At 30.7% G+C, this 72,089-nt stretch overlaps 6 protein-coding genes, 1 non-coding gene and 1 pseudogene across 8 annotated transcripts; 6 read left to right on the forward strand and 2 right to left on the reverse strand.

The window, feature by feature from the left end:
• Nucleotides 1-980: 980 nt before the first annotated feature.
• LOC100799458 (F-box protein At1g61340) lies at nucleotides 981-2,469 on the forward strand. The gene is made up of 4 exons (XM_003530939.5): nucleotides 981-1,131; nucleotides 1,291-1,541; nucleotides 1,671-1,745; nucleotides 1,855-2,469. Exons 2-4 carry the CDS (start codon nucleotides 1,353-1,355, stop codon nucleotides 2,056-2,058), a joined length of 468 nt encoding a protein of 155 aa, XP_003530987.1. The 5' UTR covers nucleotides 981-1,131; nucleotides 1,291-1,352; the 3' UTR covers nucleotides 2,059-2,469.
• A 1,950-nt stretch (nucleotides 2,470-4,419) lies between these two features.
• MIR1528 (microRNA MIR1528) lies at nucleotides 4,420-4,684 on the reverse strand. Its single transcript, NR_048637.1, has one exon. It is a non-coding gene; the product is annotated as a microRNA MIR1528 (primary transcript).
• Nucleotides 4,685-8,986: 4,302 nt separating this feature from the next.
• On the forward strand, nucleotides 8,987-10,579 carry LOC100807459 (berberine bridge enzyme-like 17). The gene has a single exon (XM_003532510.5). The coding sequence runs from the start codon at nucleotides 8,987-8,989 to the stop codon at nucleotides 10,577-10,579; it is 1,593 nt and encodes a 530-aa protein (XP_003532558.1).
• Nucleotides 10,580-14,762: 4,183 nt separating this feature from the next.
• LOC100807998 (berberine bridge enzyme-like 17) lies at nucleotides 14,763-16,725 on the forward strand. Its single transcript, XM_003532511.5, has one exon. The coding sequence runs from the start codon at nucleotides 14,763-14,765 to the stop codon at nucleotides 16,356-16,358; it is 1,596 nt and encodes a 531-aa protein (XP_003532559.2). The 3' UTR covers nucleotides 16,359-16,725.
• A 10,601-nt stretch (nucleotides 16,726-27,326) lies between these two features.
• Nucleotides 27,327-28,254, reverse strand: LOC121175275 (uncharacterized; annotated as a pseudogene).
• Nucleotides 28,255-31,182: 2,928 nt separating this feature from the next.
• LOC100800518 (external alternative NAD(P)H-ubiquinone oxidoreductase B2, mitochondrial) lies at nucleotides 31,183-37,871 on the forward strand. The gene is made up of 10 exons (XM_003530941.5): nucleotides 31,183-31,487; nucleotides 32,336-32,597; nucleotides 33,638-33,844; nucleotides 34,059-34,309; nucleotides 34,515-34,737; nucleotides 35,988-36,092; nucleotides 36,508-36,780; nucleotides 36,871-36,992; nucleotides 37,140-37,259; nucleotides 37,369-37,871. Exons 1-10 carry the CDS (start codon nucleotides 31,396-31,398, stop codon nucleotides 37,454-37,456), a joined length of 1,743 nt encoding a protein of 580 aa, XP_003530989.1. The 5' UTR covers nucleotides 31,183-31,395; the 3' UTR covers nucleotides 37,457-37,871.
• Nucleotides 37,872-51,623: 13,752 nt separating this feature from the next.
• LOC100808522 (protein TRANSPORT INHIBITOR RESPONSE 1) lies at nucleotides 51,624-57,064 on the forward strand. Of its 2 annotated transcripts, XM_006584868.4 has the most exons (5): nucleotides 51,624-51,789; nucleotides 52,414-52,926; nucleotides 54,341-54,833; nucleotides 55,314-56,113; nucleotides 56,542-57,064. In XM_006584868.4, exons 2-4 carry the CDS (start codon nucleotides 52,436-52,438, stop codon nucleotides 56,067-56,069), a joined length of 1,740 nt encoding a protein of 579 aa, XP_006584931.1. In that variant the 5' UTR covers nucleotides 51,624-51,789; nucleotides 52,414-52,435; the 3' UTR covers nucleotides 56,070-56,113; nucleotides 56,542-57,064. The 2 variants fall into 2 exon arrangements, with proteins under 2 accessions (XP_006584931.1, XP_006584933.1); XM_006584870.4 differs by lacking the exon at nucleotides 51,624-51,789 and having other exon boundaries at nucleotides 51,796-52,926; nucleotides 56,606-57,064.
• A 9,355-nt stretch (nucleotides 57,065-66,419) lies between these two features.
• Nucleotides 66,420-68,952, forward strand: LOC100809062 (uncharacterized). Its single transcript, XM_003532513.5, has one exon. It carries the CDS (start codon nucleotides 66,903-66,905, stop codon nucleotides 68,601-68,603), a length of 1,701 nt encoding a protein of 566 aa, XP_003532561.1. The 5' UTR covers nucleotides 66,420-66,902; the 3' UTR covers nucleotides 68,604-68,952.
• Nucleotides 68,953-72,089: the final 3,137 nt, after the last annotated feature.

A 72,089-nucleotide genomic window follows, 5' to 3' on the forward strand; every position in this document is an offset into this window, starting at 1 on the left:
TCCTTTCTTTAAAACACAATAACTATCAATATTTTTATTTTTTTTATAAACAAAGCCACAACAAATACTATACATTGGAGCAAGTTAAATGGAATACCTCTTTTGTTAACTATCTTTTGGTCTCCATTTTTATAAGGACTATTTTATCCTAAAATCGTACATTTTTATTTGTTCATGTAACAACCTATGTTTTATAAATGGTTCATGAATGTATTCATTTTATGTAAATCGTTCACTTTCTTCGAAACACAATAACTACTTATATTTTTCATCTCTTTTATGAACGAAGCCACAACAAATATTCTACGTTACAGTTTGAAGCAAGTTTTGGGGCAATGTGATGAAATGACGACGATAGAGAAACACTTTGGTGACACAAAGATGGACAACACAAAATCTTATTGCAAGAGCGCCGAGGAGGACTAAGAAGAAATGTGTATAAATATTATCTTTATAATTTTTGGTGATTTTCAAGAAAAAGAAGTACCAAGAATTAAATAATGAAATAAAAAATTAATAATAGAGAAATAATTTTTTAAAAGTGATATGATATTTGTGATAAAATTTATTGAGTTTGAAAAAATATATACATATAATTATATTATTTATTTACAATTTTTATTACAAATGATGATAAAAATATATTCCTTTTATTCCTATTTAAAACATTCAAGTGTGCATTGCAATTTAGTAATTAATTTTTAATAATTTATTTTACTAAGTAGTTTTATTATTATGTAGTTACAATGTACAATAAAAAAATTGATACAATATATTAAATTTAACACAACAAAAATCAATAACATAATAAAAATGTATTAAATTAAAAAAAATATTTTACCTTAAACTAATATTTGCATTATTAAAAATATTAGTTTATACAATAAAAATCACACAAAATATTAATTTTAATTCAATAAAAATGCGGATACACAAGTGATATGGGCTCTGTAGTACATGTGTTTCGGGTAATTAATATATATATATGGTTATTTCATCCCTTCTGTTACCAAATTCTTCAACCGTTCGGTAGTTGCCCTTGTTCATCACCAATTCCATTTCGATTTTTGGCTCACCCAACCATCACAAATAGAAACTCACTATCGCAAAACAAACAAACTACAAACCCAGGTTAGTTACGTGTCTCATTTCATCTCTATTCTTCTTCTAGGTGTTCTGTTACGGAATCTTTTGAATTTTTCCCATTTTCCTTTTTATTTTTTCAGAATATTCGGACCATTGTTTGACCTATTCCGTACAAATTCCGTTTTTTTGTTTGGTATTTTACAGATAAGGGAAAAAGGTTGTTATCTCTGTTAAGTTTCCGTGTGTGAGATTTTCAGAATTTGAATATGGCGTTAGGGTTTGAGGGTTATAGTTATACAACAACACTTGGAAGGAAAAGGGTTGTGTTATTACACAGTGAAGCTTCTTCTCTCAACTCCAATTCACCGGTGAATTCATTGAAGAGAATGTGTAGCAAGAAATTCACATTTGACTCTGAAAGGTCTCGCCTTGAGGCCCTTCCTCTTGATGTTCTGGTGAGTATGCCGATTTCAAGTTGATTTTTTTTAGTAACCCTGGATTTCTATTCCTAATTTTGTTTCTAATTTTGTAATGAGTAATCTGAAATTCATGCATTTTTTATTTATTTTTTGGATTAATTGTAGATAAGGGTGTTGTGTGGTGTCGATCATGAAGATTTGAAGCAACTTGTTCGAGTCTCAAAAACTGTTAGAGAAGCGGTAAGTTTTGAAGTAATATGGTTCAGTGCGGTTCATTTTTGTTCTGAATTTTTGTTTCAAATTCTTTTGGTTTTTCTTATTTTTGAAGTGTTGGAGTTTGCTATTGCAGGCTGAGGTTGCTAGGAGGATGCATTTTGAGTATAGCACTCCAAAGAAGAAAAATTTTGCTATTCCTAAACCGTTTGATATAGAGGGTGCTGGTGGGTTTGAGGAAATTGATACTCCAAAAGCCCCATCGAAGAAAGCTAAGTCAAAGCTGATTGGTAAGAATCTAGCAAGCATCTCAGTGGCATTGTTTGCTTCCCCTAATTAGGAACACAGTGACTGGACCAAGGAAAAAGAAGCAACTTGTGATGGCACCAGACAATTTCTCTTGCTTTGAATAGTTCTGTGGACGGATAGTATTTATTTTTGTTATGTGTATATTAGTTGTTGGTAGATTAGAAAGGGACTTGATACATACTTAGAAGATCAGTAGCTGATTTCACACGTTTTGAAGTAGTCTTTACAAGCCAAATCTTCTTCAATTCCTTCATTGAAGATTGCTTTGACTTGTTTGCAATCTTTCTGTATATCTATATACAAATAGAAAGTGGGATAGATTTATAGTGATTATTATTTGGAGGGAAATCCTTGGCCCTTCTAGTATGATAAATTTAACTGTGCACAGTCCATTAAGCATAGTCTCTGTGCTTCTCTAATAAAATGAGTAAAGTTTCCACTATTATGATTTGATTAAATTTGTAGCATGATATTCTTGTTTACTTTCCTTTCCTTTGATATGATAGATTTATTCTGCTTTGACGGTCCTTGATATAATAAATATTCAAAACTGTTTGTAAATGTGGGGTATATTTCTCTTTTTGGTAGAGGAATCGTTATTAGTGGCTAATGGTGTATGCACTAGTTATCATTAAGTGGGGTGAAGCAATTAGACATATCAACATCATCATGGTCCACCAAAATTAGAGGGAAATTTAGTTTGAGATACTTGAACAGGTTTGAACATCTGTAGAACTAGAAGACACACACTACTACGGTGTCCTTGGTATATCAGAAGCAATGGCATTCATTCATTCTTTAGTCCAAGACTATATCTGAATAATCTTGTGTGAAGTTTATCCAATTGCTGACTCATCAAAGTGGATTTCTTTCTTTTACTCTGAAAAGAGAATTTACATGTCTATTATAGGGAGAGTGGAAGTTGTAAATTGTTATTAGTAGCTATTATAGGCCTTTTCACCCCCAATGATGTCATAGACTTGTAAATTGTTAACTTAATTGGCAAGCATGCAGGAGAAACATCTATATTCTAGAATATGTTTCTACCACTTAACTTGTTGGTATGAAATTGTAATTCACGTAATTCTATGAAATTTAACGAATTTTTTCGTATGTAATTTTTCAAAAAGTTTTGTAAGCTGATTGCTTAGGAATCTAAGTTGAAGGGTGTAAGCAATCTACCTTTATTTTTCAAAAGAAGAAAGATTTTTCGTCAAAAGCTTACAGGATTTTTTTTAGAAGCCAAATCATTTTTTATTTATTAAAAGAGCTAGGACTGGAGCACAAGATGTGACCCCTAAAACGAAAACACAGTAATGTTGCTACAAAGAAAAGCACAACCCCACCCCTTACTTACACAAGACTCAAGAACATAACTTCCACTCTCCCTATAATAGACATGTAAAATCTCTGTATGACAGAAACTAAAAACAACTCTGCAACAAGTCACGATTTCTGCTTTTATGCTACAACCATATCACAATTTATGATGTTTTGACTATAACTATTTTCTTTGTTTTTTTGTTACCTTCAATAATTTGATTATTTTCCATATAATATTACCTCTCCTTATTGGTGCTTTTACATGTATTTTATGTTCATATTCAATTTGTTTAAGACCATACTTATCCATCATAACATTCTCATCTTTGTGACATTAAGCTTGACTATTATGAGAAGTAGTTAATAGATTTTGTTGTGACTATTTGACGAGCAACAATGAAAGAGTTGCAACTATATTTTTTTATTGTATACTAAAACCTAACAAAATTTTGACAAGGTAGCTTCTCTATCCCCTTGTGGGCGAAGAGATCTATAATGCATTACTCCGTACTTATTATCCATCTAGGCGGTTGGCTACTGAAATTGATCAATTGACTGAGAAAAATGAAAGAGTCAACGTCGCACCTAAGCCCATGCAAATATGAACCCCACATTGACTACTGTCAAGCTAATTAAAAAGATATGTCTTAGATGATACTACAAACATTTTGCCAATTATTATAATAAATTACTGTATCCCTTAGGCTGTATTTGAAAGGGGAGAAGAAATAGAGGGGGAAATTAGGTAGGTGAGAAAAGAAAAGAAATATGTGAGAAATAAATGAAAATAAAAATTATTTGATTGAAGAGAAATATCATAAAATAAAAAAAAAATATTCGAACTAAAATTATTTGATGGGTAAACAAATATTAACATTGAGTAAAAGTACAAAAGGAGTAAGTGGAGTGAAAGGGTAACTAGTAACTTTTGTCGTTGAAAAATCAATTATTGAAAGATAAAAAAAAATGTGTGATAAATTTATTTATCTATTAACTTTTGCCATTTACCATTAATGAAAAAACCTACGTGACACAAAGGAAAAAAATGTTACAAAAATTATTATGAATATGGTTGGTGAATAGATTAGATCAAAATATCAATAAGTTTCTATTGGACTAATTTGTTATACCCAAAATTTTATTTTATTTAAAGATAAAATATAATTTAATTTTCATCTTCTCCTTGATTTTTTAATAGTTACAAACATAACATTATATTTTGTTCTTAAATGAAATAAAATTTGAGATATGACAGATTAATCCAATAAAAACTGACTCTCATCTTGGTCTAATAAAAACTTACTAATATATTGATCTAATCTATTCAACAATCATGTTGACAATCATTTTTGTAGTATTTTTGTTTATTTGTGTCACATAAACTTTTTCATTAATGAATGAATAAATTTGTCACACTTTTCACTCTCAAAAACTAAAATTTAATTTTTCATTTTTTGGAAAAAAAAATTGTCAACACATCCATAAATGAAAATGGGGTTATTTATCCAATAAAAAAACTGTCACGAGGGGTAAAATCGTAATTAGGCCTACACAGTAAAATTTGCAGCATCAAACCCGCTAAATTTTTAAATTTTCTTACGTTTTTCTCTTTTGCCAAGCCTTAGAAGGGTCCTCGATTCCAACGCTCCCCTCCCTTTCTGTTCTATTCTTTGTTATTTTGACCGTATCAAACACACCGTTAGGAAATATAGCGATGATCACCAAATAAATACAATATGGCTATGTAAAGTCACCTAATTTGAATAAGAGAATAAAATGGAATTATTAAAAGAAAAGATAACTCATAATAAATGATAACTGTGAGAAATTTCATGTCTATTAGTGATATATTTAAATTAAAATATATAAACGATGTATAATTCTCAAGTTATAAACTGATTTTGTGACATTAAATTAAGACTAATTAAAGATTTCATTAAGATCATTTTTCATCTTTTCCTCTTTGATCTATAGATCTCGAAGGTCAAGTCAATTCTCTGCAATCCATCGTTTCTATAAAAATCATCCTTTATCTTGGACTTCTCAAGTATACTTTTTTGGGCTCAAACAAGTGAGAACATAATAATTTTTTGTGACCCTCGTCGCAATCTATGACCACAGGAAGATTCACGAACACTGCCCAGATCTCATTATGTAACTTTCTAGGATCTGAATCCCAAACTTCATTAACTATTTATGCTCCTTTAGTTAAGTTTTACATGCAAATGCAAAAAGGAGAAGTAATTAATTGAAGAAAAAAAAACAAATAAAGACATAAAAATCTACAAAACGACATAAAGTCTTATGGCATTTGATACTAAATGATATCCGTTATGTTTCTTTTTATAAGAAATAAATAATAGTGTAAAATATGTTTTCATTTATTTTTTTTTAAAGGATTGAAGAAGAAAGATGATATAAAAATTGTATTCGTATTTTGCACACATCATATGTTGATATAAGTTTATTTTATAATTGATATATTTTATTTAATCTTTCATTTAATCCTTTTATTTTAATGAATTCTTTTATTTAGATTACAAAAGTTTTTCAATTTTTTGAAGAAGTCGCCGGTTGAATTAAAAACATTCATGTGGAATAACTTTTTGAAATTAGATCGTGTCCCAAATTTAACATTTTTTTTTTAAGATTAGACTATGTGTGCTACATTATATACATCGTGGTGCATAGTTCAGATTTTCTTTATATCCATAGAAATTAAACTGGTTAGTTTTATTTAAAGAAATATTTTTTTCTTGTTGAATAAAAATTTAGGTAAATTTATTCTTTTCGTGTACTAATAAATTATTTAAAAACAAGATTCTCACAAATAATGAGACTTCACGTCTTCCATGATATGAGTCAAATCTTTACTACTTGAATAAGTTTTTACTAGTCCTTTTTAAGAAAGACGATATGAAATAACAAAAACAGTCTCACGTTAATAATTTATTTTAAAATAATCTTATTTTAATTTTTTTTTCTAATTTTGTAAGGGTTTAATGAATCTGTTTTTCAATGTCAGCAAAAAAAAAAATGATTTCCAAGGAAATTGAATTCTCTACAATCACTTTCGTAACTGCATAAAATCCTGACCGATTTAAAACAAATTATATATTAAATAAAAAAGTATAACTCGAAAAAATTTAGTGCATCATGTTAACTGTTTCACCTTGTAGTTTCTTTTCATACCGCTGGAATTCTGAGGCCTTTTTTCAACATCAGCAATGCTATTTGGTACGAAACCAAATGGCACGAAACGCACGAAACATTTAATTTCTTATATGCAATTCAAATTTTAAAAGAAAAAAACAACAAATTTACTGTAAAAAAAAAACAAATTCCCAATACTATCCGTTATTCTTAATTGTGATGTTATCTCACCAAAACTTTTGACTATTTTAGAGAAAAAAGGTAAAAATAAAAAGTTATTTACACAAAACGTGTGTAATTTGAAAATTATTTAAGGGTGATTTTATGTAAAAAATATTTTTTTATAATTATGCAAAAATGATTTTTTTATACCAACCACATCGGATGTAAACCAATAAAATCAAAAAGTGATTTTTTTATATCAATTGAAGAAATAATCAACGCATAACAATGATTTTTTATATAGTTCTAATTACAACCTATATAAAAAAACAAAATCACTCATGTGACACACATAGTTTTCAAATTACACCTTAATATTTTTTTTTATCTATTTTCCTTAAAACTCAAAACTCTTCATTTAGCAGGAGTTATCATTTGCTCTATCTCCTGGAAATCATTCTGCAATTCAATTTTGAAAATTTTAAAATAACAAATTCATGTTTCTTGAAAATATTTGTCCTATTGTTTATTCTTGACTCAAATTCTTTTAAAAACAGAAAGAAAACGTAATTACATAAAAGTTTCAAAGTTCATCAATAGATAATTATTGGTCAATAAACTTTCAGTAATTCTATACAGTACAAAATTTAAGATCCACGTAAATTAATTTCACTTATGTGATTGGTTAACGATTAAATAGATAAATAAATCATAAGAAACAAATTTGAGGAAAATCAGGAAAACTATTAATTCAAGCTTTCGACTTTCGTGCATTAATCGGGTATGTTTGGTACCATTAAACATTTTCCTTTTTTTTTTTTGCTGAATCCGTTAAGCATTTTCCTTTTAACATACCATTTAATATTAATGGAAATGAATTAACTAGGATTGAGTAAATAGTATAAAATTTTTATTTTTGATAGATGAATATCGTATATAAATTTTATTACATAAAAGTAAAAAATAGCATTTAATATGTTTGAATAAATTTCAGAGAGAGAAAGTAATGTTAATAGCATTTTTTATGTCTAGTTTCTTATAAAGTTTTTTTTTGGATTGGTAGTTTCTTATAAAGAATGAATAAAGGTATTAGTTAAAAAATGAATACAAATATTTAATACATTAAAACATAAAAAAAAAATAATTTTAGTTTTAGATAATTAAATTTCTTTCATAAATATATTAAATGTTTCATATTCTTTTTAATACCTTTTAATAAGACTTGACTCTGACAAGAAAAAGAAAAAGAAAAGAAAAAGAAAGACCTTGACAACTCCAAAAATAAATTGTTTTTAAGATACCATTTAATATTAATGGAAATTCATTAATTAGGATGGAGTAAATTGTATAAAAGTTTTATTTTTTTATAGATGAATATCATATATATATTATTACATAAAAAGTAACGTTCGCGTCATTTACTATGTTTGAATAAATTTCTGACAAAGTAAGGTTAATAGCATTATTTTTACGTCTAGTTTCATAAAGTTTTTTTTTTTGGATTGGTAGTTTCTTATAAAGAATGAGTAAAGGTCTTATTTAAAAATGAATAAAAATGTTTAATAGATAAAAACACAAAAAAAAAATTAATATTTATTTTTTAGATAATTAAATTTCTTTCATAAATATATTAAATGTTTCATATTCATTTTTAATTCCTTTTGATAAGACCTTGACTTGGTCAAAAAAGAAAAAAAGAAAGACCTTGAAAACTCCAAAAATAAATAAATTAAACTGCATGCATTATCTAGCTATCAGCAAAGTTTTCAGATTCCTTATTAAAAAAAAAAAAGCAGAGTTTTCAGATTAAACGAAAAAGCAGATTTACATATTCAGCAAAAAAAAAAAAAAATAACATCCTGAAATAATAAAAAAAGTGTTAGGAATTATTTTTAATATAGTTACGATGAAAGTAAAAAAGATAAATATATTACCATACGTACATAACAATTAATTAATATAATGTAAAAAGTTCTTATACTATTAAGCGTGTAGTTACTAAAAAAGACTTTAAATATTACATTATTCCAGCACTACGTTCCAGTCAAATTGGCCCGAATATAAACATAGTAAAAGTGGTCTATTCATTGTTATATATTTATCAACAAGGAAATCGGGATGCGAAAATATTCCATAAAATATAACATCCCAAATCCTTCCACATACATGAAACTGTCCTTTTATTATTTATAGTAGTTATATAGCTATCAAGGTAGTACTATATACTATATAGCAATATTGTTTCAGTTTCAGCTTTGATATAATCAACCGTGGCTTCTTGAATATATTGCAACGCACAAACACTGAACCGATCCACAAAGATGAGCACTATCAAACCATTATGGTTTGTCCTCTCAACACTAATCTTTCTACTTTCTGCAACTTCGGATTCATCACCCCTTGAAAACTTTCTCCATTGTCTTTCAAAGCACTCAAGCCCTTCAATAACAAAAGCCATTTACACCCCACAAAATCCTTCATTTTTATCTATCTTGCACATGCACACATACAACCACAGATTTTCTGCACCAACAGCACCGAAACCTTTGGCTATTGTGACTGCTCTTGATGAGTCACATGTGCAAGGCACTGTTGTGTGTGCCAAGAGCAATGGAATTCAGATTAGGATCCGAAGTGGTGGCCATGACTGTGAAGGCCTTTCGTATGTTTCGGACGTGCCTTTTGTTGTTCTTGACATGTTTCATTTTGGATCAGTTGATGTAGACATTGAAAGTGGAACAGCATGGGCTGAATCTGGTGCAACACTTGGTGATGTTTACTATCACATTTCAGAGAAAAGTGGTGTTCATGGTTTCCCTGCTGGGGTTTGCCCCACTGTGGGTGCTGGTGGCCACTTCTCTGGTGGTGGCTATGGAAATCTCATGAGAAAATATGGTCTTTCTGTTGATAATATCATTGATGCAAAATTGGTTGATGTCAATGGTAACATTCTTGACAGAAAGTCAATGGGGGAAGATCTGTTTTGGGCTATAAGAGGAGGAGGTGGTGGTAGTTTTGGTGTCATTCTTTCATGGAAGATCAAGTTGGTTTATGTGACTCCAAAAGTGACTGTTTTCAAAGTGATGAGAAACTTGGAAGATGGTGCAAAGGGTCTTGTTTACAAGTGGCAATTGATTGCAACAAAATTGCATGACGATCTTTTCATAAGAGTGATGCATGATGTTGTTGATGGTACTCAAAAGGCCAAGAACAAGACCATAAAGGTTACTTTTATTGGTTTGTTCTTGGGAAAAAGTGATCAAATGTTGAGTTTGGTAAATGAGAGTTTTCCTGAATTGGGTTTGAAGCAAAGTGACTGCATTGAAATGCCATGGATCAATTCCACCCTTTATTGGTTCAATTACCCTATTGGGACCCCTATTAAGGCTTTGCTTGATGTGCCCAAAGAGCCCCTTTCATATAGCTTCAAAACCATGTCAGATTATGTGAAGAGGCCCATTAGAAAAAGTGCTCTTAAATCCATGTGGAAGCTTATGATTAAAAGTGAGAGTGTGAGGATGGAATGGAATCCTTATGGTGGGAAGATGCATGAGATTTCACCATCAGAAACTCCATTTCCTCATAGAGCAGGGAACTTGTTCTTGATTGAATACTTAACCACTTGGGGACAAGATGGGGTTGATGCTGCTAATCGTTACCTGAACATTTCAAGGTCATTCTATGAATTTATGACCCCATATGTTTCACACTCGCCAAGGGAGGCATTTCTCAACTATAGGGACCTTGATATAGGTTCCAATTTTCCAAGTAATGCAACAAACATGAACATTGCTCAAAGTTATGGGAGCAAGTATTTCAAAGGTAACTTTAAAAGATTGGTGAGAGTGAAATCTAAGGTTGATCCCGAGAACTTCTTCAGACATGAGCAGAGTATACCACCTCTTTCCCATTAGTTGGAAAATCAATTTTCCGTAATTTATTTTTGTAGTTGTTGATTATGTGTAAGATCTATTCGATTATTTTAATCACTGGAGTGACTCATGTAATCTATATAATGGCTTATGGCTTTAAATGAAAGTGTTATAGATAAAAAAATATGGTATTTGGTGGAATAGAGAAACTTAGATATTGGTCCCTACAAGAATTGTTATCCGTCTCTCCCAAACTTTTAAAAAATATAACAGAATTAAGATTTCATTTCAGACTTTATATGTGAAATCACATTTTAATTGTGTTTTTTTAAACCAAAACAAATATTCAACTTGAAAAATGTTTGCATATGAATAAAATATAAAACCCAAACACATTTTTACATTTGAAATCTAAAACAAAAATATGTTTTCATTTTATATTTTGTTCGCAATACTCCACAACAACTAAAATGTGATTGTGAGAAGATCATTTTTGAAAAAAACAAGTTTCAATCAATTGATAAGGGACCAATAATAACTCTTAGGCGTTTAGATAATATGTTATACTTGAACACTAATTAGTTCAATCAGAACTTATAATTTAACATAGGAGTTACTATTTACAATTATTGCTAATACATTCCCATTTGTTTGCTTTTTTCCCCAAAATACCTGAGTTTCAAAAATTAATCTTCATTGTTGGCTAGATTTTTTGGTTGATAGCTAGGATTTTTTCTGCTAATACCATCTAGGTATTTTTTACTAACATCGGACATGATTATTTTTAGTCGACATCGACTAGATTCTTACAGTCGACATCTACTAGAGTTTTTTTCGGTCGACATGAGTCAGAGCTATTTTTTAGCCAACATCAGCCAAGACTATTTTACATCCAATGTTGGGTAGGATTTTTTGTTTGACATTGGTCAAGACTATTTTTTTAGCCAACTTCGACTAGGGATTTTTCGGCCAATGTTGACCAATGATGTTTTTCGGCCGACATCGGATAGGTTCTTTCGGTCGACATCGACCAAACTATTTTTTAGCCGATATTGGATAGATTTTTTTGTCAACGCCTGCTAGAATTTTTTAGGCCGGCGTTGGTCAAAATAGCCTTGGTCAATTTCGTTCGAAAAGATCCTAACTGATGTCGGCCAAAAAAACCCTAGTCGACGTTAGTAAAAAAAATCTAGCCAACATCGACTGAAAATAGACTCAATCAACGTTAGCTAAAAAATAGCCCTGACTGACATTAACTGACAAATATTTCCGGTATACTTTGACAAAAAAGAAATCCTATTTGATGTCGACCGAAAAATAGTCTTGGTTGATGTCGGTTTAAAAACATCACTGGTTGTAGTCAAGCAAAATAACCCTAGTTAAAATTATTAATATTTTATATTTATAAATTATTAAAAATTGAAAATATTTTTTAATTAATATTTCAAAATTAGATTGTGTTTATTTTCTATAAAGTTTAATATTAAAATTTCATCTATTTAAAATATAAAATTAAAATTTTGCATATGAAGGAAATTAAATCGTCCTATCCAAACAAAGAATTTAAAATGGAAGAAATTTAAATTGATTTATCCAAACAAAACATTTTAAAAAATGAAAGAAATTAAAATCAAAGCAATTCAAATTTTAGACATTTTAAATTCCTTGAAATTTTCAAATTCCTCATCCAAACACAAGATTAATATTTTCTTTTCAATCAATTAGAACCTTTTGTTTTTCCTTCATTATTACAAATAATATTTCTAAAACTACCCTCACCTAACTCCTTTTATATATAAAGATAAGATTTTCCAAAACTACCCGTATCTATCTTTTTTTATAAAGATAATTTTTATCCTTCACTAATGTCAATATTCTGTGAAAAAAAAGTAATGAAAATAGAAATTGGGGAGAAAAATTGATTTGGGAAAAAGGCTAGCGTTTCTTAATTATTAATTTTGTTAAGTTACATTGTATCTTTAAAATGACATTAAATATTAAGTTTAACTTGATAACGTTTCTTAATGAACTTCAACCGTAATCCCTGAATTTTAATTAATGCTAAATATAAAATAACACACAGGAGCTAGACTATCTTAGATGTGTCTATCTAATTAAAATAGACTTTTAATATACCATGACTTGTAGATAATATAACATTTTAAATAGACTTTGTTGGCCCCTATGTATTTATATATTAAAAAGAAAACAATTGATTAATTTATTTCAACTATTATAATCTTTGGTCGACTTCTGTAGTTAATTGTTACATTTAATGGAAATTTAATAAATACTTTATATTTAATTATTTTTATAGATAATACATTATATTTAATAAAATCAGTATTTAATTTTTTTGATAAATATTAAATTTAATTGATTATATATATATATATATATATATTATGTTCAATAAATTGTTGGGTATTACACTATTTTTATGATATAGTAATTATATTCTTTATTAAATTGGTTTAAATATATTTTTTACTCCTATAATTTATCATTTTTTCATTTTTGTTCCTATAAAAAATCACTTTAGATGTATTTATTTTATTTTACCTCTTTAAATTATTTTAGACAAAGATTTAAAAATTAAAAAAAAATACTTTAAATAATAAAAAAATATTATCTAAAATAATCATATTTTACAATGACTAAAATATTTTTTTCCGCATGAATAAAAATAAAAATACTAAATTACAGGAACAAAAATTATATTTAAACCTATTAAATTTAATAAATGTAAAATCTATTTTGACACATTAATTTTTTTAGAAGATTTAGTTGATAAAAATTTATTGCAAACAGAAAAAATGAAAAAGGAAGGGCAATCAACTATTCTAATACCATATTAATTATATTATTTATTACATACAATATATTTATTAAATTTGATAATTTTAATATCATCTTCAATTTTTAATATACATTCATTTTTTAATTTTTTAGGACAAATAGTTGATAAAAAATTATTTTAAACAGGAAAACTGAAACATATATATATATATATATATATATATATATATATATATATATATACACTAATTTATGTATTAACTTTTATCCCTTAATAAAATTAAATGTTTTGATACTCAATTTTAAATATATACAACAAACTTTATAATTTAAGAGAGAAATAGAAAAAAAGAGACCTTACATAACATAAATGATATTTTTATTACTCATTTTTTTTTTATTATAACATCTCGTTTCCACTGTAACTTATATATATATATATATATATATATATATATATATATATATATATATATATATATATATATATATATATATATATATATATATATATGTCGTATATATATATATATATATATATATATATATATATATATATATATATATATATATATATATATATATATATATATATATATATATATCTCTATATATATATATATATATAAATATATATATATATATCTCTATATATATATATATATATATATATAGATAGAGAAAAAGAGAGATATATATATATATATATATATATATATATATATATAGATATATAGATATATATATATATATATATATATATATATATATATATATATATATATATATATATATATATATATATATATATATATATATATATATATATATATATATATATATATATAATTGTGGTACAATCAACTATTCCAACACTATATTAATTATTATTTATTACATACAATACATTTATTAATTTTGATAACTTTAACATTATGTTAAATTTTTAATGCATTCATTTTTTTAATTGTTTAGGACAAATAGTTCATAAAACATTATTTTAAACAGGAAAATTGAAATATTTATTAATATATATATAATTGATCTCTTAACTTTTATTCCTTAATAAAATTAAATTTTTTGATACTCAATTTTAAATATATACAACAAACTTTATAATTTAAGAAAGAAATAGAAAAAAAAAAAAAAGAGATGTTACATAACATAGATGATATTTTTATTACTCATTTTTTTTCATTGTAACATCTCTTTTCAGTAAATCGAGACTGTAACTTATATTTCTTTCTGGCTAAGTATCCGATTGGTAAGAGTTTTATTTAATTAATAAACACAATGATATTAATTATTTTTTGCTAGAATTAAATTTTTGAGCTCCTAACATTGGGGGGCACAACATTATATATTGAACCAATGCTAACTCAAGAAGCCACATTGGTATCCCATTCTAGTATTCTACTAATCTACCATGAGAACAATGGAGAGTTTTTCTTTTTTGCTAGCATCCCTAATACTCATGCTGTCTGTTTTGCAGGCAAATTCACAAAATTATCCCCAAGAAACCAAACTATTCATCTCTTGCTTTTCAGATTATTCTCGATACTCAAACTTTTCAGTCTCAGAAATCATATACACCCCACAAAACCCCAAATCATTCAACTCCATCTTGAACTTACACATTCACAACAAAAGGTTCAAAACACAAGCCACATCGAAGCCTCTAGCCATCATAACTGCCCGATCTGAGAATCACGTGCATGCCACGGTTAAATGTGCCAAATCAAACGGCATTCAAGTCAGAATCCGAAGTGGTGGCCATGACTATGAAGGCCTTTCATATGTCTCAGACGTGAGTTATGTCGTACTTGACATGTTTCCTCTTCATAAGATTGATTTGGACATGGAAAGTGGCACGGCATGGGTTCAGGCTGGTGCAACACTTGGTGAACTTTATTACCAAATAGCAAACAAAAGCAATGTGCTTGCTTTCCCAGCAGGGGTGTGTTCTTCTTTGGGAACTGGTGGCCACTTCTCAGGGGGTGGTTATGGGAATTTGATGAGAAAATATGGTCTTTCTGTGGATAACATCATTGATGCCATATTGGTCGACGCCAATGGTATTCTCCTGGATAGAAAGTTAATGGGGGAGGATCTTTTTTGGGCTATAAGAGGAGGTGGTGGGGCCAGTTTTGGTGTCATTGTTGCATGGAAGATAAAATTGGTCCCTGTGCCTCCACAAGTGACTGTGTTTAGAGTGAAAAAATCCATAAAAGAAGATGCAACAGATGTTGCATACCAATGGCAACTTGTGGCACCAAATTTGGACAAAGATCTTTTCATAAGAGTCCAGCCTGATGTGGTCAATGGAACAGTTATAGTCTCTTTCATAGGCCAGTTTTTGGGCCCAATTGAAAGGCTTCTTCGTTTGGTGAATGAGTCATTCCCTGAATTGGGTTTGAAGCAAAGTGATTGCACAGAAATGCCTTGGATCAATTCCACTCTTTTTTGGTATGATCTCCCAATTGGGACTCCTATTGAAGCCTTGCTACCAACAAATCAGGAGCCACCTTCAATCTACACGAAGGGCAAGTCAGATTATGTGAAAAAACCCATCCCAAAGGAGGCTCTAAAGTCCATTTGGGATTTGATGATTAAATACAACAACATTTGGATGCAATGGAACCCTTATGGAGGGAGAATGGCTGAGATATCTCCAAAAGCAACCCCTTTTCCTCACAGGGCAGGGAACTTGTTCCTCATTCAGTACTCTGTGTTTTGGACTGAAGATGGTGCTGAGGCCAATAATCGTTACTTGAACTATTCAAGATCGTTTTATGAGTTCATGACCCCTTATGTTTCAAGCTTTCCAAGGGAAGCGTTTCTCAATTATAGAGATATTGATATTGGTGCTAAAAATCCAAGCACTTCAAATAACTTGGTCGACTCTCTCAAATATGCAAGCAAGTTATTTAAGGAAAATGTAGAAAGATTACTGATTGTGAAAACAAGGGTTGATCCTAGCAATTTCTTTAGTTATGAACAGAGTATACCAACTCAGAATTGATCTGTTTTGTTCATTTCAAGACTTAATAATACTATCAATTTTTTAGCTATATGTTTCGTATACCTCTGGTTCAGGCAAACTTTTACTTTTTTTTTTTTTTTTTGTGAACACTATTTCTATATTTTAGAAAATTAAATAATGCACGAGAAACGCCTAATGGTTTTCAATTTTTAGTACGCTTATCTCATTATCTTTTTGACAATGCTAAAGAGTTGGGAAACTATCAAATTGTTGGAAGTGGTTGCGTTTAGGGAGTTTTAGAAATGTTAATAAAAAGAGTCCTATTAAAAGGATTGTTTGTTTTTATTCTTTCTCGTAGTTGTTACTTGACCACGAAACATAGTGAGCTGTTTACTCTCTTTTCAGTTTTTTTATGGCTGTATAAGCCTGTAGCTGTTATCAATGAAACACTCACGTTATTCAGTCAATTGTCTGAGTTTTCTTGTTCATTACTTTTGCTCAAGTTAATCCTTACAATGTAATGGCAAGCTAATTTGGAATTAACGAAATTACGCCAAAACTATTCACAAAGTAGAGAAGACAAAACTTCATCTGTCAAACCAACAAATTCCGGTAAACTTATTATAGATATTAATGGAAAATAAATAAATAATATTACATTAAAAAATTAACACACTTTTGGGATAATTTTTTTGACAAATAATTAATTAATATAACATTTAATAATAACATTAAAGATAATTATATATTACATAATAAATAAAACATTTAATCTAATACTAACAGAATTTCAATTTCACTTATATACATTAGCGGAAACACTTATTAATGGGTCAAAGTATAAAGAAAAAGAAATGTAATTATTATATATAGATATAAAAAAAAAAGTTCCATTCCATCATTTTCAAACATTTTTTTAAACTACAGTCAAATTTGGATTAAAATATGACTAGATTGAATTAATTTTTTTTTAAAAAAATAACTTAATTGGAACTTTTAAAATAAAAGGATCAAATTAAATATATTTTAAAAATAAGGATGTAATTAAAAAAATTTAAATTAAAGGAATCAAATTTAACCTAAAAATTGAATTTCTTGATTTTTTTCTTAAAAATTTATTCACAACAATATTTTTTTAATATCTATTTTATGTTAAATCTCTTGATAGTATATAATGAGCATCTATCCTCTTGATAGTATATAGTGAGCTAAATTGATTTTCAATGAAACCAAGAAAACATATATAATAGAATCCTAACAATAGGATATGATCCTAATGAAAATGCATACATTTGTCTCTATGAAACTGCATAAAGAAAAGAAGAATTAAACATGTGGTATGAGAAATATAGGAGTCTCACATTTAAGAGTGTAAATTAAATAAAAATTTAACTGGAAAACTAAATCTCTGTCTCTATTACATGACACTTAATTCAGGTGCAAATTTAATATAGAATTATAAAAGGCTATTATAAAAACTGCAGAAAAAATCAATGAATAGAAATCACCGGTATAAAAGAAGTAAAAAAAAAAAGATAATCCTAAAATAAAATACATTATTATTGATATCTCAAATCACACACCGAAAAAATATCAAAATAAAAAGATAATAAGAAAATAACAATTATTCTTATTTTAAAAAAGTGAAAATTTTCAATAAAGTACATTACTGATGGTATTTCTAAACACACACAAGAACATTTTTTCAAAAAATAGTAAAAAAAAGAATTACTGAGAACTTAATTATAAATTGGTAAATTTTGTTGTTAAATAAATGGACTATTTAATCAACAAATTAATGGATTATTTAATTTAAATTAAAAAATAGACAGTTTTCAAATTAAATGAAAATTGGTTACTTGTTAGAAAAGAACTGAACAAAAAAAAAGCTTTAACATCAATGAGAGATTAGTACGCTTTCAAAATTTAAATTAGTTACTTTTTTTCTCCCCATTATTTATTTACTTTCTGTAAAGGGGGACAATAATAATTAAATAAATTTCTTTAAAAAACTAAAAAAATTCAGTCATTATAAGAGTGTTTCACTGGAAAAACAAACTAAAATTTAAAAATATAGCAGTTGAAAATTTGTTGAAACATAATAAGGATTCTTTTTGAAGAGATAAAAAGAAAATTTAAAATTAGTACGACAGTTTAGAAATTTAAAATTAAAAAAAAAGTAGCAGTTTTAAAGAACAACAGTTTTAGATCTTTATAATTCAAAAAAATAAAACTGCCAATTTTTAAATAACAGTGGGTTTACGTTATTGATCATTACTAACTGAAAATAATAAATAATAACTTAATTTATTATTCTAACAATAGTTCTAATATTTGTTATCGCTGATAATTGTGAGATTTTAAAATTTAAAAAATAGAGTAGTTTAAAAAAGCCTAGAAGAATTGCAGTGGTTTTGGTTTGTAATTTTAAAATTTTAAAAATGGAAATTATGTATCAATTTTTTATGGCAATTTTTAAATTACAAATGGTTCTTAAAAAAAATTCATCACTAATACTTGTGAGGTTTTTAAAATTTTAAAAAACTGGGCAGTTTAGAGAAAGCATAGAAGAGGGTAGTGAAGTATTTTGTAATTTTAAAATTAGAAAAAAATGGCAGCTCCTTTAAATGCAGTGTTTTTTTTTACTGCTCCTTAAAAAGCTGGAACAAATTCAAACAATTAGCAAATATCAAATTGGTGTCCCAAGAAATTACAGATAAAGTATGAAAACAAACTAAAATTAAAGAAAAGAAAGAAACAAAACGTTACCTGATTAGTGGGAGAGAATGAAAAATAAAAAAAAGCAAGAGGAACAACGACAGAGAGAAGATAAAGCCTTTGTTAATTCATTGGTGCAGAAAGGGTGCAACATTGCACCAAGAGAAATTCCTGAAATCAAAACACAATATACTCCTTCATTCATTACCACATCGATCAAAATCTTTAAATGAAAAAATAGGTTACACTCATCTCTTACCCATCAATTAAAAGCTTCAAATGAGTGATAGCCATAAATTAATATGGGACATTAAAATAAAAAATAATTTCCTCTTCATAAGAATTTGAATTCGACAACAATTTTTTGGAAAAAAATAATTACATAAATACATCAATATGAGTGAGTGCAAGTGTAATAATAATAACAACCGCGATTAAACTTTTCTAATAATAATAACCAATGTGGAAGTGGAAATTAAGAATGAAGATTAAGAGTTTGAATTTTATAGGCAGAGCAGAGCAGATTAAATTAACTTCAGTATGAAAGATAACATTATAATATTTAATTTCCAATTCCGGTGGACCGATGAAGAGAAGAGAAATGGTAAATACATACAAATGCTAAAATTAATAATTCTATTCTTCATGTGCAATCATATGAGAGAGAGGAATGAAGCCAGAAAGCTGAATGAATGGAAAAGTTGTGTTCCCTAATAATTTAAGGGACGAAAAAAACTGAATCAGCATACATTACATATTACTAGTATTCTTTTTTTGGATGGAAATATACATTAATTACTACTATTTAACCATGGGAATTTTCAACTCTTTTGTTGACGTTATTCTTCACAATTCAATATACAATTACTTGTATTTAATTTTTTAAAGAGCAAAAACAAAAAAACATTTCATTTATAAAACATGTAGAAATTAATTGTATTTAGTATTAATATACTTATAACCAACAATATCTTTGAATGTACATATCAGGAGTTTTAAATAAATTTATTGTTAAGTATTATTAATTAATTTAAAACATTTAGAAACTAACTAAAGATGTTTGACAAACATATTATCAATGCTTTGAATGAGAATATTTTACGACATAATATAAGATTAATAGTAGAATGCAATCTAATATATGAAAAAAATATAATAATTAAAACTAAAATTTGTAATCAAAATAATTGATCTTTAAATAAAACTAAAAGCTAAAATAATTAAAAATATATATTTGTATCCATGCATAAAATAAAATTTAAGCTTTTATAAGAATATAAACATGTTCATTTTTTTCATTTTATATTTTTTAGTTACTTCAATAAATAATTTTATCAAATATTTATAATTTAATAAATTAATTTAATAAGGTTCATAACTTTCAACTACCAAATGTTTAGTTTTTAATCAGTGTTTTAGTTACTTTTATCAAATATAGGTTAAGACATAAAATGTAATTGTACACTTGCATCCCTAATTTTTTTTTTTCCAAATTACATATAACACATACCCCTTATATGTTATATTAATGTCCCTTAATATTTGAAAACATTATCCTAAGACTCTCTTATATATTACACTCTAACACTCCCTGTAAAAGAGGTTACTTAATGGTTAAAAAAACAAAAAAAAATATTTGTGTGATTTTATAAATGTAATTTAGTCAATGTAATTAAAAAGATACTTTTATCAAACATTGTCTAATATAAACATATAGGCTACTTTTGCCGTAACAATCCATCTTCGTTGCAAGTTGCAACCCCACATATCTCCTTACAAAGCAAAACCCATTCGAGCCTTGGCAAGGGAATTGAATCCAAACTAAACACCACTAATCTCTAATAAATCTAGTTGCTACACCTATCCATGAAACCAACACCTATTGTCACTAATCTCTAAATACATTATATTAGGCTTAATTTTTTCCGTGCTTGCAAATTTATCACTTTTTTTTCTTTTTCTACATGTAATTTTTTTCCATTCCTATAAATTAATTTTTTAGCTTCTATAAATTTATTTTGTTCATTTTTGTTGCTCCACATGATGTGACAGGACTAATGTGTATTATTAGAGATATAAAGTCAATTGAATAATTAAGGAAAATGAAAATAAAAAAAATGTTTGGATTTAATCTCTTCTACTAATAAAATTAAAATTTTAATAAATTAACATTTATTGATATTTTTTTATGTGTACTATTGCTCACGTAAGACTTGAGGATGTAACATTTTTAATGTCAACAAAATAATGACCTGATGAATTTTAACCATATAGTGACTAAAAATGGAATCTTTGGAACCTACAGAAACTATTTTGAAGAAGAAAACGGTAGGAACAAGAAATGAAAAAAAAACTTTAAATTAAAGGAACCAAAATCTTATTTACGCCAAAATTTTGTTTTATTTTTGTGTATTTTCCTACAAATTTTGTTCCGCGTGTGAAAAACTTAATGTTTCTTGTGAATTTGTTTAAAAAAAGTATAGATAAATTTTTCAAGTTTTTTTTATTTGGTAATAGTAGGAGGTATAAAAGTCATAACATAAAAAGGAATTCTAATTAAAAAGTGTTGCTGATAAAATAGAAAAATATTTTAATATTATAAAAAAATATTAATACTTGAAGGAAATATTAAATACATAGAATTACTCCTAAGACCGATATTATCAAAATTATTATATTTAATTTTTGGTTCTTCCACATATTTTTGTCAAGTTTCGCCACTGTTTCTGCTTATGTTACGGACTAAAGTGAGTATATATATAGGCACATACCAGATTGTTTTGTTTATTTTATAATTTGCTCCATTTGTTTTTCGATCCAAATAGGTGATGTCTTATCTCACCTTCAATATTCTCATCCCTATCACATTTTCCCTGTAGTTTTGCGTATTATGAACTTCATGATTGCATAGTAAGCCACGTTTAAACCACATTAATGCACAACTCTTAAAAAAAAAATACATGAAAGTTGATGAGGGTCCGTATCTATGGTTTTTGATTTGACATGCATGTGCTTGTTCCAATATGAAGATTTAGGTAATAATACCTTTATATCATAGAACCGGAGATAGATACACCTTATTTTTAAAAAATTATACATAAATATTTTAAATATGTGTGTTTTATTTCTCTAATTTTATATATTTAAACCTTTATGCCTAAGTTTTCTCTGTTTTCATGATAATTATTATTATCTTTTATTTTTAAGTAAATTGTCTCTCCTAACTCAGTGTCCTAAATCTGCCGTCAGATCTAACACCTTTGGTTTTGACAAGCAAAAGGGTCCCAAAGCATGTGACTAAAGCTTTGCAAAAGTGAAGTTCCCTCCGGCAGCTTCATGGCTTTGAGCATTGAACAGATAGATAAAATTGTTTCTCACAACTAATGTGGCAACCAATCTATCAACTCTGTCTTTGAGGCAAGGCTTCCTTCCAACAAGTAGATTATTAGTCTCACCAACTGTTGTGTCCTTCTAGGTCCTTTCCCTTGTACAAGTTTTTCTTATTGGGTAGACAATGAAGGAATACAACTAGGAGGATAGAAAACAAAGATCACCAGGGGCATGAATTAGGAGATAAGTTATGAGTTAACTTTGTCTCCCCCTTGGTTCCTTTTGATTCAACCTTCACCATCCTTCTTAGACTCACATGAAGATCTAGCTAACATTGTGACATCAACTCAATGATGCTCTACTTTCTTGTGAGCTAAGTTGGGGGTAGAGTGGTCCCATGTTCCCGTTTTTGTAAGTGGGAATTCTGAGAATGGAAAGAGGGATCAATTCTTTCCAATAGTTAGCTTAGCATATGCATGCCTAACTGCTGAGCTAGTGTAAACTTGCATTCCCATTAATTAGGTGAAATTGAAATGCCCTTTATTTTTGTGTCGGGGCCTCATGGGGTGGTAATCACGCACAGTATGTATATGCATGCCATATAATCAATTTAATTCCATGCTTATATATTTTTTCATTTCTTATAGGTGTGTGATATTATCTACTGCAACTGAAAAAAGTGGATGGTTGGATGGACAAGTGATTGCTGTGTTTGTTGTGTAGTCCTTAATTTTTTATACCTTGCAAAATGCAAGAGATGAGATCCGGAGAAAACGCGTGAAATTCAATGATTTTCTCAAGGGAAATATCTCATAAAATGATGACAAATATGATAGATGATTCTTTGTGGGCTATAACCTATAAGCTCCAAGAGTCCAAGGCCATATTGAAATGACGGCTTCCTTAATAATGTCTTGCGTTTCAGACCTTACTAACACCAACATTCTGCAATTTTTTATCCATCATTATCCATTAACAGAAAGCTTAGTGAAGTTGGAGAGAGAAATGTATGGTAAGAACCTAGAAGGGTTCAAGATTGTAATTTTGTTTTTTTAATCCGTAAGAATAAAAGATAAAAATTAAAAAATTTATAATAATTTATACATTTTACTCATTCAATTAAATTATATTTTATTGATTGTGTGCATGGGCATGTTTGTATTTTCTTTTTAGTTAAATGATGATAAAATGTGGGAAAAACAATATCTTAAATTTACAACGAATGCAAGTCAAGAGTAATTTTGAGGGTCTCAAATATATATGGAGAGAGAGACTACACAGAAATTGTTTTTTTTTTTTTTGTATAAATCCGTTAAAAGGATCATGTAAAGGTGAATATTCTTGAATTTGGGTTTCTAACGTGTATAAAATACGTAAAATTCTGAAATTACAAGGTTGAACGCAAAAAATTGATGCGAGGACGTGATAACTCAAAACAAGCGCCAAAAACGTCAAAAACTCATGTATAGTTGAATAGGTTTGGCTTATAATTACCTTAGAAAAATCCAAAAACTTTTACATAGAGCGTGATTATTAGTTAATGACGAAGTGAATCTTATATACACTTGAAAAATATTATTGAACCTAAAATTTTGTTCGATTCTCCTTTGCCTGAATTAGGTGGAACCTCCAATTATATAATTATTATATATAGCTTTTTTTCTCTATTCTTGTGAAGTTGTGATCCACTTTACCTAATTAAATTCCTAATCATCTTTACGCTACCTTGGAACAGTGAACCATCTTGTATGTTAGACATATAATCAAATAGATATTTTATTCATATATATAAACACACACACACACAATACCCTTTAAACCTTTTAAACATAAAACATATATATCATTAATAATTTTTCCATAACTTATGGATTTAATTTACATAGAGCGTGATTATTAGTTAATGACGAAGTGAATCTTATATACACTTGAAAAATATTATTGAACCTAAAATTTTGTTCGATTCTCCTTTGCCTGAATTAGGTGGAACCTCCAATTATATAATTATTATATATAGCTTTTTTTCTCTATTCTTGTGAAGTTGTGATCCACTTTACCTAATTAAATTCCTAATCATCTTTACGCTACCTTGGAACAGTGAACCATCTTGTATGTTAGACATATAATCAAATAGATATTTTATTCATATATATAAACACACACACACACAATACCCTTTAAACCTTTTAAACATAAAACATATATATCATTAATAATTTTTCCATAACTTATGGATTTAATTTATTATTATTCACCTCGAGGGACTGCCAGTGCCAATAAAATTATACAAAAAATTCCTCATATTATCTAACTTAATCTAATTAATAAAAATTTAATAAAGACATTTCCATCCCACTGCAAAAAAGGGGACAGAAGCTATGCCCATAAAGAACATTGCTACTTGATAAAAGGCTTTGTCACACAAAAGTGTATGACAGAAAAGTGAGACATCATATTAGCAAAGAGATAACATTGATTGTTACTACGAAACCACTATTTTCTCCACCACTCAATAGGATTTTTTTAGCCTTTTTTGCTTTTATCTCGTCAAAATTTCAACTATAATTTCTGAGTTCAACCGCGTTTTCTTGTTTCTCTTTCTAATAGTAAAGAAAAAGAATGTATCCCATTAGATTCTGAATTCTATTCAGAGAAAAAAGAAACCATGCAATCAAAGGGATTTTAGTGTTTCCCAACCGAATAGAGTAGTGAGTGCATGCCAGGGTCGATATCAATAGTTTAAATGTTAATTTCATTTGGATAACGTATGTACCAAGCATAAGCTACAAACAAAGTAACAACTATTAATATAGCTCATTTTGAAAAACAAAACATCAAACTACATACTTGATTTATTTGGTAAATTATCCCACATTTCAATGAATTTAATTTTGATACAGTATTAATAGTAAAAAATTATATTGTCAGACAGTTAAAAATTATCCTATATATATGACTTTTAAAAATTATAAAAGTCAACATATAAGATAATCGATAATTAAATTGATAATATAACAAAAATATTTATATTATCAGCACATTATCATTCAATATATATATATTCATAAACAAGTATTTGATATTTGATAATGAAATAGTTAATTTATAATAGATTATTTTAACTAAATTTATATAGAACTATGGAACCGGCAGGTTTAATTAAATAGTTTAGTGTACTTTGCTACCACCCCTTGTCCAGTCATTTGGATACATCACGAATTGAAGTAACGAAAAAAATAAAAAATAAAAAATATTAATGAGTGAAACATGATATAACAAATCATAGTACTCTTGATTATTTTAGTGAATGAAAGGGAAAGAAAACGGCATGTGCTTCTTTAGAAAAAGGAAAGAAAATGATAGTACTCATACTATCTATATCTTCGTTTTTTTTATTAATTTAGTTGAACATTTTATTTCATGTACAAAAAATCAACAAAACATTGTTTTTACTAAAAAAATCATATATGTCTGGTATTAGCTTTCATTATATAATGTTTGTTTAACAAAAAAAAAATTATATATTATGATTGAATAACTGTGTTCAAATTTTTATGTATAATTATTTTTGTCTTTAAAAAATTAGTGGGTTAAATGAACAAGGGAGTTAAATAGTTTAGTGCGCATCATCCCACATTTCCTTCGATCAATCAGGTTAACGAGTTAGGAAATGAGTAATGAGGAAAAAAATAAAGAATAAACTTTAAGAAAAGATTTTTTTTAAAAAAAAGATATTTACAATGGTTATTAAGTTTTAGCTTCTTTCTATCCAAACTATATTCTTTTTGGGAAAAGTTAATAAAGAAAAAAAGTGACCAAAAATGAGGAAGTAATTGTGACATGTGTGGGCACTTATTGATAGACTTACCCTAAAAGAAGAGTCCAGCCTGCTGCATCTCATGTGGTCTAGGTGAAGTTTCACATTCTGAAAAGTAAAATACAACTAAAAGTGTTGAACAGCTTAACGCCATTTGGAACCTTAAATCAATGTCTTGGATTGGATGGACATGGAATCGCTGCATCAAACTCAAAGGTAAAACGTGAACAGGTTCCATGAATAATAATAAATAAAAAGCCTAAACTGTATCCAAAGGTTCTCACATACATTCTGAGGTTGTGTTTGGTTAAAAAAAGGAAATAAATCAAGGAAGATGGAAATTTGGGGGTGTGTTTTGTGTGAATTTGGAGGGAGTAAAATTATAAATTAATTTTTTCTTGTAGTAAAATCGATTCTTTTGAAAAAAAATCATTTTTCTAGGAAAAAAAATGATTTTTTTGAATTTTCAGACAAAAAATTGATTTTCTTTGACATAAAAAAATATTTTTCTCTATTTTTTAAAACCAAACAATAAAACATATATCATCATTTTTACTTTATTTCTATTTTTTCAAATTATCTCTCATTTATTTCTCTCCACTTTATTTATTTCCTCTAAATCAAACAAAGTCTCATTCATTAAGATCATGCATTTGAGTTAAGGGCAAAAGCAAAACAACTTTTTTTTGGTGCATACAAGATCATCGTCTAGGTCTCTGTACCCTATAGGTCCACACCCCATTTAGCTTTTTTATTCCATGCCTTCTTCTCACGCCATACACCCCACAATAACACTCTTTCTTTTCTTAAGCCCCTCATGCATGGTGGCCCGTTCAGTCCCATCAATTTTTCTCTCCTTTTTTATCATCATCCAAATGCTGCCTAAACCTTAATGCTTTCTCTTCCATCATGGCCTTGATTTTCTTGTTATTTCCATTCCCCTCGGAACGGTAGTTAACGAGAAGAGAAAAACAATGGATGAAACTAAAATTCTCTTAGAGTTGAAGTCCGTTTCGTCCTTATGTGTTCATAGCTTCATCAACCTTCTATGCGAAGAAACTATTTCTTTTCTCTCAGTGTTCTCTTCAGATCCTCTGTTTCATTGCATCGTGGCGTTTTGCACCTTGGTTTTCCTCTATTTGCCACACCTTTTCTTGAAAATAATTCTATCTCCAGTGCCCATTCTCACTGCGATTCTCCTTCTCTCTATTCTCCGTCTCGGTGCAATTCAAAGGTTACAACATGAAAGAAGGGAGAATCATGTGAAACACGAAGAACAACCCATCGTTTACGAAGAAAACAAGGGAAGTAAATACAAGGGAGAGAAACAGAGTCCATGTACCATTGAACCTGACGAAACAAAGTCCGTAGAACAAGTGCACCAATGGGTCCATTCAGAAACAGAGGTCATTTCCGACATGGGTTTTGAATCAAGTTCTCGTTTTGTTGAATGGAACGTGAAAGCACCGTTGGAAGTGATATATGAAGAGTATGGTGAAGGTGAAGAAGCAGGGGATGATGCAAACGAGAACGTGGGTATTATGAGGTACCCTTCGTTGTCGCGTTTTTACCCGGAATCGGATTCCGATAGCGAATCGGAGAGTGAGTTTCCGGCGATCGGAGATTGGGACTCGCCGGAGGACCTTGAGTTTCGCTGGGGTGAAGAAGAAGAAGAAGATGATGGTGATGATGATGATGAAGAAGAAGAAGACAGAGAAGGGTTGATTGAGATAGCTCTCGATGGATGCAAGAGGAAGAGGAACTTGGAATTTAACTTTGATGAAGAGAATTTGATTGAGATCGATATTTCTCCGTCGAGGTACAGAGAACTTTCCGGCGACGACGAGGTGTTTTCCGGTGAGATCAGCTACAACTAATGTGACATTAATTCGAGATTGACGTAGTGGATTATTGTGTTTTTTGAGGTTGGTGAAAAGGGAAACCAGATGATAGGAATCTGTGTTTTTATTATTTCTTATTGTAAAAAAATTTAGTGGGATTTTGGTGCTTGCCTGTTTTGGACGTGGTTACCGTTTTATTAAATTTATGATGCATGTACAATAATTTACTAAACCCAAACTCTCAAAGGTTTCTGTTTCATTGATAATGTACTATTCTTGTATATGGTTGTTCCACTTCCCGGATCCCTCCTTCCATACCCAAATAAAAATAATAATGTGTTGCAGGTATACGTGGCATTTGTAGTAGTGAATTGAGGATGAAACTATTCCAGCATGAAACTCCACCTCCATGAAGTGGTCTGCGGGTCGTAGAAAAGTTCATAGACAACAAGTAAGGCACACACATGACACATGTGTACATAGCAAATTAAGGATTTAAGGGCAATGTTTGATGGCTAATATTCTCTTTTATTATGCAATTAACTTTTATCTTCTTGTTACGTTTAACTTGTAAAAAATAAAAAAATGTTCTAAGGATGTGGAATTACCGCTAGAGGCCTATATAAATCAATAAATTGATTGATAAAGAAGGACAAAATAATGAAATAGTTTTTTTTTTTTTTTTTTTGTAATCTAAGAAATTTACATTTTTATGGGGGTATGTAACGTTTGGGTTAACCTCAATCAAAGCTCAAATTCTATATTAGTTGTTGCTTTGTCAAGTTCCATCTAATCTCCAACTTGGAAATTGAGAGCTATTCACTGTCCAAGTTCATGTCAACTGGAACATGAGTAAGAATTCCTTAGTCACCATGAAGCCAAACCCATTTTGCATAAATGAGTGGAGATCGAATTTCCTGCGATAATCCTAGTTCAGCCAACCACTCAAATCCTTCCTAGCTAATTCGTGTTGGATTAACCTTAACTTTGGTTTGCACTCTTGCTATAAAATACTTGCAAGCTTAAGCAAGGAAGACATCTTCATCCTTTGAACTTTGAAGTCTCAATCTAGGCTAGTGCAATTTTTTGACTATAATTTTTGTATGCTAGTCAGTAGTCAGGCAACCAAAACTCGTGCGTAAACAGGGCGCAAGCAAATGAATTCACCCTTCCATACTTGAAAAGATATATACATACCTTTCTTCTTAGAAGAAAAAAAAAATCAAACTTCAAGGTAATTACCTTATACTTTCGTTTCATTTGAATGCAGAGAGAAAATGAGAGGAAAAAAATATTTTGAGAAAAAAATAATTATTATATTTTGTTTGGTTAAAATAAGGGGAGAAGAAAAAGAAAAATATAATTATATTACATTATTGATGGTGTTGTGTTTGGTTGCATGGGCGAGAGTGATGGTGGCGATGAAGATTCATGGAGGAGGTAGTGGCAGAGAGGAAGAAGAAGGATAGAAAGGACTAATTAGAAATTTTGGAGGTGCAACAAGAAAAAAATAAGATGCGCCTGAAGTCTATAGATAAAACCCTACATGAAGAAGACGTTGGGTTTATCGAAGAGATTTGGGCTAAAATTTGACAACTAAAGCTCCTCAACCCAAGAATGTGATACCCAACCCATCAAGCTGGACATCAGTAAGGCCCATATTTGGTAAATAATTGTTTCAGATAAATAGCACTCTTTCAAAAAGTTGTTAAAAATAAACAATTTTTTTTTTCTAGAATGAGATGAATCAAACAAACTTAATTTCAGTATTACAGATGCCTATGGCAGTGATCTTTAATTGAAATTATTTTTTGTTTTAATAATTGGTGCAAGCAAAAGGTCAAAATTAAAAGTTCAAACTTCACATATGCTATCAAAATTAAAAGCATGCACTGTAACATGACTTTTTGACATTTTCAATTGCCCAACGAGGCATGAAGAATCCTGTTGAGTTTTTTATGTAACTAGTAATCAAAGTTCTCCCCAAAGTTTTGGTTGAATCTTCAAGAGTGTCCAAAATTGCTGGCAAGGCTTGCACTTGCTACCAACAAGATCGTGATCATAGTCTAATGAACGGAGTATGCAATAAAAAATTGTTGGTATTTGGCAAGCCTGTCTCTCTAGATTTTCGATCCAACAACAACCTATCATTCTTCTATAAATTATGACACAATAATTCCAGTCAATTCATAGAGCAGCCAAGCCACCAAAGCCTCGGTAAATTATTTTCATTTTTTGGTAGTGAAAATGATTGTCATTGTGTTGAAATGATTTTGAATGTAACTTGAGTGAAAAAATTATATTATTGTTTAGTAAATTAATATTATGTTATTTGGTACATTTTTATATTTGAGGTAGTATTAAATAGTAATATAATTTTGAAAGTGTTAATTTGTCGATATAAAATTAATTGTTCTTAACTACTAATCCTTATTTTAAAAATAATAATAATAATAATAATACATAAACAAGAGAAAGTATTAACTAGTTAGATAATGTTTTAAATATAAATTTTAAAATAAATAACAAAAAGGTAAATATTTTTAATGATATCATAAATTTTTTATTGATTATTAACAATAAAAAAAATTATATTACATGTTTGGGTAGGTTTATTTTTTAATATTGTAGTAATCTTGATAGATTGAAGCAGAGGCATAAACCGTATACTGTGTCGTGTGACACCTGCTTCCTTCGCTTGGCTGCCAGCCTAACATGTAAAAACTAACAATCAATCAAAGAAGAACAGATCATACATTTACTCTTCTAATTTTTTTTTTATTTTATAAATCGTCTTTTTTTTACTGCTTTTATAAATCGTTTTATAAAGAAAACTAAGAAAGCATTAAGTGAAAAGTTAAATATATTATTATCTTGACAATATAAAATACATTAATACTTATCATATATAATTCGAGAATTTACAATAATACGTGTATTTATATATTATTAACCTGGTGGCTGCTACTTTACTCCTCACCAACTATTTTTTTAATTAAAAAATAAGTTTTAATAAATTATTCTTTCCTTTTTACGTGCAAAATCATAATTTTCGTGAAAGTGTTATTTTTTTAAAATTAAGAAAAAGAAAAGGAATAAAAAAGTACAAGTGATTACGAAAGCCATCACCTAAAGCTAAAAGCCTAGAACACACGCGGTTCCTGCTTCGTAACTTCCTCTCTGGATTCTCTCTTTGACCCCATTTCACATACAAACATACCATACCAGACTCCTCTCTTTCTCTCTCTACAACTACCTCCTCTCTCTCTCTCTCTCTCTCTCTCTCTCTCTCTCTCTCTCTCTAACTTTCTCATATCTCTCTTTTCCTGTAATTTCGGACACTTCACGCGAAACCTTGCAGTAACAAAAAATGTGGAGTTTCACTTTCTTTGAACGAGTTTCTAGAGCTTTCCGTGATCATGGGTCCAACTTCAAGCTTGTACTTCTCTGCACCACCGTAAGGTACAATCAACTTCATTTCACTTTTTTCTTTCTTTTCCACAAACACAACTTGTTTTTCCTTCTCTGTTTTCACTTTTCCATCGTGCTTCCTTTATCATATTTTCGCATCTAGTTCGCTGAATTTTTCATTCAAGGTAGATCCATCCACATTGCAATAAAAGCAAACTTTTAAAGCCATTTTTTTTTCCAGAAATACATTCTTAATTATTCTCCGATCCTCTGCATCAAACTGTGCTCTGTTCTGTATTCAAGTTACAACTTAAATTGAATTTATAGATTAGGTACATTGACATTACATGAGTTATGAGTGAATAGATCTACGAAGACTTACGCAAAATTGTAGAATTGACACACATATCTTACAGAATTCAACCCGTATAAGAGAAATGTATCTTGTGTTCTGACGCGGTAATATGGAAAGCTGTGATTAATTTTGATAAAAAAAAATTAGTACACGGTCTAGAATTATTATGATCCGATTAATCTTCACATGACACATGATTGACTGTTACCAACTCTTTTTTATAAATTGTAAATCATGATTATATGTGGCGTAAAGATTACTGAACACTATGGGCATACATTGGTCTAAAATCATGTAGTAATTTCTTGGATAGCTGTCTGAAATCATGCAATAATTTCTTAGTTTTGATAAATTCGGCGAAAATGATTTTAAAATGATTATCACATAAAATCAATAATGCTAATATACAATCCACAATTTAAGGAAAGTTACAACATAATGAATTTTATTTGATTTTCAAAAATATTTTAAAAATAACAATGTATATAAGTTAAATACTGTGATATATTTGGTGATGTGTGAGTGAATGGTTCGGTTGATGCAGTGGTGGAGGGGTTCTGGCTTACGGAGAGGCTGTAGCCGCATCTGAAGCAGCGGCGACGACCACGGAGAAGAAGAAGGTGGTGGTACTGGGAACAGGGTGGGCTGGCACGAGTTTCTTGAGGAATCTGGACAACCCCAAATATGAGGTTCACGTGGTGTCCCCTCGCAATTACTTTGCATTCACTCCTTTGCTGCCTAGTGTTACCTGTGGCACCGTCGAAGCTCGCAGCATTGTCGAACCCGTCCGCAACATTTTCAGGAAGGTGATATCACAACAAAATACTCATTTGGCCCCTGTTTCATACTTCTGCATTATGAGATTGTATTTTACATTTTTTTTATGAAATTGTTGATTAATTTTAAAAGAATACCACCAAACCCGAACACTGAACTGTTAACTAGTTGCTTTTTGAATTTGATAGGAGAGCCACTATAATTGTGCTCTACCTTGCTTAAATTTAATTGATCGGTTTTTAGCTGTCCTGTCAGTTTTTTATTTTATTTTTTATCAGTACTTGTCCTGTTTCAGTGATGCTTGATAAGACAGCTCCTCTTAAACCCTTTACTTTTTATGATTCATTTTATCAATTTAGAAAAAGTTTATTTCTAGAAAAATATTACATTAAAACTACAGAAATAATATTTATATATGTTATATTGAAAAACATTATTTTTTATTTATTAACCTATGCCCTTCTAAATAAGATGTGTATTTCGGATATTTAGGGAATTTTTAAAAAAAATTGGAGAGGAGGGAAGCGAGTTTCATTTAACTTTTTCAAAATCCAATTAATTTTCCTTTTTTTTAATTTTTTTCTCCTGTAAAGTATTTAATGAGAAAAAAATATGCACACAGATTAGTTTCAATTTCAATTTCAAGCCATTCCCCTATATCTTTATCTACCGAGATTGATCAGTGTTAACAGTTAACCATAAAGTGTTGGGTTGACCAAACTTATCTTACATGTACAATGAGTACAGAGAAAACATATGGGCAGGTGGGTGCATGTATTTTCGCTGGTGATTTTGTCACGCCAATATGCTATATTTTCCCTGAAACAACAGAGCACACATTTATGAGATTGTGCCACGTGATAAAATGAATAAGATATTTCGGTGGATGAAGAATTGCTAGTAGCCACTAGGAAATACATATTCTGGTAAATAGATTGCCAGCATTGATATTTGCTTAATGCTATGTTCTTTACTGGTGGTGCTGATAAAAAAAAAAATGTTCTTTACTGGTGGAGGTGGAGGCAATGCAATTAAACGTTTTCCTTGTTAATTGTTATCCTCCACACAGAAAAAGATGGACATGCAATTTAGTGAAGCAGAATGTCTCAAGATTGATGCAACAAACAGGAAAGTTTACTGTCGATCTAATATAAGTAATAATTTGAACGAGAAAGAAGAGTTTGTGGTGGACTATGACTACCTAATCATAGCCGTGGGAGCAAATGTCAACACATTTAATACTCCTGGAGTGATGGAGAATTGTCATTTCTTGAAGGTATCTTCTTTCATCATACTATCATCATGTATTTAAGGTGTACCTTTTTTTATTTTTTATTTCAAAAAGCAGTGTTCTTCGCCCTGTTAAGAAATAGTCAGGCCAGGAGAAGAAGGGGCCAATGATATCTTAATTCTTAGGTGTGATTGGATATTGTTTATACACGTATTTGTGGTTTTTAGTTATCTCATAGACATGTGTGCGTACTGTGCAGGAAGTTGAAGATGCACAGAAGATTAGAAGAACCGTTATTGACTGCTTTGAGAGAGCAAGTTTGCCTAGTGTAAGTGAAGAAGAAAAGAAGAGAATTCTTCATTTTGCTATTGTTGGAGGTGGTCCAACTGGAGTGGAGTTTGCAGCCTCACTACATGACTATGTCACTGAGGATTTGGTCAACATATATCCTGGGATAAAAGATCTAGTTAAAATTACACTTCTGGAGGCTGGAGATCATATTTTGAGCATGTGAGCATGAAACTCTCATTACACCTTTCTCCTTATTAGCAAGTTGTTTAATGATGCTTTGCTGTCCCTTATGTGTGTTTACGAGTAGCCATTTCCACATTTGAAAGTATTTGATTCAGTCATGGATTTTATACGTGTGGTTGGGTGGTTTAAAATAGAGCATACTATGAGCTTATAAGTTTTCATTCTTATGCTCACTTTTCAGGTTTGACAAAAGAATCACTGCTTTTGCTGAAGAGAAGTTCGGAAGAGATGGTATTGATGTGAAAACCGGATCCATGGTTGTGAAGGTTTCTCAGAAAGAAATTTCTACTAAAGAAATGAAAAATGGAGGAGCAATTACTACAATTCCATATGGAATGGCTGTCTGGTCAACTGGTATTGGCACTCGTCCATTTATAAGAGATTTTATGTCACAAATTGGTCAGGTATGTCTTTGGGAAATTTACCATTATAGTTGTCCCGATTCAATATTCCAAATCATGTTTCTGGTATAGTTTGTATTTATTTTTGGCTTAAATATAATTTTCATATTTAATATATATCCAAATTTTATATTCCATCTCTAATAAATTTTTCCTTTACATAATATACTCTTTGTCTACCAAATATTTGATAATAAGAGTATTTATTTTAAAATTAAATTCAAAGTAAAAAATAAATACTGTTCTCTCAAATCTGAATGGCTACCTCCAAATTAAAACCCTACTTTCTCCGTGTAAGCTCTTTCTTCTCTTCTTGTGTATCTTGTGCACCGCCATTGTTGACGATGGCGAGTTCATGTCGAAGCTCGCGAAGGCGCTAAGGCCGACATCGTCGGGGTGGACTGGGAGCAGCTTCTGCGACTGGAAGGGCGTGAAGTGCAACGCCAACCGCATCACCACAATCAACATCGCTTCGCAATCACTCGGCGGAACGCTTCCTCCGGATCTGAACTCACTCTCCAGAACAACGCGCTCTCCGGCGCATTGCCTTCACTTGCCAACCTCTCCATGCTCGAAAGCGTGTTCCTTAGCAGCAACAACTTCACCTCCGCCCCCGATGGTTGCTTCCAGGGACTCACCAGCTTACAAACCCTCAGCATGACCGATAGGATCAACCTCGCTCCATGGACGATTCCCGTCGAGTTGAATGATAACAACAACCTTGTCAAACTCGAACTTGGAAACGCAAACCTCATCGGTACCTTGCCTGATGTATTCGACAAGTTCGTGAGTTTGCAGGAGCTTCGTCTCTCTTACAACAACCTCACCGGTGGCTTACCCAAATCCTTCGCTAGATCTGCGATTCAGGATATGTGGCTCAACAATCAGAACGGCTTCGGGTTTTCGGGTACCATTGAGGTGTGGTGTTAAATGTTAATGAGTGAACAGAGATCTGTTTCCTTTTAAAAAAAAAAATTGAGATCTGTTTTGGAAGATGAAGATTGAAGGAAGAAGAAGAAGTTTGGTGAAGAACTACTGGATTTTAAAACAAATAGTGGCCGTTTTGAGTGACTATAAATTATCAAATATGTAATGGACACAAAGTCTAAACAAATTATTTTAAAATTTATTAAAAATCAAATACAAAATTCGGATATATATAAGAATGAAAATATATTTAAGTCTTTTTTATTTTTCAGCAAATCAATTTTATATTCTTTTATTATTTACTCGACAAAAGTTATTCTGAACAGACTAACAGACGAGCCATAGCTACTGATGAATGGTTGAGAGTTGAAGCAACAAACAACGTGTATGCACTTGGTGATTGTGCCACAATAAACCAGCGAAAAGTCATGGTATTTCTTCATCATTTATTTAATTAATATTGGACGTTGTTGCTAGTGCATGTTCTCACACATGTGCAACACACCGGCTATATTCCATTCTTATGGAGACTTATTGGTATCAATACTGTTAAGTTTATAACATTACACTTGGGTTTTGTTTCTTTATTGTTCTTCATTGAGTAATATATCTATTTAACTTTGATGAAATAGTAAAATCTTTATCATATTATTTATACACTAAGCACACATCTTGGTTAATAACTATGTGCTCACCAGTACTTATTGCCTTGCCAAGCTAGCTGAATGTTTCATAAAGCTAAAATCTATTGATATTCTGGGACTTGCATGATGTGTCCCATTTATTGGAATTTCAGATGTTATCTTTCTTCCTGTGTTGATTATTATTTGGGTTTTGGCATTTCAGGAAGATATCGCGGCAATATTTAAGAAGGCTGACAAAGACAATTCAGGAACTCTTACTGTCAAAGAATTTCAGGAGGTATTGGCTGATATCTGTGAGAGATACCCTCAGGTGGAGCTATATCTAAAGAGTCAACAGATGCACAACATTGCTGATTTGTTGAAAGGATCCAAGGAAGATGTTGAAAAAGAATCTATTGAACTGAATATCGAAGAACTCAAAACCATACTCTCTAAAGTGGATTCCCAGATGAAATTTCTTCCTGCTACAGCGCAGGTGCATATCATGTTAATTGCATGTGGCATTCTATTGTCTGATTTTGTCTCTTCAGTAATATGACTTCAGGCTTCTTAAACTGCATATCAGGTTGCATCTCAGCAAGGCACCTACCTGGCCAAGTGCTTTAACCGGATGGAAGAGTGTGAGAAAAATCCAGAGGGTCCTATCAGGTTCAGGGGAGAAGGGCGCCATCGCTTCAAACCCTTTAGGTAGCATGATCATATTAGTTTACTAGCTTTGCTTTTATGTGCTCTTTACTTTCACATGATGATGAAATGATCAATGATTCAATGTTTTTCATTGGTTGGTCAATGTTTTCTAATTTCTCATAACTACATGGTTGATTGTTCCTCAAGGTACAAGCATTTAGGTCAATTCGCTCCTCTAGGAGGAGAGCAAACAGCTGCACAGCTTCCTGGGGATTGGGTTTCAATTGGACACAGCTCTCAATGGTTGTGGTATTCTGTCTATGCAAGGTAGTCAGTTTCCCTTTGCTTAATATTATAAAAAAATTTAAACTACAAGACTCATAAGGCATTCTGATTAATCAAGTTACTAAAGCTTTTCATCAAATGCTTTGAACAGCAAGCAAGTCAGCTGGCGCACAAGGGCATTAGTAGTATCAGACTGGACAAGACGCTTTATTTTTGGGAGGGATTCAAGTCAAATCTGAAAGAGTTTCAACATTTTTCAAAGTCTTGCAGAGCTCGTCAATCTTGAATTTATACTGATGTAGGGAATTTTGTTACTGATTCCTGATTCTTTGAATAACACAAGCAGACTCCTAGCGGGGTTGTCCAAGATGGGATTTGTTATCATGCTCTTGCTAGATTCAACTTTATGTATGAATTTTTTACATACCCCTTCCCCTTTTCTTTCATGCTTCTGGTATTGGAATTGCGGCATTAGTGAATCCCGGAGTTTTGCAGATTCATTTCGGAGATGCTTGGTGATGTTAGCTTCTCGCGCCTAATCATTCAAGTTATATATGTTGAATACTTTTTATAATTTCTGCTCAAGGAAATAATTGTAATTTGTCAATACAGTATGACATGAATGGAAGATAAGGATGTCGTTTAAGCACGTAATCAAAGACTTAATAGACTAACACTCCTTGAAATTTCATCAAATTTCTTGCAATACCCTTCGTTTTTCTACTCTTACATGGATTCCGCTTAGAAGTCATTTGACTTGGATCTCATCTGCAGTTCATCTTCTTTTTTTATTCAGTTGGGTTTTAAGTACAAATTCTCAAAAGATTTGCACCTTAGTCTTTAATGCATATTCAATTTGTATTGTTAATTAGTTATTTGTTTCTGCATTTATGGCATTCTTGTTAGACTTGGTTTATCTAGAGGAGATTTTTGAACATAATTCATATATTAACATAGGTTATAATGTTCAGTCTCTACGCAAAGTAGGGAGATTTTTTTAATATAAGTCATATACTGTGCACTATCAGTTGAAGAGTGTTTTTGTACTGTAAACATCTACGTATTATGTAGGTCATGTTGGAACCTTATTGTTTGTGTTGGTAAAACAACAAAACTAGTAGATAGGTGATTGAAAATTAGAAAATTGTTTCTGTTTGAGTACCAATAGCGCGTAAGGGGTGGCTTTTTTTGCTTCGGGGGGGGGGGGGGGGGCATGATGCTAATTCACGAATAATTAAGCGAGTGTCTTTGACCTCCATGATTATTCTTCTGCAATTCTTGCTATTTGCTGTAGAGTTCGCGACTGACTCCTACACAAGCAATTGGTTTTAGTTGGATAATTTGATACTATTTAAAAGTGATAATTTCTCAAACCAGTGATAGCGACATTTGTTTAATGTATAACATGTTTGTCTTACTTATATCCATATTTTAAAGGATGGGATGCAACATGCAAGGAAGCTAATATACAGCAATTGGGGTGCTTTAATGGATTCTAAGCTTAAGCGTTGGAGAACACTACTAGGTTTGTATTTGGGTTGGTGCTTTTCTTCACCGACATCTCCCCTTCATAAGTTCATATTAGCTTTTATTTGCTAAGTTCTCAAGATGTCTAACTGTTATTAGCGTTAATTACATTTTTTGCCACTAACTCTTGAAGGTACCTTCTCCATTATGCTTACAGAGATTTTTTTTTCAAGATAAGTGTTAATTATTAATTTATTAATAAAAAAGATTGAACTTATTATCTTTTTTTTTTCTTTCTTAACCACCCAATCAACCTAATATTTTTGCTCATAAAATTTTCTTGAAACAATAAGCTCGAGAATTTTGCACAGCTTTATATTTTTATTGAGTTTTTAAAAAATAATTTCATATTTTGATAGTTGTGTCCAATATAATGTTGATTCAATGTTAATAATTCATTCAATCACAAGGTTCTTCTAGTTTAATTAAAGATCTCAAAATTCTAAGTCTACTAAATATTCAGATAGAAAACTTTGTCATTCATAATGATTTTATTAAGTTCAAATAAAATTATCTCTAATAAAAAATATTTGTAATCTATACCGAAAAAGATTATATCATTTATTCTTAAATATAAGACTTTTTTTTAATTTTGTTTACCATATTTATGTAAGACTCTTTTTAAATTATCTTTTATATTAATTATCTTTATCCAGAAATATGATCTCAACATCCCTCCCATATACCTTCGCATAGCGAAGAGCCTCCGGGCAATGGGGTACGAAGTTTTTTTTTTTTTATCTTTATCCAGAAATAAATGCATTATATCCGGGGATTCTTAGCTTATCTCCATGATGAATTAATTGTATGCATCTAAAAGCGATTGTTTGATATCCATAATAAACCATGCCTAGCTAGTTAGTAGAGTTTCGATTAAATTTTCATACAGATTCAATCTAACAGTTAAAATCACTACTACCCAACGATTAAGGCACAGGTGAGGCGATCCATTGGTATTGAAAATTCTCCATATTAAAAGGCACAAAACCTGTCACATATGTGTGCAATGGGTCATGTAAACATGGTCGAGTAGCTTCATTCGTAACATCACAACCATACATGAATAGTTAATTAATTTATCAGGTGGTTTTGGCAAATAATTAAAAAAAGTTTGTTCCTACATTCTAGAGTGGGTAGTACAGCTAGATTGGTGTGTTTCTTTATGCTTCGTGCATCAATGATCAATGATAGGATACAATATACTATATAGTTCTCTCCTCCTTAAAGGTGCCAAAGAAAGAAACTCTGGCGTTGCCGACAAAGGATACATCCCCCGTAAACCATGAAATATGTTCTTCTATGTTCATATGTAGAGCTTGTCCACTTGTAAATGTAAGGCCAATTTTCAAAAGAGGAAATTAAAGGAACTAAAACACAATTGACGTTGATAAATGGGGTCTTGTCAATCACAAATAGTGGGATATTTAAGCATGGATGGTGATGAGAGGAACCATGAAGAAGCTAGCCTTCTGCATTGGCTGGTCAATGCTCTTAGAGAATATTGATGGTGTAGAGACATTAGAGGCTGTTGCAACTGGTGTTGGACCACTGTTTGACATAGAATCATGTCTGTAGGAAATTATTTTGAAAGGTGGTTATCATAACTTATGCAAATTATTCAACCATTTCATGAATTTATGCAAATAAATAAATAAGTAAAGAGTAAACTTCTATTTTTTGTCCTTAAATTTTGTGAGATGTGGTTATAATAGTTCTTGAAATAAATAAAAAAAGATCAGATAAATCTTTGAAATTGGAACTCATTAGTCATTTTAGTCCCTGCATTAGTTATGTTAGAGAATATAGTGACAACAAGTTATAGGGGTTTATTTGACACTTTCTAATTATAAGAATTATTATGACATGACAACATCTCAGATATTTAAGGATTAAAATGAAAGTTTACTCAACGAAGAAAGCTAAAAAAATCCCTAGCCTTCTTAGGTGCAGCAAGTTTGTCTCACCCGACATATTTCTTTCTAAAAATGAATGTGACAATTCACATTTTTTTTTTCTGCGTCATAGTTTCATCGATCAAATATATATAATGCACTCTGTGCATATTAGATTTTTTAGTAGCGAGATGATATATTAGTGATAAAAGGAGGTGTATGGTTGTCTTTGGAGACGAACATTGTCAATGGATAATGGTGCAGCAGCCCAATGCTGCGGATCCATGCAGGCCAGTGATGCAACGGATCAGCCCAAATTGTCTTCTCCATACAATTTGTCCTCGACTCATTAAAACATATTACAACATACTTCATTTTGTGATTTTATCACAATCTTCAACAAATAATTTTTTAATCAACAATTATATATACACTTTATCCTCTTCAAGTACATTCTTTCACTTGCATACCTACTATTGTAATCGTGTGCTCTTCTTTAATAAGAAGGACATCTAATTACTCAGAAGTTGAAGCTCACTTAAATAGTCTCCCTAGAGTGGTCATGTGTTAACCAAACATACTGAAAGATTAAGGAATTCAGAACAAAAAAAAAAGTATCATTTAATAGAAATTAAAGCAGGTTGCATGAGTCACATTGTAATGTACCAAAATTTGATGGCCTTAAATGACCCGCAAAAGTCATTGATTAGGATGCATATTTACATTAATTTATAGATATTTTTGTCAGAGAGACTGGATGCACAACAATGATATTGAACATCCCATGTGCAATGAAATTACCAATAAGACAATTTATTTGACCCATCCAGAAAACGATATAAACATTTTTTTCTGTTTTTCTTGGGGGCATGAACAAGTTTAGTAGTATTATTTGATATTTGACATAGAAGCAAATCAACTAGTTGACATGAAACATTAGTGCATTACCCAGCTCATGGCCCACGGTGTGCAGTCAAACGCAAGGCTAATGGTTATCTCAAATAAAAAGATACTCTTTTTTATCTCATTTTATTTATTATTTTTGAATATTTTTCCATCTCAACATTTTTTTAGTGTAAACTAATCATACAGAAAATAAAAATTTATTATAAATTTTTGGTGATTACCACCATTCTATTTCAATATATTTGTAATTTGTAATTTTAAAATATCAAAAAAATATTAATTACCTTTTTCTAATAAAATCCTTATTTATCAATATTTCAATTTATTAAATATTGACGAGTCCTTTTTATTTACCATCCATCTAATCATATTTTAATCTGATAATATTATTTTATTATAGTAATTGATAAAATTAATAGTCTTTTAGAATGTATATCAGTATATATTACTGTCTTACCCAATAGTAATTGACATCCGTCTTCTCCGACCAAAGACCAAAAGTTTATGTTACTTTCTACGACAAATAAACCAGATGAAAGGAGTAATTATTTAGTATATCTGTCAAAACTAAAGATAAATTGAACAACTTTGAAAACAACACTTGTTTGGATTGAGTCTCTAACGCGGGTAATTTTGAACTTTCACGTCAAAATCAATATAAAAACGCAGAAGTTACGTATACCGGCTTCAAATTGAACGTGATCCATATTCACAAAGTTGAACCATACACAAAATATTTTCATACAACACTTCCTAAATATTTAACTATTTTCCTTGAGATGACATCAAATTAACCTCAAGCAATTACTGTCACGAGGTTCACCAAACAAGTACTACTTTATTATTCATTCCCTTAAGTTACTCATAATAATTAAGATATTGTTCTTATGTGAACTGTCGGATAATTTACATAAAACATTTGTTTAATATATAGTTTAAAAAAATACCCTTTTAGAATTCCAAAAAGAGCATAGAAAAGAGACGTGTGAATGAATAGCAATTAAAAGCTGGAGACGGATGAATGTGCTAATATATATTGGCGGGGTCTTGTTTATCCAATAGTCAAAATGGCCACGTGTTAACCCTGAAACTAAATCACATTCAAGGCAACAAATTAATAGATTGGATATGATATGGATTGAAAGAAAACAGGATAGTTGGGCAGAAGTAGAAGAACATGGGGTTCTTAAGCTTTGGGGAACAAATGGGTAGGGGTCCATTAAATTGAAAGTGAACCATAACCTTTACTTTTCAATAATTTGTATGTGGTACTGTTTAGAAAGCTTATTGGTGTTTATTATGGCCAAGGTCAAGAAATTGATCCAATATAAACCCTCTCATATCTTATCTTTTACACCAAACTGAAAAAACATTGGAGACTCAACCAAAGGCTGGGCCTATTAATATCTATAAGCACCAAGATTGCAAGCTAGCATTAGTGAGTTGGAAATTAGACTTGCAATTGCAATTCAATTAGCTAGCTTTCAACCTTATCCCATAGTGTTGAAGATGTTATTCTATTGTTACCTAACTCTCACTGAAAGCTTACATATAACAACAAAAAATGATGCCAATTCCAATCAGTCAATGGAGAGAACACAGGATTTTTTGTCACCACTTGCATTGCATTGCCTATAGTGCTTTAATTAATTAAATAATCTTTAAAACAAGTCACAAGAATGATTTGATAGCAAGGATGCCAATATATCGAGACCACCATTATAGTGGAGCTCCAACTTGCAAACGGGCAAGGGATAGCATTTGGTTAAGCGAGTAAGTGCTAATGATTTTAGCCGCAAGATCACTGATAGCACTAAAAATTTACCCTAAAGTAATAGATATGTGAATTATGATATGGATCTTTTCATCTTATAGGGAAAGAACCTAGAATATATTCCAAAGACGGGTTGGGTGCATGTGCTTTCTTTAACATAACCCTACCTAATTCAATGGGGATCCAATTGAGAGGGAAGCCCCCACCACACTCACATGAACTCACATTGCATATGCCACAGTTCCCAGTACCTTTATTTATTTATTTTTCTTTGATATGGAATATTCAACTTTCAGTGCCCTAATATTTTATATTTCGACCGACGACGTGAAACTTCAGTAGTTCAGCTGGCCAAGTTTCTAAACTTTATTATTTTTCTTCTTCTCAGATTGAAGTGGATATATGGAGACTATACTAACGAAATTCCTTTTTCTTTTTTTTTTTTGGCATCTTCAACACAACTACATTTATATTGACACAACATCAATGTCGTTTAATATTTGAGATCCATCTCATCACACTCATTTGGTTTGAAACAAATTTCGATGTGTTCAAATTTTAGAAGAAAAAAAAATCAGATCTAACGTGTTCTAGAAACAATTAAGTCCTGTTGGTGCAAAATATGATTAGGCACAATGTCGATTTTTACTTAAGTGATTCACTCAAGAAAGAAATTTTGTTTTTTATTAAATTTCTGATGCATGGTAAAGAATTTTTCAGCAGTTGTCAATTTAAAGTTTTTATGCTAAACTATTCCTATATGAATTTGCTATAAAGAGAAGTTGTAATCGGATAAATATAAAGTGCACGAAAAGTAAATAAAAGCATAAGGCAATGAAAGCAGTAAAATAATTGTAAATCTGAACAAAAGAAGATAACTTTTTATTGATGATGATCGTAGACCTGTTTTATGGTACATAATGTCTTCACATATTTATATGAATAAAAACACCCTCAGTTCCTTACAACTATCCCTAGATTACAGGAGATCATGATTTATTTGATTTTAATTGTCTTCACATCTCCTTAAGCTATTTCTCCTTTGAGATAATGGGCTTGATCCAACTTTCTTACACTTTTATGCTTTATGGCCCTTGTCAGCCAAAAACAATCGTAACGATAACGATTATGCTTTCAGTAGTTGGCTGCAACCGAATGTTTTATTTGGTGCCAACAAGTTCACATTACATTTTAGATCTTAATCTAACCTCTCATATTCTTTTTAGTTTTTTATAATTATGTATTAATAATAAGATTTCTTAATATAACATTTTATATAACAAGTTAATATATTTATATTAGTTTATTTCTTTTGAAATATATAATATAAAACATTCCTTAAATTTAGTTTATATTTTTTAATTGAGCATAGTATGATTTTAAATAAATTACCGTATTAAAATTTTAAATAAAATAATGTTTAAATTAAACTTGTCCTATGAACACCTATACCATCATTTCTGGTTGCTCTCTGCCTCTCTCAGATAAAGAAGAAGAGTAGCATCATAATACTTCTTTCCGATTTTATTATTATTATTGATCAAAATTTATTAAAGCATGAATGATATATATTAAATAGGGAGTAAGACTTGTATATTTTTTTTTGAAATTTTTTATAAAGTTTAATTAACTATAAATAATAATGTGCATTTGAAAGAATGTATTTATAAGATATATTGCATATATTAGAAATTAAGAAAATAAAGGTTTTAGCAACTTTACGCATCCCTCACACAAAAAAACAAAGACTGATTTTTTTTTTATTGGAACTCAAATAGTGTTAAAACTATGTCAAATGCATTAGAATTTTTGTTGAGCACTAGCCTAACGTACAGGTTGAATATTTGAGATGCAGTCTTCAATAGTTTGCACAACTTAAACTCCGGCGATATATATCTACAAATACTTTAACACTCAAATTAGTATTTGCAAGAAAAAATGAAATGTTTAAAATTAGAGAAAATATTACTTAAGACTCGTAAGGCTTGCTCTCGATCCTCTCCTTGGGTCAAGGTATAGTGTTTCTTACATGCTGATGTATGAAATTAAAGGTACCTTTGAGCTGATGATTTGCTATATCCATCTCTAACAAATTGTACTTATGATCTTATGTTTCGTACTTATACAAATCCTAATGCAAGATGGAAAGATTCTCAAGCCCTAATGAAAATTAGACCATCGCCAAATAGTAGTTATTGGATTTTAAATATTATTATATTGAATCAAATTGAAAATATTTTTTTGTTTGGATAAAATAAATTTTAAGACTGTTGTAGTGTTAATCAATCTTACTATATTCATATATTATAAAATAAATAAAAAATTTAAATACTCAATTTAGAAAATAAGACTCTTACTCTCTTCTTTCTCTCAATTAGACAAATTAAATATTTTATCTCACGGCTATACAGTTGATTTTATTAATTAATGATCCTTTTTCTTTTTTTTTATTTCTATTTCTAATTGAATTTTAATAAATTTTTAAAAGAAATCGTGAATACTTAAAAATAACATTTTATCACGATTTAAATAAATATTTATTTACAAAAAATTTTGATTATATTATATATATACATTAAAAATATCCATCCATTATACATTATGATTATATAAAAATAAATATCTATTTTATACAAATATCCAGATAAAATATTTTTTTGTTATAAATATAATAAGAAAAATAAAATTCAGATGAGCATCACGTGTTTCCAGCTTTTTGTATTTTATAAACACCACGTGTCTCCAGCTAAACAATAAGAAAGTACACACTACTAGTAGCTAGCTGCTGTGTATATATAACAAGCAGAGGTCACTGGTAAGTGGTAACAAATTATTCGATAAAAAAAAGAAAAAAGTAATGCTATAAAAAGTTCATAATACGATGTATATTTAGAGTTATATCATTTCTATCCTTAATCCTTAATCATAGATATTCGAGGCTATTAGCTGTACCGATTAATGATTTCATATATATATATTGCAATTTATTGAAAAAGGAAGAAAATACAATATAAAAAGTCAACTGGCAGAAGCATGAGCAAAATAAGCAATAACGATGACTTTACTCCACTATCGAGTCCTCGGCTAACTTCAAAGCTCAAAATGCCCGTTAACAAAGTACAAATAACGAGAGAAAGAATAACATTTTGGAAAAGCTTTTTTTTTCAATTTAAAAAAAATGTTAAAAATAAGGTGTTACTAATCAGTAAAGCCAATTAAAATAACTTGTATAAAAAAGCACGTTGAAAATACATTTAAAAAACATTATAGTGACTACATTACATTACATGTATTAAGATAAAATTTCAACTTAACATTTGCTTTAGTCAAAACTTTGAGATAGAGATTATAATAGGTGTAGAATAAAGCGGACAGGTGTACTTACCATATAATTAAGTACTATAGGGATAAAGTTCTAACTTCTAAATATTTTCCAATGGAGATAAATTAATAACTATTAATATTATAAGACTTTTATACTATTTAGAAAATAAATTACAGAGGTAGTCACAGACAAGAAAAATAAATGAATATAAAATTGAGTTGCTAATATATTTTTTTTCTTAATTTATCATATCTTCTAATGCTATTAGCAATCAATGATCATAAGTTGCTGATGTTTTTTCTTATTCAAGGATACCCATTCTGATTATTATGTAAACAAAACAAGAAAAGCATAAAAGAGCCGAGAGACTTGTAAATTTTTTAGCTGAACGATCGAAAGACTTGTAAATTGAATAGCTTGTATTTGAAAATAAATGAGGTTTAATAATGCAACAATCCTAAATTAAATTCAATTTATCCTACGAGTCTGTTAATTAGTTATGGATGGTCGTCATTCGTCGCCAATCAATTAATTAACATATATCATATTAAGAGTAATCAATCCCCTAACATGTAGTAAAATACTTTTTTCGGTAACAATGTTGTAAAAGACTAAAAGGCAATAGAATAAACCTAATTAAAGATCTCTAAAAAAACCTAATTAAGAGAGAAAAACACAAATTACATTAAAATTAAGGAAACCCCTAAACTAAATAACATGATCTATCATAGCCCTAATAATTACTTTAATATTTATTAATGACATTATAATATTTCAATAAACATATTTAACAAATGTGATGGGTTTAACCATAAAATTTAGGTTTAATCGTAAATCCCATTCCTCTATTTTGTTTATTTTATCAAATTAGTCTTCTTATTTTTTTAATCTACTATCGGGTTCCAAATTTATTTTAACCATTGACTAATGGTTGAAAGTTAAATTTTAAACATTGATTAGACTATAAAGTTAAATAATATTTTCTTAAAAGATAGGAATTTAAACAAATACTTAAGCAAAAACTAAAATTATGGTCCTTAAAATAAATGACATATCTCCTTTATCATTATACTCACATGACCATTTAAATATTTGGTACAAAATATAATATTAATATAAATTTTATGCAAAAAACAATTCAAAATTCACACTTTATTCTTTTTTTAATTTATTATATTTTTATAATTATATATATATATATATTTAAAATATAATATGTAAGATCAAATTTGATATAAATTAAAATATATATACTTATATAAGCTTTATTTTTATTTTATATATTATATTTTTATAATCATATGTATTTTTATAACATTATTTAAAACTTATTTTATAGAAAAAATATATAATATAAATTTTATCTTTAATATATATTTTTTTACATAAATTATAATTTTATAAAATAATAGTATTTTATTATCTTTTAAAATATCTATACATGTGATTTAATGATAGTATTTTTTTTACTTATATTAAGATATTATTATTATTTATTGTAATAGTATTTTTTAATTTATATTTAACTTTATTCAATCAGGTACGTAATGTTTTTACAGAATTAAATTATATAGTAAAAATATATTATTGTCACTAAATTACAAGTATTATTTTAAAAGATAAATATAATATATAAAATAAAAATAAAATTTATATAAATATAATTATTCTAATTTATGTGAAAATATGATTTAATATTATATGTTATATTTTAAAAAATACTATATAAGATTATAAAAATATAATAAATTAAAAAAATTGAATTTTAAATTGTATGTAATGATATAAGAGTGTGTTTCTTACTTTAAAGAATTAGGGACTAAGATAATAAATTTTAAAATATAAAAAAATTCAAATAATGAATTATAAAAAAATACAAAATTTATAATTAAGCCTAAAATTTATAACATTATATATAGATAGATTGTGTTTTTTTAAATTATTTTTAATAAAATCTTTATCAATTATTAAATAAAAATACATGTTTTGCTTTAATATTAAATACATTATCTTTCCCCTCAAAGGATTGATTTAATAATATAAAATCTGGTTATATTCACATAAATTATTTAACACATAAATTATTTAACTGTTTATTTTATTTTTATATGGAAAAATTTCCTAAATATAATGTAATGACAGGTAAAATCATCAGGAAAAAAAAAAGTTCAAACGGGTTAAGAAATGGTTCGATGATGCCATAATGACTGGTTGAAAATTTTTCCGCCTATGTGGACTGTCCCGTCTATGTCGTTGACCGTTATGTGAATTGTATAGGATAAATTTATTTTATATAACTATAATTTATACTAAAAATACATAAAATTATATTATAATTAAAATTGGTAATAAAAATATTTAACTTATAAATTATATTTTATAATTATGATAAACAATTTTATATTATGATATATTACTAGTCTTAATTATTGATAAAAACAAATTAAAAAATGTTCAAATCTAAATTAAAACTAAAGATATTAAAAATAATAAATTAAAAAATAAGAAGTTAAGTTAAACCGTTAAAATCATTTGACTATTAGAAGTTAACTTATAAATTTGTTATCTGATTCATATATATTAAAATCGATGTATTATAAATATTTCAAACTATATTAAAATATAAATCATTTAATTATTTTTAAATTTTTGTTCAATTTTATTAAAATTTGACACAAACGATCTTGGTTATATATAAATATATTTTAACGATTGTATCAATAAAATTCACATTTTATATCAAAATAAATTGTAACAATAAAATAGTTGTTAAAGTTATACCGATCTAATTTGATCTCTTTATATATATATATATATATATATATATATATATATATATATATATATATATATATATATATTGTCTAGGTCAGAGATCACAAGTGTCCATTAACTCACAAGATGATAGACTAAATTTGTTTGTGATGTGTGTGACTATTATTGGCCTAAGAAATTTTTGCATGAGATAAAAATTGAATAAGAATTTTCCCGTTAAACAGATTTTTTTCACTGTGTGAACATAATAAATTTTACACCATTACACCAACCCTTTTGGTTTGCATGCTAGGATATACCAACACACTAGTTACAATCCGACCTGTATCCACTACTCAAGCTACAACTTGAGAATTTCCATTGAGTATAACAATTATAAGGATAAAATTGTTTATGTATGCAACACAACAAACTCTAAAGGACATCCTTCTCTAAATTCTACACCTAGCACTTGAGCTTAACAAGTACAAAGATTGAGATGCTTATGTCTACACCATGACAAGCTTTAAATGACACCCTTCTTTGAATCCTAAACCTATGCCCTAAGGATCACACACCCAGTGACTTTGACAAATAAGCAGCAAGTTAATTATGTTTGCACCATGACAACTTTTGAGGAACACCCTTACTTCTTTTTAGATGACAATCTCTTAAGATCTAATGGTTTGAGTAACAATTGGCTAACAATCATTCTTAATAATGGGAATAACTACTCACTTAAGAACCTAACACTTTCTCTTTTTAGATGCGCACCAATTATTCAAGTTATTCACACCTAATTTTTTTATTTTTCTTGACTTTGATACTAAAACTTTTGTTGAACATTTTTTTTGTGTTTGGTGCACTTTGCTCTATGGAAGAGACATCTATTAATAGTGTGTGAAGTATGGACTTTGACTTTTCAAAAGAGTTAAGAAAATGAACTTTTGGGCATCAAAGATCACTAACAACCCATGAAACACCTTGTTACCCATGAACTAGTTTGTTTGGTGTGCCCAAAGACATGGCAACAAGGATCATAAACAACTCGTGAAACATCACTTACAACCATTTTATAATTTTTTTGCATTTTTATTTTGTTTAGACCCAAGCTCTTGCCAGCCTAATAGTTTAAATTTGATCTTTAGGTTATGTTTTAGACAGTTTGAACCTTATAACTAATGACAAGTAGAGATTGAAGATAGACACTCTATCTTTCTCAATCTTCATATATACAGAGTTCATGTTCTCCTTTTATTTCTTTGATTTTGTTTCTATAACTATGTGCAAGTAGTTATCTTTATTCTAAGACTATGATTTAACCCTTGACAACTATTAATGTTAATTAAATTATCTTGATGTTCTTTTAGTATCTCCACCCTCTTATTCTTTCTATATTGTATTTCTTCATGCGGAACAATATGCCTTCATTTTTCATGACCTTAGATGCTTGGAGAAGAACTAAAATGTGGACCTTAACGTTGGATTTATAGGGAAGAGACTTAGTCTTTAAATCACAAAATTAGATTTAATAGTTCATGGATAAACATAAATTAATAAAGAGTGTAAAAAGTATAATTAAATATAACTACCATGAAAGTAATGATCTATTTAATTATATACATTTTTGTTGCCTAAAAGAAAATAGAGGTTAGCTTTAGTTGATATGATTAATTAATTTCTTTAAATATATTAATTTCTCAAAAAATAAATAAAGAAAATAAGCAGAAGAACAAAATAAAAGAATCATGATTTATAAATAAAAATGGCTAAAATACTTTCATAATTATTAATTGAAAAATTAACTTTCGAGAGTACACACAAAAAATACTAAAATAATTTAGCTTAATTAATTAAGTAGAGTACATAATTACTATAAATTTAGTTATGTAAGTTCAATTTCTATAAATAAATAAAGTAAACACTCTTAAGTCTAAATGAACCAAGTACGTGTTTGATTAACATCATCCCACTTATGTATATACACTCTCTCCACACACTCTCCATGTTATGTAAAATTGGTAAATACTAACTTTCACATAAATCAGTAAATTCGACATGATTTTAGGAGAGAGGTGAATAAGAAAAACACACCAAATATCCATCTATTATTTACTACTATAAATATAAATAACTTCCTGCACCCGCGGTAAGAGCATCCTTAATCTCTTTCTATTTTTATCTTTTTCATACTATATCAGTAACTGTATCCCTAACTACCTTAATCACTGTACTTACTACCTCACACCAATCTTGTTCCAAAATGAAAAGTTTATTATCTTCTCTTCCGTCTTTTTTATTTTTTTATGATCCTCTTCTTTTGCTATAATACGCCGTGCGTGATCAGTGCATTTGTTAATTTTAGCCTCAGCACTCATCATCATCATTCATAAGGTAAAAGTGATTTGAGAGCTTTGGTTCAGGTGGAAAGATACCAACTTTCAGTGACCCTTCTAATCTTTTATCTTCTCTGTCCCTCACTCCTTCCTTCTTCCTCTTACACACACTTATAAATATATTTTTATATATATATATATATATAGCTTCTGGATCTTCTTCCACCTCTTAACGGATCTCAGATTCCAACATCTATCTCCTTTTGGCTCTCCAAATTTTTATTTCAGTTCTGAATCTCCTTAAATTCTGTGTTTTTTTTTGGTGTTCAAAGAAAAAGAAATGAGTGAAAGCATGTAACTCTGTAGTCAAAGAGTGAAGGGTGCATAGCAGCAGGTTTTCAGCTTTGGAAAATTCACTTGGCAAATTGTTTTATTTTTTTTTTCTCCTTTCACTGCTTTACATTTTTTTTTGTCATTGACAATTTACTTTTCTCTCCAAGCTCTTTTTTCTCGTACCTGTTTTTTTTTTTTTTTTTTCCTGCATCCTAATTTCACTTTGTTTGAGTGTTCCTTTTTTCCTTGGTCACTTTTTACCATGATGTTTAACATGGTGGTTGCTTTCAATTCTCATAGTTGATCCAAAAGGTTACTTGAAAGTGTGTCTCTTTTTTTTTTTTTTTAGACTTTCTATTTTTGAGCTGAGGATGATGGAGTGTAGGAGAAAGAAGGAGAATCAAAATCCCAACTCCACTTTCCCTGATGAGGTGTTGGAGCGAATTTCAGGGATGTTAAAGTCCCGCAAGGACAAAAGCACGGTTTCTTTGGTTTGCAAAGAGTGGTACAACGCAGAGAGATGGTCAAGGAGGAGTGTGTTCATAGGTAACTGCTACTCTGTGTCTCCTGAGATCTTAACTCGCAGGTTCCCAAACATTAGAAGTGTTACACTGAAAGGGAAGCCTCGTTTCTCTGACTTCAACTTGGTTCCTGCCAATTGGGGTGCTGATATTCATTCATGGCTTGTGGTGTTTGCTGGCAAGTACCCTTGGCTTGAGGAGTTGAGGCTCAAGAGGATGACTGTTACTGATGAGAGCTTGGAGTTTCTGGCTCTCCAATTCCCCAATTTCAAAGCACTTTCCCTTCTCAGTTGTGATGGATTCAGCACTGATGGACTGGCTTCAATTGCCACTAATTGCAAGTAAGGATCATTTTTTGCCTTTAAACAAGCTTGTGTTTTGTTTTAGTCCATAAAATACAATGAATTTGTGATTCATTAAGGATTTTAGTTTTACTTTTGTTTGTAATATACATGGTGTGATTTGTGGAGATATAAGGTTGGTTGGGTGGTTAAGAAAGAGGAGAAGGAGGGAAAGGTTGCAAGTTCGATCTCTCCTGTTTAAGAAAGAGGGGAAAAAGGGTGGTTAACAAAAACTAACAAACTAGCAATTAACATTTGCTGATAAAAAATAATGCAAGTGATTGGTCTGACAGAGAGAATGGGGTTCTTGTGATGAATTACTGGTGGTGTTAGCTTGTTTTTCTGTTCATCATTGGTTTGCTTTTCTTAACACTTTCTGTCCATATGGTGATGTTACTGTTTTGGTATGAGATCTTTGCTTTTAACTTTTGGATGATGATGTAATACAGTTAAAAGTTTTAAAAAATTGATTTGATTCTCCAGTTTAGATTGCCTCTTTTAACCAATTCTATTAATAGGTTATGCTGTTGAAGCTATTCACTCCCAGTTTTGGCTTTCAAGTTTTATCTACTCTTTAATTGATTAATTTTTTCTTAGATTTTCTTTCTTTCTTAAGTGCCTTCTTGTTTGACATTTTCACTTGCTGTTCTTTGTTATGATATATTAGTGGTGAGATGTTTGTGAATTTTGTTGCGAGTGTAAACAGAATCTGCTACAGAACTGTTTTTTATGAGGGCCACTTCTTTTCTGTATGACGAAATTAACATTTGAGCATCAATTGAGTGGGAACATGGTAATATTCCTTATTTATACCAAATAAAAGCAGCTAAGACACAGGGAATCGATGGACTTTTATTTCTCTAGAAGGTGGCCTTCTTACTTGTGCTGCCCCGTATCAGGATAGACTTTAGCTAAGATTGGTTGTAATTGCATGCCTGAGATGCTATTTATTCTCTAGCCGGAGAAAAGTTGATATGACTATTTCACTATGAGAAAATTCTATAATGCTTGTTAAAGAATGATAATTTCCCATTAATTCATAGATTGATTTTTTGGAATTCACTAAAATACAGTGCATTTATAAACATTCTGTAGAATTTGAGTTTGCTCACAGTTACATACATATATTATGATCTAATAGGGTAGGCTTCAAATTCTGTGTTCAGTTGTTTAACCATGAATATATATGTTGGCAAGGGATCTTTCATAAGTACAACATATTTATGGCTGAAATCATAAACACTGAAAATTGTTGATTATATTTATAATCTTTCTTATGGATTTCAATATCTCAACTCATGGTACTACCATAATGAGTAACTGCAAAATAGTTATTATTTTCATTATGATGGCGTTCCTTGCTTAATCTTTCATTTGACCAATTCATAATCTTCTTCATTCCACTTGAATGTAGGAATTTAACTGAACTTGACATACAAGAGAATGGTATTGAGGATAAGAGTGGCAATTGGTTGGGTTGTTTCCCAGACAGCTTCACATCATTGGAAGTATTGAACTTTGCCAATCTGCACAACGATGTAAATTTTGATGCACTCGAGAAACTCGTCTGTAGGTGCAAATCATTAAAGACTTTGAAGGTTAACAAAAGTGTGACACTAGAACAGTTACAAAGGCTTCTTGTTCATGTTCCTCAGTTAGGTGAACTTGGTACTGGCTCATTTTCACAAGAGTTGACAGCACAGCAGTGCTCAGATCTTGAAAGTGCGTTCAAAAATTGTAGAAATCTTCACACCCTTTCAGGGTTATGGGTAGCTACAGCACAATATCTCCCAGTTCTGTACTCTGCTTGCACAAATCTAACTTTCTTGAATTTTAGTTATGCTCCTCTTGACAGTGATGGTCTTGCTAAGCTTCTTGTTCACTGTCCTAAGCTTCAGCGCATCTGGGTATGACTATTTATTTTGTTCTTCATCGCATGGATTCATTGATGTTGAAGTTTCCACAAACTAAACCACACATGTTTAAAGTTTCAATTGTCCCACATGGTTACCATCTGTGAACAAAATCTAGACTGATAAATACTTGGAAAGAATGTCCAGTTTCTCTCCCTAAATTTATGATAATATTTTATTAACCATTTCACTTCTGAAAACAAATTGTCGTTGATAGTTCTAAGTTCTATCTTTCAGATTTGATATTTTCTCCTGTTTTTGCCAGCTAAAATTTAATGTTTGTCCTTTTCTATCTGCTTTCTCTCTCACACACAAGCACAACCAAAAGATTATGCAATATGCATGTTGAATTTAGTGTGGTTGTGATTATCGAAGTTGATGGGGCATGGGGTGTCAAATATTTATCAAGTTTCCTGTGGCCGCTAATGAAAATGTATTGGAACATGTACCTTACTAATTAAATAACTGACTCAGGTTGTGGACACTGTTGAAGACAAGGGGCTAGAAGCTGTTGGATCACACTGTCCATTGCTTGAGGAACTGCGTGTTTTTCCTGCAGATCCCTTTGATGAGGGCATTGTTCATGGGGTTACTGAATCAGGGTTTATTGCAGTCTCTCAAGGATGTCCAAGACTTCACTATGTTCTATACTTTTGCCGTCAAATGACCAATGCTGCTGTTGCTACTGTTGTGCAAAACTGTCCTGACTTTACTCATTTCCGACTTTGCATCATGCACCCTGGTCAGCCAGATTACTTGACGCAAGAATCAATGGATGAGGCCTTCGGAGCTGTTGTTAAGACTTGCACTAAACTCCAGAGGCTTGCAGTATCAGGTTATCTGACTGACCTAACTTTTGAGTATATAGGCAAGTATGCAAAAAACTTGGAAACTCTTTCGGTGGCTTTTGCTGGAAGCAGTGATTGGGGCATGCGCTGTGTGCTGGATGGCTGTCCGAAGCTGAGAAAACTCGAGGTAAGGGACTGTCCATTTGGCAATGGGGCTCTTCTGTCAGGCTTGGGCAAGTATGAGTCAATGAGATCGCTGTGGATGTCAGACTGCAATTTGACAATGAACGGCGTTAGATTGTTGGCCAAAGAAATGCCTAGGTTGAATGTTGAAGTCATAAAGGAAGAAACCTATGAGACTCATCAGGCTAAAAAAGTTTACGTTTATCGTTCTGTTGCTGGGCCAAGAAGGGATGCCCCTCCTTTTGTTCTCACTCTCTGAAATGCTATCTCTACTCCTACATTGAGGCTCAAGAAATGCCCTTGGTAATCTCTCTCACAGATACACAGCCTTGCACTCACATTCAAACATGCATTGCATCTGACACAACTACCCCCGTTGATAAGAATCAGAATTGACATGAGCTGTCTAGAATATGATTAAAAGATTGTCCTTGCTTTCTAATTGCACTACCATTTTTTTTTTGTCAACTGATTTGGTGTATAGATGTATGCTTCTATTACTTAATTGCTAGTGTCCGTGACGCATTATAGCTTTCCCAATTGCATTACTTAATAGTTTTGTATGATCACACCAAGCTAGTCTATCCAAAAGTAGTAGCTTTTGCTCCTAAAATTTCTGTGCTGGCTTACATTGGAATGTCGAACCTTCGACAGATTTATCCTTCATGATTCAGTCCTTTGAAGTTTGTATTTTCTACTAATATCTGTGTTAAAATCATTTTGTTGTGCAGCCTTTGGTTGCCTCCACAGATGGCAAAAATCCATACTGATATTCAAGACTCAATAATATGGCAGGTGGGAGGAAGAAAGGGGGATTCTGCATGATTCAACCTACAATAATGTTGCCAATGCTTGATTTTTCTCTTGGTACATCATAAAGCAAGCTTTTTTGACATCCTATAATTGCAATACTTGCCTTATTGAGATTATAGCTGGACCCACCAAGAGAAATAATGTAAACTATCCAGGAAGTCACAGCAAATGTGAGCTAAATTAATGGGTTCCTAAGCAATTATTGTGAACAATATCCATATGCATGAAAAATAGTGCATTGATTACAGACAGAAAGTTCTATAATTCAAGAGGATCATGGCAGAAGTTTGTACTTATCTGTGGTCTTTTGCTGCTTACTGAAGACAATATGTTGTTCTGATTGAAATCTCTATTCAAGAGAATGCAACGTTCCCTTCTGAAAATGGCGGAAATCATGTCAATGAATGAGATTAAATAAAAGTGGTTCATGCTTGATTGGAAGCATTGTGTAGCAGCAATTTTTATCCATATGCAGATCAAATTTTTGGGTTTTGATAATTAAAAATGATTTCATGAAATGAAAATCATTTACTGGGCAATAGGTAATCTTTTTGTCCTCCATCATGAGTATATATTTACAGTAGGGGAATTCTCGAACAACTTAAGGTGGATCTTCCTCGTGTCAATACAACAATAGCTTGATTTATTTCATTAGGTACCATTTCATTCAAATACGTTAGTTTTTTTTGGGAATTGTGCATGAACTGTCGCCGTGGATAAACTATTGAAGATTTTTAATTTAGTTGATGCATTTAGTGAGAAGAAAGCTAAAAGACTTGCCCGTATTGCACAAAATGTGATGGTATGGGTTTTGGTTACCGAAATTCCCCCAATACACTTCCCAATTTCCCATCTGCATAGCAGATCCCCTTCTAATAAGACTAAAGTTTCATTTCAGTTTTAACATTATGGTTATGCCATTAAGGTAACCATCGATTGAGTGGAAAGAAATGAAAAAAATAATAAAAAGAGATGAAAGTTTTGAATAATAGAGTGTATAAGTGTGGGTTAGATCTCATTTTATTGTTCTTTTCTTTTCTGCCTTCTCTCTTCAAACTAACGGGCCTAAGAGATCTAAAGGCATGATCTTGACATGCTTAAAGGTAAAAAATGGATATATTTTGTCTGCCAAAAATGAATTGGAAACACAAGAAAGAAAAAAGGAAATTACTATTTATACTTCCTTATTACTAAATACACTCTCTTTCCCTCCTTTCTTTAATATTTTTCTTAAATACCCTTCCAAATTTACCCTTTTCAAATTATTTATTTATCTTGTGGAGGTATTCTATTTCTTGCTTCTGGAAACATTCCCCTTTTCTCTTTGGTGCGCACTATGTTACAGAGCCAATTCCCATTAATTCTCAATTATAATTTTGATTGTAACCTTACTTTATTTCATACGGAACATGAACAATTCATAAATTTAATAGTTATAGTTACTTCAATTCAAATTTTGGTCTTTTACATGCTTTGATGGGTGTGATTTTGTAAAATTAGTGTTTGTTGGGTTCATGTGTGAGAATGAAAGAATGGGTGGGGTAGCGGAGGAGGTAAGGTAAGGCCCTAAGGGGTTTGAGATAGATGAGAGAAGAGGGGAAAAATAGATAAAAAAGAAAAAAATATATAAAAAATAGGAATCCTTGATTTTTAAAATGAACTCATCCAATGATTTATTTTACTTTCGTACCATATGAAAAATATTTTACTTTCACATGAAAGAATCTATCATGTATCACATAAATATGATGAAAACAAACATGATGACTTTTCCTACCTATTCTTCTCAATTACAATGTGAATGCTTGATGAAGGAGTGAAAGATTTATTTACATATGCCAATGAAAAACATGATCTGTTTGATTATGGAAAAAATTAATTATTATTTTTCATAAAAGAGAAAGGAAAAAATAGATGTAAAGGGTTTAAGGAATAATAAAAATGGGAGATACAAAAATAGGATTTAAAGAAGATTAAATATGATTTATTTCTATAAAAATAATAAAGTTCGGATTTAGTCACAGTAAAATCTTTAGTCATTAAAAAAAATTTAAAGTATGAGATCCGGTTATATCCTAGGTATATTGTGTCTTATGTCTGTGTGTAGTTATCTTGAGTCTTTCTCTTCTAAGCAGATTCCCTTCCTCTAGGCGCCCAAAACGCTGTCGTCAATGACGACGATAACATGCTTCTCGCGATTGTCGAGAGGATCGTGTCACTTCCAGATCTCATGCGTCTCTCTTCTCAAGCAAATTTGGCATATCTGTTTGCTTCAATTTAATTCATTTGGGAGTTAGGTTTTGTAGCTTTTACTCCCATTCTGGTTTCAGTATATCTTCATGTCGGAGTGGAGTTGTGTCCTGTTACTCCGATGGCTGACGACAGATTCATAGAGTTATAAGTTGTGTCCTGTTAATATTTTTTTTTTTGCTTTACGTGTTCTCTTAATATAGGAAGAGATGAGCACATGTTTTTATTTGTTGTTATTTTGGAGGTGTTGTTTCTTGATCAGATTGGTATATCTTGTCATTTTTGTGCCTTGTTTCATTCTTATTAATAAAACTGTTTTGCTTTCTTCAAAGAAAAGATTTGGGTGTTTGGGATTTGGCGTGGCTCTTATTGATTTTTTATTTTATACAATTAGTGGCGGTTATTGACCTCCAAAAATTGTATTCTTATATTTTATTTGTTTTTCTTTATAAATTGTGTAGGTTTTCTAATTCCCATAAATTATATTTTAAACTTTAAAATAAAAAATGTCAACTGAGTTCAATTATAACTGAATCTATTTCTCGACAACAAAATAAAACATTAACAAAAATAGAAGAAAAACTTTATAGAAACTAAATTTAAATTTTACTAAAATTTTATAAGGATGGAAAATATATTTTAATAATATAAACATATGAAAAGTTAGGGTTAAAAGAATAATTAAGATGGCGTTGTGAAAATAAGATTTATATTATTTTATATCAAATGATATTTTTATAGTATAAAATATAAAATAAAGGAAGGGGTATGTTTAATAATTAGAAAAGGTGTAAATAAAGTTGCCAAAAAAATTGATGGTGGCCAATGTACGAAAGCAGGCATGCTGAGACCAAACTCGGCCTACAGTGTTTATGTTGCCAGAATTGAGCTATAAGTTGGAAGTTGCTTTTGTTAATGTGTATTCACGCTAGAGGGGTTGAGTAAGATTACCCTAGATAATATAACACCAAAATGAAATTATCTTAGAGGGAATACCCTAGGTCCATTAATTAATTTCATTCTGGGAGAAGTGAGAGATTCTCCGACAAATAAAGTGATAATACCTAACAGCAGGGTAGCCCGGGAACACGAAGCACAATGATTCTTAAACTAAAATTTATTTTTGATGGTACTGGGCCATTTAATTTACTACGAGTGTCTCAGCATCAATCATACAAAATATCCACGTTCTACGCTTACTACACAAGTAGTATTATGAAACTTAAAATATTGACCATCAAATAATATATATATATATAAACATTATCCTACTACAAATATAAATTCGAGAAAAAAGGAAACGCATAAATAAGATAAATGTTTGGTAATGTCACTAATGTGCCTATTGCTTTATGATCATATATGAATCTGTGACCCTATTGCTTTATTTATGGTCATATAGATGTTCACAAATATCACCTAAGAAGTGAGATTATTTTTTCTCCACAAATAGGAGGAAATCCAGATAATATAATTACCATGTTAGCCTTTTGTCAGTTATGGTCTTTTGTTTTCAATCCTTCCCAAGTTGAGCAGCAACAGGATGTCGTTGATTACTACACAGTTACATGATATCAGTTTCTTACTCGTACCGAAAACTCATATATATGCCCGTGTCAAATGCATGTATGCATACAAATACATACTAAATAATCACTGTTTTGATATATCAAGCACTTTTTATACAATGATTACTTGCGATACTTAATACATGCTGGGTCTGATTCTATGATCTGGCCCCATATTTATCACTTCACAAGTCCCATTCTCCAACTCCAATATAAGACTATAATAACATAAAAAGTGAAGTTTAATTTGGTAAGAGGTCTATTTTTTGTTTTCTGTTCATATTGGTATTTGATCATGCTGCAATTAATCATGACGGTAGTACTTATATATATATATATATATATATATATATATATATATATATATATATATATATATATAATTAATGAAGCATTTTTAAAAAAAATTAATGAATTAAAATTATGATATATTTTAAATTAGAGGTACATATGCACCTTTTATTTCTTTACAAATGTCAAAATGTGTGTGGCTGATTTTTTTTAATCTATTATACACTATTTTTTTTTACATTCGCTCAAATGAACGAATTTTTTTTTTCTGTAACATGTTTAACAAGTTAAATTTTGGTGCAAACAACTTTCCGGTTCTGTGAATGATGACATGGTGTGAAAAGTTCTGGTAAGCCATCCTGTTCAAAATTTCGAACAAATAATCAACCATATCAGCCTTTGGGTTATCCAGGACCCATGCATGATCGCCAAGACTACACACAACGTTTTCTTGAAGTATAAGTCGTAAAATAAAAGCACTCAATCAAGCTAGTCCATACTCTATAGCCATTATCAAGCTAATTGGTCAAGATAGTAAAACGAAATAGGGGTCTCATGCACATTACTCCAATCGAGTCACTATTTGTTTTTCATCTTTTAGTGGTTGGACGTCATGCTTGCTTCACGCATATGCCAAAATAGGGCAAGTTAATCCACAAGGTTAGAAGAATAGAAAAAGAAAATATATATTATGATGCTTTGTATTTTTTCTTTGTTCTTTTAGATAAAATGACAGTGATGATAAATTATTCAAATACCACTGATGTTATTGACATAAAGAATTCGAACCCTGTCACTATAGATAGGAATATGGAGCCAAAATTATTAAATCAGCTGGGTTAACATTTTTGTCTCATCGATGTTAGTACTGATTAATTAGGCGGTGACAAACTTTGAGCAATTTAAATATGAATATGTATTTTGATAATTTGGGGGTTGAAGTAGACACTAGACATTTTTTTTTTCTAATTGAAATATTAAAAGTGTGTTATTTATAAATGGCGCATGTGAAAGTGATAGAATACAGAAACTGTCAAAATCTTTAAAATTGCTATCATACATGACAATCGTCTCAATTTTAGACTTAAAACAATAATCTATTACTATCCATGTACAATTCAGAAGTGTAGAGAGCAAAATTCTTGAACTAGTTGAGTCAATTTTAGTCTCTAATGCTTTGTGCAATGTAATTAGGAGATGACACAAACTTTGTGCAGGTAAAATATGAACATTTATATTGATTAATTTGGGGATTAAAGTACATAACTGACGTATTTTTGGTACTTCAATTGAATGTTAAAAGGCGTGTTATTTTGTTTAGAGTATGCATCAGTATCTACTATTTTTTTTTTTAGAGAAATGCATCAGTATCTACTATTAAAGCTTATAAGTTACAACTGTAGGCTTTCTGTATGAAATAAAGAAGAGAAATGATGAGGTTGTTATTGTCTCTATTTAGTATTTTTCAGAGAGAATTTAACAATTTTCAGTTCCGAGTTTTATTGTATTTAAAGAATGTTAGTATCAACAAAGTTGTATGCTTCAGTCCTTCATAATTCTTCTCCAATCCCTAAAATATTTAATACTCGAAAGTGATGGGGTACAGAAACTGTAATGCCGAAGAGATAAGAGACTTACGCTACCATAGTTTCAAGTTTCAACAATCGTATTGGTACAAAAAGAAAATAAGGAATTGTGCTCAAATTATAAAACTTTGAGCAACATGCTTAAGAAAAGGCATTTTTATTTTTATTACAAATCATTGGCGTTTTCTTTAAACCAAATTTGATTACTTGGGCCCTAAAACAAATACATAATGATATAAATTTACGTATTTCTGTACAATCCATGTTCCATGATACGTGGAATGATTGCTGACATATTGTTCGTATTATAAAGAATTTGTAGTAACCACATATCAAGCAATCTTCTGTAGCATTGTTGTTTCTCAATTTCTTGTTATGTTAGGAACATGAAGACATTATTTTTTTATATCTACCTTTCTCTTGAAAGCTAAGACATTTTCATACTTTTCTACTGTCTTGATTTTCGCTTCTTCTCCACTCAAAGGCACCATGGTATGGCTCTAGCATATGAATGGCGGCATTTTACACCTAACATATCTATAAAGATCAAATAAAAAAAAATTGCACAGTGCTTTTTGACCCATATGGAGAAGGTAGGCAGTAACCCCTTTTCACTCCACAGTAAATTAGAGACCGAATTAATGAAAGTTATCATGATTACATATCTTAAACTTACAACTTAAAGTGAACGTGGGGAACTAAAATTGAATTACAATCTAGATGCATTTAGTTTGATAAAAAAAAAGTAACTTAATTAGGAGTGCACATATCAGCAAAACAACAAAATTAGAGCAAAAGATGTCACATGCTTTCATTAATGAAGTGACATACATGCAAAATTCGGGTCGCTGACCCCGGAATTGAGGCATGTGCTGATTCCAGATTACAAATTGCAATTGTATATAATTAACTCATACTATGCAATGTATTGTTTTGGCTCAACAAGCAGGTTGGTCATATGATCAGAAATATAGTAATTACTTAGCTTTGTAAAACAACCAAGCTGAACTATTTTAGTTACTATTTGTGGTCACATTACATATGATAAGAATCCGTGACCAGCAGAATAATGGTATTTTGACCTTTAATCTAACAGTGTAAAAAATTAGACACTAAATGACATGATGGGTCATTGAATTTCGTTTTGCCTTAGTACTAGTGTCTGATTTGTCTAGTATTAAGGTTTAAAAAATTCACCTTGATTCTCTTTACCCCTCTTGATTTCCCGACCCCATAAATTCTGCGAAAGTTCATCTTCTAGGTCTGGATGGTCAATATTTTAATGCTTTTTTAGTCGGGATTGTCATGACATGGGACAGCTTTACTCTTTTGCTTTGAAAAGCTTGAGCTCTCTAGCTATTACCATGCGGACCTTCTATTCATGATTTCTCGTGAACCTTCCTTTTGTGTCTCGAAACCGTGCACACTTTTTGAGATATATATATGCACCATTTGATTTGGTGACATGAATCAACCATATTTTTTTATCAATATTAATTTGTAAGTTTTGAAAAAAATATATTATTAAGAGTAGTTTGAATTTACAATCTCTTTCTCTCCTCTTTTCTCTTAAGCTTTTTAATTTAATCATAAAGTCCACCTTATATTTCCATAACTAACAATAGAGTTAACATAAGTGGTAGTAACTTGTGTTCCTTAATTAAGTTATTTAGTATTTGAATCTTAGTCTTATAGATAAAATCAACTATGTTGGAAGAATAATATATACCTTGTGTGTGCTCATGGTTTATGAAAGAGATTCATCAATGTTTTCGATGATGGATATTTTGTATTGATATCATACTAACAAAATTAAAATTGATTTGGAGTCGATAATGTGACTAGGATTTGATTGCAATGTGGAATTGCATGTATGATAGTGGTTCCTCCTATTGGCTTTTATTTAGGGGTGTTCATTGGTCCAGATCAACCCGAAAAACATGACGATTTAAACTAAATCAATTAAATTGGTTCAGATTTTTTCTAATTTGAGTCAAACCTGAATCAAATCAATTAGAGTTGATGACAATTGGCTCGAGTATCGAATTGAGAATTTTGAAATTTGAACCAAGTTGAATATATATTATTAATTTTTGTCATTTTTTAAATGTTGAAGTTACTGATATTGTTATGTTGTTTTGTATATCTCCTTAGTGTTTTATACTCATCACATACAATTCACTTTGACACTTTCCTTTTTTTTTCACATAACCCCAAAAGAGCAACACACACAACCACACATAGCCTTCTCCACTTGTCATTTTGCCACCTCATGATGGTCGATGACACCGTCGAGCCTCCTCTAGACCTATACTCAGTCGGCATTTGTAGTATAACTTTGATCTTCAAACCTCCTCACGATGGATTTGACCAATTTGATTTATGTCGTGGGATTATTCATTAATTTTGAAATAAAACTGTTATTTTATATTTTTTTAAATAGGTTTATTTATTTTTATTCAATATCCAATGATACGACAAACCAACCTGTTCAACATCGATTGAGATGGCTTCGAATTAGACAAAAATTAAATCTAAAAGTTGAATCAATTAAAATCAATTGATTGGGATTTATTCTCTCCCAAACCCAAACTTTTGTTGGACTCTTCTTTACTATATACGTTTACAACCCACAAAAAGTGATGGAAAAGAAAGCAACTTTCTCTCAATTAGTTATGTGATTCACTCCCCGCTACACAATTCCTATTCAAAAGGTCACTGCTTGCTCAAGGCATCCAACAAAGGGTTTCACATGGTGGGGTGTGCCAAGTGTGGCCGTGTCATTTCCATTCCAAGGGGCATTGAAAGCTATCAACTTTTTATTTTGTTCACGAAATTAAAGCTCTGTATCCTCATTAAGGCGTGGTTCATCATCACTTTCATCTACTCTCTGAGTACTAATTTACAACTCTTTACTATGCTTTTGCTCGTTTACTAGTATCAACTAGAACTTAACCAAGATTCTTGTAGCCGTCTCATTGCTTATTTTCTTGGGGCCTCGAATTTATTTGCAGTTGGCCAGTTGCTAGCATTAAAAACGACAGGAAATATACATGTATATTATCCTTTGTATTCCCTCATCAATTTTGTTGAAAAAATACAGTTGAAGAAATTTGAAGATGGTGTTGAATTGTGGTATGAACTGTAAAGTGAGAAAGAAATATAAAAAACCTTTTTCCTTATATGCTTAAAAAAGCAGGCAGCTAAAACATTATCCATAATTTAAAGTCAATTGCATGACAATTAAACTCTTTTAAGAAAAATGAACACAAATCACAAAATAAGAAGTGTATGAATCGTATGCGAATTAAAAAACAATGTCTTATAAAAATTTTAAAAAATATTATGTGCTTTTTTAGTAGTTTTCAAATTATTAAAAAATGACTATTACATAGGTCGATTGCTAGATAACGCTAGGGCCCGCCTCCAAAATCTTATTAATTGGACTCGTAAGCTAAACTGAAAAGTTGGTTGATTAATTTATATTGGTGACGTTGTGTTTAATTAATTTAGTGTACCCAAAGTTGAAAAGGCATCATGTTTATTATACGACCGGGTCCACGAATTGAAAAAGATAAGGGATACTTTATTATAATGGTTAACGAACCTTATGAGCCTGAATATACCATTAAGACTTTCGTTCATTATTGCTAATTAGCAATTTCCTTCTTATTATTCAAGACTTTAATTTATTAGTCCAATTATTTAAGACTTCAAAATCAATTTCATGACCCCTCCACCCTGACCAGGTCTAAAATTGAGATCAAAAGATTAATGTTGCATGTTACACCAAATACAAACTCGTGAAGTTTCAGTTTCCATGCCAGTGATGCCATAATGGCATAATTTACACCGCTTTAATTATGTCAAACTTTTAATTAAAGAAAGTAAAAAAAAATTAAGGATCATTAAACTAAAGGAAACTACCTGCAACCTATGGTTTCTGCTTACTCAAAAGTAACAGTTAACTAATAAGTATGACCAATTCTAATTAAAATATTACAAAGTTTTGTAATTCATGCCTTGCTTCTACCTCACCTTTTGTTTGTCCTATGTTGAAGTATTATAAATTATAAATTGTAATTATTATTTTCTTATTGTATATACGAACAAAACACGAACTACCACCTACACATGATTCCGTCTAAATAGCCACTCCTAGACTCAACCAACCTCTCTTGGCCTCTCTTGTCTCCCTTCAACACACCCCTCTAACTTCCGATCACTGCACCAATTGCAATTACACAATTGTACATTGGCACCGCATTCCACAGATAAATCCCAGAAGGACATTTCGGTAATTTCACGTGCTAAAGTCCAATTTTGGACCAGTTTGTGTATCTGTATCAACTGCAATCTACGGATAAGCATAGATCTGCAGAAACAGTGAAAGAAACACTGAAACAAGAAACAGAAAAGAAAACACCCTCTTTCTCTTTCTTTCTTTCTTTCTCTCTCTTTGTTTAGATATTTCATAAAGATCGTTGTTTTACTTAGATTCTGAACTCGCCGCAGCCAAAGAATCTCGCCGGAATATTCCTCCGGGAAATGGGGTTTCTGAAAAACTACTGAGAATCAACAAAAATGAGCGATGAAGAAGCATTCGCCGAAGCTTCGGGTCTCCGGCGAGCGGTGGAGCTAATCTTTTCAGTGCTCTCTCTCTCGTACCCGATTCGCGTCTTCTCCGGAAAATGGCAGCTGATTCGGGCCAAGTTGGAGGAGCTTCACGCCGGCCTAATCGCCGCCGAGAAATGCGACTCCGGCGAGAGCCCGTCCCTCTCGCGGCTGGCTGCGGCGGTGGTGGCCACCGCGACGGAGTGCCACGATCTGTGCCGGCGTTGCGTGGTTTTCTCATACAGCGGAAAGCTTCTGTTGCAGAGCGATTTGGACGTGGCGTTCGCGAAGCTCGATGCACACGCGAAGAAGCTCAACGAGATATACAAGACTGGAATTTTAACTAATGGGTTCGCGTTGGTGGTTTCAAAACCGAGTCTTGCCGCTTCCAAAGAGGACATGAGGTTCTACGTGAGGGACTTAACGACGAGGATGAAGGTTGGGGATTTGGGTATGAAGCGACAAGCGCTGAAGAATCTTCTGGAAGTTGTGGTGGAGGATGAGAAGTACGTGAAGGTGATTGTTGATGTTGGTGACGTGGTTCATTTGTTGGTGGGGTTTTTGGGGTCAAATGAGGTTGAGATTCAGGAGGAGAGTGCTAAGGTTGTTTCTGTTGTTGCGGGGTTTGATTCTTACAAAGGGGTTTTGATTGGCGCGGGTGTAATTGCTCCTTTGGTTAAGGTTTTGGATTGTGGGAGTGTGTTAGGTAAGGTTGCGGCTGCAAGGTGTTTGGTGAAGTTAACTGAGAATTCGGATAATGCTTGGTGTGTTTCTGCTCATGGAGGGGTTAGTGTGTTGTTGAAGATTTGTGGTGGTGATTGTGGTGGTGATTTGGTTGGACCTGCTTGTGGGGTGTTGAGGAATCTCGTTGGTGTCGAGGAGATTAAGAGGTTTATGGTTGATGAGGGTGCTGCGGTAACATTCATTAGGCTTGTGAGGTCTAAGGAGGAATCGATTCAGGTGAATTCGATAGCGTTTATTGTGAGTATTGCATCTGGTGATGAGGTTGTTAGGCAGATGGTGATCAAAGAGGGAGCGATTCACGCTTTGTTGCGCGTTTTGGATCCTAAGTGGTCTTATTCTTGTAAAACAAGGGAGGTGGCAATGAGGGCTATTGAGGATTTGTGTTTTTGCTCACCTAGTTCTGTTGGTGTTTTGATGAGTTATGGCTTTGTGGATCAATTGATATATTATGTTCGAAATGGCGAGGTTTCGATTCAGGAATTGGCATTGAAGGTGGCGTTTAGGTTGTGTGGAACATCGGAGGAGGCCAAGAAAGCAATGGGGGATGCCAGGTTTATGCCGGAGTTTGTTAAGTTTCTCAATGCAAAGTCATTTGAGGTTCGGGAAATGGCGGCGGAGGCACTCTCTGGCATGGTTATGGTGCCTAGAAATAGAAAGAGGTTTGTGCAGGATGATCATAACATAGCCCTTATTCTGCAGTTGCTTGATCCAGAGGAGGGGAATTCAGGTAATAAAAAGTTCTTGATCTCTATATTAATGTCCTTAACTAATTGTACTAGTGGGAGGAAAAAGATTGTTAGTTCAGGATATGCCAAAAACATAGAAAAGCTTGCGGATGCTGAAGTTTCTTCTGATGCCAAGAGACTTGTCAAGAAGCTATCCACAAACCGGTTCCGCAGCATGTTGAGTGGAATCTGGCGCTCGTGAATGTAATTCTTTTTTTTTCTTCTTTTCTTCACCCTTTTTTTAACTGTATATTTACATAAGTGTCTTACAAGTTTTGCTAATTTGTGTTCACATTCTCGATATGCTTTCTGTTTTACTATTTCATTGGCCTTGCTTACTTACCACAAGAGTAGCACAGCTTTATGTTGAGAGATTATTGTAACCAGGTGTAGTGATAAGTGATATACCATAAAAGCCTTGTTGTAGGTTTTCTTTAGGATACTCTGCCATTGATGTTAGGCCTTTAGCCATGGCAGATTGTACCAAAGAAGTAAAGAATTATATTATATTATATATCAAAAAAAGAAGAAGAATGTAATTACTACTTACATACAGTTATTCTTATTTCTTAATTTCTCATTCACCTACCTACCTTAGTTTTATTTGGCAGTGTTCCAATAATATTATAGTGTATATGCATTTGTGTTGTGGTACCACATGTTGATGACGTCAATCCTTGGCAAGCATGTGAGTAGTGTAAGACTTGCTTTTTTCTCTATCCAACATTATATATAAAGAAGATAGCGATAGATGAAGTTTCCATCTGTATTGCTTTGTCTTGTACTAAGCACTGCCATTTGGCTATAGCTACTACTTCTTAGTTCCTAGTTGTTAATGAAGAATGTGTGCACGTGGCAATTGTTGATATCATGTTGCCCCAAAAATTATTCTTCTGTTTTAAAAGGTTTCAAGATGTAAAATACTATACTAACATGCTGAAAGTGCAAGTTCCTAAATCTGGGTAAAAGGTTTATGCACTTAGGTTCCGTGAATGAGTGGAAAATCTATCATATATCATCTGGGTTGTGTGGTGGTTGCAAAGTGCTGTGTTGGCTCTTGTTCTCATGTTGTTGCGTGCGTGCCAACTAATGCTACATCACTATAGAATGGGAAACATGTAATGTTAGTATGCAAAATCAATTAGTCTGATATTGGGAGGTGTTAATTGAAGCAAGGAAGGAAAGCACATGAAACTCACTATTCTTCCGATGTCCATGTTTCCCAGCTGGATAATTTTGCTAATTCAAGCCTTCAAAATTAAGAACTTGGTTTACAGTATGACACATGATTGTAAATTGCGGTCGCGATTACCTTGCGGTGAGTTAGAAAATCTTTATATTGCAGGTAATTGTGGGAAAATGCGCCATTTAAAACCATGTATGCCATTAAACATCTTATGGGTGAAGAGTAGTGCATTGTGGTAGGGCTCTCCTCTTAACTACGCTCATGACTGGTGTGAATATTTTGTTACTTTTAGCGTTATAGACTTTGACTTGTTCTAAATGCTACCAAGGGACCAATGTCAATTACGGGGAAAAGTCATTTTAGTTAAACGGTTGGATTATGACGGTTGCAAATTGTTGTACGTTGAAGTTAAACTGCTAGCTGCATACAATGGAGGTTCTTTTTCACATTGATCATTATTTTTCGGTGAAAATGTCAATATGACTTTCCTTGAAAGGATTATAACAATTGAATAATAAAAGAAGATTTTCTTGTGGTTACACCAAACGTACAAAGATGATTTTTTATATCCTTGCTTATATGCTTTAAAAAAGAAGAATCATATAGTGTTATCATATCAAAAACCAAAATTTAAACATTTTTGAAATAAAAATTATTTATCCTTAATACAAAAGGAACGAAGTGGACCCTCTTCGCAAAGGTTTTAGTTTCACACGGGTTATAATATTAATGAAATTGCTTTGTGCAACTACCAAATTGCTTGTGCACTCAACACCTTTTCATTTTCTTTTTCAAAATTATCTCTGGCAAATTTACGGATTCGTAATCCATAAGCTTACGTATTCCTAATCCACAAGCTTATGGATTGTCGATTCATATGTTCATTTGAATTGTCGATTCGTATGAACATACGAATTGTCAATCCGTATGTACGTATATATTACAATTTTTTTAAAATGTTTTATAAACTAATTTAAAATTAATATCTCATGCAGGATTGGGAATTTCAGGTTATTAACCAACTGAGCTAATAGATCAATTATATTATAAAATAATTAATGTTATTATATATAACACTACAATTTCTAATGTATATTTAATGTACATGTAAATTTACATCATAAATTTTGTGACAATTAATTTTGTTCTAAAATTAATTGTTACAAAATTTATTATGTAAATTTACATGTGCATCAAATATAATATTAGAAATTAATACACCAAAATTAATTTTCACAAAATTTATGATGTAAATTTACATGTACATTAAATATGCATTAGAAATCTTAGTGTTATATATAGCGACATTAATTATTTTATAACATAATTGGTCAATTATCTCAGTTGGTTAATGTGTTGTGTTAATAATCTAAAAGTCACAGATTTGAATCCTTAATGGGTCCATACGGATTACGGATCCCAAATAATGAAAAAAGCACTAGTGCACAAACAATTTGTTGGATGCACAAAGCAATTGCCTAATATTATTTGCATTTGTGACTTTTGCTGCTGAGAGCCAGAAAGAAATGTCTCCATCTACTGCACCAAAACTGAGATCAAAGCTAAATTATCATCATACCCCAGAGACTTCATTTTCTTTCTTTATTGTTATTGGAGGTGTGCAGTCACAGAGCAATACAAAAATAGTATACAGAAATATGAAATGAGATATATTCAAAAAAAGAAACTGCTACCCTTGATAGGGTTGGGGTGTAGGTCTTGTTTAGAATATGAAAAGGGCCAGTCTTGCTTATATGTACTATATAGCCCATATTAGATAAGGTTTGATGGAATGGACCACATCATATCAAAGGAGCTAACAAAAGCTTAGCTCAATTTACCTTTTCTAGTCAACAATTGATCCATGAGGTCGACCCACTAATAAATTAAGTAAAAGTTATTAAGAGTTAATTAATTGAATTTTGGATGTAGAACAATTTGCATTTGATTTCTATTCATTTGTTTTTGGTTACTTCATATAAATTTTTCTTTGAGTTTTCTATATAGTACATTTCTTCAATATCGATTATCTGCATTATTCTCTTTCTATTTCCTTCTTTTAAAAAAAATATTTATGCTTATTTCCTGAAGATTTAAATGCTTTTGTATATTTTTAAATATTTTAAAAAATAGCATTTTTAGTTTAAGTTGTATTTAAATTTTATTTTTTGCAGTTTTTAAAAATTACAAATAATATTAGTTTTAGTTTTAGTGTATTTTTAAAAATTGGACCATATTGCTAAGTCTGGCAACAAAATAAGATGTTCAATCACAAAATCAATCTTGAGAAATGAAAAAAAAATAATTCAAAGCTTGTTTCTCGAAGAGATATATTATGGTAGGCAATTGCTTGTGCATTTGACTAAGATGCCAATAGTGTGATTTATGTAGTTGCATATGCAATTATTGCTGTGGAGGTTAAAAATAATTGAAAGTGTTTCTTTATCCTGCTTCATGAAGACTTGAGGGATTACAAATAAAAAATAAACATGCCTAAGGCAT

This window comes from Glycine max, chromosome 8 (assembly GCF_000004515.6).
Source record: "Glycine max cultivar Williams 82 chromosome 8, Glycine_max_v4.0, whole genome shotgun sequence".
Taxonomy (NCBI): Eukaryota; Viridiplantae; Streptophyta; class Magnoliopsida; order Fabales; family Fabaceae; genus Glycine; species Glycine max.

Coding starts and splice junctions, on each gene's coding strand:
- LOC100799458 (XM_003530939.5), top strand. CDS start 1,353: ATGGCGTTAGGGTTTGAGGGTTATAGTTATACAACAACACTTGGAAGG. Junction 1,542..1,670: donor CCCTTCCTCTTGATGTTCTG/GTGAGTATGCCG, acceptor GATTAATTGTAG/ATAAGGGTGTTGTGTGGTGT. Junction 1,746..1,854: donor CAAAAACTGTTAGAGAAGCG/GTAAGTTTTGAA, acceptor TTGCTATTGCAG/GCTGAGGTTGCTAGGAGGAT.
- LOC100807459 (XM_003532510.5), top strand. CDS start 8,987: ATGAGCACTATCAAACCATTATGGTTTGTCCTCTCAACACTAATCTTT.
- LOC100807998 (XM_003532511.5), top strand. CDS start 14,763: ATGAGAACAATGGAGAGTTTTTCTTTTTTGCTAGCATCCCTAATACTC.
- LOC100800518 (XM_003530941.5), top strand. CDS start 31,396: ATGTGGAGTTTCACTTTCTTTGAACGAGTTTCTAGAGCTTTCCGTGAT. Junction 34,310..34,514: donor GGAGATCATATTTTGAGCAT/GTGAGCATGAAA, acceptor CTCACTTTTCAG/GTTTGACAAAAGAATCACTG. Junction 36,993..37,139: donor CATCGCTTCAAACCCTTTAG/GTAGCATGATCA, acceptor TTGTTCCTCAAG/GTACAAGCATTTAGGTCAAT.
- LOC100808522 (XM_006584868.4), top strand. CDS start 52,436: ATGATGGAGTGTAGGAGAAAGAAGGAGAATCAAAATCCCAACTCCACT. Junction 52,927..54,340: donor TCAATTGCCACTAATTGCAA/GTAAGGATCATT, acceptor ACTTGAATGTAG/GAATTTAACTGAACTTGACA. Junction 54,834..55,313: donor CTAAGCTTCAGCGCATCTGG/GTATGACTATTT, acceptor TAACTGACTCAG/GTTGTGGACACTGTTGAAGA.
- LOC100809062 (XM_003532513.5), top strand. CDS start 66,903: ATGAGCGATGAAGAAGCATTCGCCGAAGCTTCGGGTCTCCGGCGAGCG.